This window comes from Felis catus, chromosome A1 (assembly GCF_018350175.1).
Source record: "Felis catus isolate Fca126 chromosome A1, F.catus_Fca126_mat1.0, whole genome shotgun sequence".
NCBI classification, from domain to species: Eukaryota; Metazoa; Chordata; class Mammalia; order Carnivora; family Felidae; genus Felis; species Felis catus.
In genome coordinates, this window is record NC_058368.1 from 89,229,035 (window position 1) to 89,301,123 (window position 72,089).

General features: G+C 40.4%; 1 protein-coding gene across 1 annotated transcript; it reads right to left on the reverse strand.

Moving 5' to 3' along the window:
• Window positions 1-41,052: 41,052 nt before the first annotated feature.
• Window positions 41,053-41,998, reverse strand: LOC101082715 (olfactory receptor 56-like). Its single transcript, XM_011281402.3, is given in 4 exon segments — window positions 41,053-41,393; window positions 41,396-41,583; window positions 41,585-41,742; window positions 41,744-41,998. Coding segments are annotated over 4 exon segments (942 nt in total).
• Window positions 41,999-72,089: the final 30,091 nt, after the last annotated feature.

Sequence of the window (72,089 nt, forward strand, 5' to 3'; positions counted from 1 at the left end):
TTTGTCTCCAATTTGTGCCTGGTGTCATGTAAACTGCTGTTTTTATGTTGTCTCTCTGTGCAAGCTGCTGTCTCTTTAAGGGAAGTGACCCAGGTATCACTTGCCCTCCTAGCTCACCCAGTGCTGAGTGCTGACCTCTGATGATCCAAATTCCAAGTCCCACTGGTTATACAAAGTCATGGATTTCAGCCTATCTGGTTTTCAAAACCAAACATTATGGGGATTACTCTTCCCTGGGTGAGCTCCCTGGTGTGAGGAACCATTTTTCTACCCTCTCCATGGGCGGAGCTCTCTCCCTCCTGTGGACAGACTTCCTCCACCTTTCAGACCTTCCTAAAGCTCTCACTTGCAGCTTCCTCTCTATATTGAGTTGTGGAGTTTGTTCCTCCAGTCTTCAGATCACTCTCTCAGTTATTGACTTGGATGTGGATGATATCTGGTTGAAAACCTGGGGTGGGGTGAACTCAGGGTCTCGGCCATCTTCCCAAGCTCCTCCCCTCTTCCAGATATGAACTTCATATCAAACTTACAGACATTACTTACATCTTCAAACCTGTCTTTTATAGTTCTTGGTGGTGTTTCTAAGGCTAGGAATATGAGATAGAGGAAGACATAACATGGAAATGGGTATGTGCCACAAGACCTCTAAGTGTGCCTGGAGTCTATTTCCAGGGTGCTTACAGAAGACTGTGAATTCAGAACAGCCAATAATACATGGAGCATAGTTTCAGGCTTAGCTTGCACTGGAAAATCAAGATTTTTTTTTACTTGAGCGAGAGTCAAATAAGCTGGCTTATGTTCTTATGTTACTCATTTCCTTTTATTCACCCAGTGTTGAATTTGAGATAACACCCTAGTTAATCAGAAAGCATCTTTATTTTTTATTTTATTTTATTTTATTTAAATTTCTTTTTTAATGTTTATTTTTGAGAGAGAGACAGACAGAGTAAAAGTGGGGGAGGGGCAGAGAGAGAGTGAGACACAGAATCTGAAGCAGGCTCCAGGCTCTGAGCTGTCAGCACAAAGCCCAATGCGGGGCTTGAACCATGAGAATATGACCTGAGCTGAAGTTGGATGCTTAACTGACTGGGCCACCCAGGTGTCCCTCTTTTTTTATTATTATTTTTTAAAATGTTTACTTATTTTTGAAAGAGAGAAAGCACAAGCAGGGGAGGGGCAGAGACATACACAGAGAGAGAGAGACAGACAGACAGAGGGACAGAGAGACAGAGGATCCCAAGCAGGCTCTGCACTGACAGAAGAGAGCTCAAAGTGAGGTTCAAACTCATGAACTACTGAATTGAAGTCCAATGCCCAACTGAGCCATCCAGGCATCTCTAATCAGAAATCATCTTAAACAGAAATGTTATCACTCTTGATAAATCCTGAGTGGTTCTTTTGCAAGATGGTGACAAGGTTTTATTTCTCATGGAAAATTATATTTAAATGTGAATTTGTTTTGGTATTCATCAGCTTTTACACCAAAAGGGTCCCTCCTATTGTGATTTCTGTACCATGGAATGAGAGTTGGGCAAAGCTTAGTGTCTTCCCCTTGCCTCTCTCACTGTCTTGAATCTCTTCCGGCCACAGCCAACCTCTGTCATGGACTGAGGATTAGCAGCATGGGCTGGGCAGAAAGATAGTAGAGGTACTTTGTACCAATTTTTGACCCTGGTAGAAGGGGAAGGGTAGAAATTCTCATGGAGATGGGTGGAGTGGAGTTGAATGATGAATTTCGAAAAGATGAAGCCATCTGACTTCTAAATCAAAATGGCACAGTTTTATGAAGCCAATATTACACTATATGTTAACCAACTAGAGTTTGAAAAAATTTGAAAAAAAAAATTAAAAATGCCATAGTTGGGATAAAGTCCAGACTGGAGCTAGTTGAAGAGTAAATTGATTTAAACCAAAGACCCAACTGAAAAGGAGAACTAGAGGCCAACATCCCTGATGAATCTGTATGCAGAAATTCTCAAAAAGATAATAGGAAATCATTCAACAGTAAACAAAAGAATTATGGGATTTATTCCTGGGCTGCAGGGGTGGTTCAGTATTCACAACTCAGTCAACATGATACATCACATTAATAAAAGATAAGAACCATATGATCTTGTCAATAGATGTAGAAATAACATTTGACAAAATACAGCATCATTCTTGTTAAAAATCCTCAACAAAGTAGGGATAGATAGAACATATCTCAACATCATAAAGGACATAATGAAAGACCGACAGCTAATATCATCCTCATGGGAAAAAGCTGAGAGCCTTTCCCCTACAGTCAGGAACAATACAAGGATTTTCACTGTCACCATTACCATTTAACATAGTACTGGAAGTCTTAGCCTCAGTAATCCGACAACAAAAAGAAATAATAAGCGTACAAATTGGCAAGGAAGAATTCAAATTTTCACTATTTGCAGATGACATGATACTTTATGTAAAAAAAAACAAAAGACTACCAGAAAACTGCTAGAACTGATATAGGAATTCAGCAAAATCATAGGATATAAAACCAATGTGCAGAAATGTGTTGCATTTCTGTAAACCAATAATGAAACAATAGAAAAAGAAATTAAAGAATCAATCCCATTTACAATTGTACTAAAAACAATAAGATGCTTAAGAATAAACCTAACTAAAGAGGTAAAAGATTTGTACTCTGAAAACTATAGAAGACTTATGAAAGATAAGAAAGAGGACACAAAGAAATGGAAAACATTCCATTCTCATAGAGTAGAAGAAAAAACTTTGTCAAAATGTCTATATTACCTAAAGCAATCTACACATTTAATGCAATCCATATCAAATACCACGAGCATTATTCACAGAGCTAGACCAAAAAATCCTAAAATTTGTGTGGAACCAAAGACCCTGAATATACAAAGCAATCCTGAAAAAGAAAAACAAAACTGGAGGTGTCATGATTCCGTATTTCCAGTTATATTACAAAGCTGTAGTCATCAAGACAGTATGGTACTGGCACAAAAACAGACCCATTGATCAATGGAACAGAATAGAAAACTCAGAAATGGACCCACAACTATATGGCCAACCCATCTTTGATAAAGCAGGAAAGAATATCCAATGGAAAAAAAAGACAATGTCTTCAGCAAATGGTGTTAGGAAACTGTATAGTGACATGCAGAAGAATGAAACTGGACCACTTTCTTACACCATTTACAAAAATAAATTTGAAATGGATTAAAGAACTAAATGTGAGACAGAAAACCATCAAAATCCTAGAGGAGAATACAGGCAGTAACCTCTTTGACATCAACCACAGCAACTTCTTTCTAGACATGTCTCCTGAGGCAAGGGAAACAAAAGCAAAAATAAACTATTGGGACCTTCTGCACATTGAAGTAAATAGTCAATAAACTAAAAAGCAGTCTTCAGGGGCACCTGGGTGGCTCAGTTGGTTAAGCCTCCAACTTCAGCTCAAGTCATGATCTCATGATTCATGAGTTCAAGCCCCGTTTTCTCTCTGTGTGCCCCTTCCCTGCTTTTGCTCTATCTCTGTCTCTCTCTCAAAAATAAATTAAAAACATTTAAAAAATAAAAAAAGCAGACTTCCGAATGTGAGAAGATGTTTGAAATGACATATTTGATAAAGGGTTAGTTCTATAAAGTTCTATAAAGAACTTATCAAACTCAACACCCCAAAACCAAACAACCTCATTAAGAAATGGGCAAAAGACATGAATAGACACTTTTCCAAAGAAGACATCCAAATGGTTAACAGACACGTGAAAAAAAATGCCATCATTCATTATCAGGGAAATAACAAAGCAAAACCATGATGAGATACCACCTCACACCTGTCAGAATGGCTAAAATTAACAACACAAGAAACAACAGATGTTGGCGAGGATGCAGACAAAAGGAAACACTTTTGTATTGGTGGCAATGCAAACTGGTGCAGCGACTTTGGAGAACAGTATGGAGGTTCCTCAAAAAACTAAAAACAGAACTACCCTATGATCCAGGAATTGCACTATTAGGTATTTACCCAAAGGATACAAAAATACAGACTTGAAGGGACACATGCACACCAATGTATGTAGCAGCATTATCAACACTAGCCAAACTATAGAGATGGCCCAAGTGTCCATAGACTGATGAATGGATAAAGCAGATGTGGTACATGTGTATATAATGTGTGTGTAAATATAAATAATGTGTATGTATGTGTATATATATATGAATATAGAATATTCATATATACTCATCATCAAAAAATGAAATCCTGCAGTTTGCAATGTCATGGAGACAGAAAATCCAAAACAGGCTCCAGGCTCCCAGCTGTCATCACAGAGATGTATGGGGGGCTTGGGGCGCCTGGGTGCCTCAGTTTGTTAGGCAGCCGACTTTGGCTCAGATCGTGATCTCATGGTTCACGGGTTTGAGCCCTGTGTCAGGCTATGTGCTGACAGCTCAGAGCCTGAAACCTGCTTCAGATTCTGTGTGTGTGTCTCCCTCTGCCCCTCCCCCACTCATTCTCTGTCTCTCTCTCTCTCAAAAATAAATAAACGCTAAAAAAATTTAAAAACAAAAACAAAACAGAGATGTATGGGGGGGCCTCGAACTCACAAACCATGAGATCATGACCTGAGCTGAAGTCAGACACTTAACAGACTAAGCCACCCAGGCGCCTCCTATTTTTTTGTGCTTAAAGGACATTTAAAACAAAATACCCCCAAAGTAACAACTTTTAGCATAATCAGGAAAGACACAAGTACTGATTTAGGAGAAGGGGAGATGCAGCAAAGTGGACACTAGGCTTGCCTCGTTCCATGAACACAATTAGATAACTATCAAATCATCCTTAACACCCTAGAAATCAACCTGAAAGCTGACAGAACAAACTTCCCAACTAAAGGGAGAGAAGAGGCCATTTTGAAGAAGGTAAGAAGTATGGAGATGTGGTTTGGGGGAGAAATGGATCACAGGTGTTTGGAAAATCACCTGTGTTTGGATCACAGTGTTTGCAGCTGTGGTTACAGAGAAAGAGAGAGAGAGAAGCAATCAAGGGAATGCACAAGGATAACATTTCCCCAAAGCCACAGGCTTGGAAAATGAGAGGGGTTGAATATGTGAATTCTTGCAACCATCATGGCTTAAAGCATGGAGTTTTAAAGGTCAATGGGCTTGGCTGGGATAAAGTCTTGAGGGCATTACACTGCTCCTGGAGAGAAGACAGGCAAACAACATCAGGGAAGAAAACACAGAAAAGTGATCTGAAGAATTCCTAGGCACGTAGGGGAGAGATTATTTGCTTTCTTCAGAGAATGTCCCTGAAATGAAGTATTTATGGAGATGCTTCTCCAGGAACAAAGGAGCTGGCCAGCACCATTTTCCTCCCCCACCACTCAACACAGAACCACCTGTGGGAAGCAGTGCACTGATAGCACTGGCTGCATAATGTGCTTACACCAAGCCCCAACACCCTGTGCTCCAGTGGGAGCCCTTTCTCAGTCATGCTTTCCTCAGTCCCAGTGTAATAGGCCACTCACCCAGAAGACCACCACAAACCTATGCCCACACCACATCTACTGATCAGAGAGTTTGTTAGGGCCTCAGTTCTGGTGGCAGTACTGACAAGTCTCATTTCATAAGCAGACAAGAACATACCTAGCTAAAACTCACTACATTCAGGCCAGGGACAAAACACTGCCCACAGTAGGCAAAGAGAGCCCCTACAGATGACTGGCCAGAAGGATAGAGCTACCAAAACACAAGAGCAGAGTCCATGCAGCACACACTGGAAGCACTCCCTGAAGCACCCAGGCCCTGGACACATATATGAACTCTTCTTCATAAGGCCATTACTTTCAGGAGCAGGAGACATAACTGGCTTTTGTAACACACAGAAGAAGGCAGAGACTTAGAAAAAATGCCAAGTCACAGGAATTTAGCACAAATGAAAGGACAGGATAAGGCCACAGACAGAAATCTAAGCAAACAGATATAAATAACATGCTTGATGGAGAATTCAAAGCAACAATCATAAGGCTACTCACTGAGCTTGAGAAAAGGATAGAAGACATCAGTGAGACCCTTACCACAGAGATAAAAGAGGTAAAAAGTATCAATAAGAGATGAAAAATGCAATAAAAGTGATTAGAAACAGGATTGATGCAATGAAAAGCAGGCTGGAAGAATCAGAGGAATGAATTAGTGACTTGAAAGACAAAATAATGGAAAGTAACAAAGCTGAACAAAAAAAAAAAAAGAAAAAAATTATGCAACACAAATACAGACTTAGGGAACTCAGTGACTCCATTAAACACAATAACATTCATGTTATAAGAGTGCCAGAAGAAGACAGGGAAAAAGGGGTAGAATATTTCAATAAATAATAGTTGAAAAATTCCATAACTTGGAGATGGAAACGGAAATGCAAATCCAGGAGGCACAGAGAACTCCCATCAAATTCAACTAAAGCAGCCCAAAACAAAGCATATTGTATCTAAATTTGCAAAATATAGTGACACAGAAAAAATCTTAAAAGCAGCAGAACAAAAGAAATCCTGAAATTACAAGGGAAATCCCACAAGTCTAGCTGAAGATTTCTCAAAAGAAACTTGGTAAGCCAGAAGTGAGTGGCATTATATATTCAAAGTCCTGAACAGGAAAATCTGCAGTCAAGAATACTCTATCCAACAAGGCTATCATTCAGAATAGAGGAGAGATAAAGAGTTTCCCAGACAAACAAAAGCTAGGAGTTTGTGACCACTGAAACAGGCTGAAAGAATTATTATGAAGGACTCTGAGTGCAAAGGTGAGAACAAAAGTGACAATGACAAGAAAAGATCAGAGAAAATCTCCAGAAACAATGACAAAACAAGCAGAAATTGGCAATAAATACATATCTATCAATAATTTCTGAGTGTAAGTGGACTTTAGTCCACGTGATTTATGTTCCAATCAAAAAGTATGGGGTATCATAATGGATTAAAAAAAAAATACCAGAGATGACTGAGAAGATGGCAGCATAGGAGGATGCTGGGCTCACCGCGTGTCCTGCTGATCACTTAGATTCCACCTACACCTGCCTAAATAACCCAGAAAACCGCCAGAGGATTAGCAGAATGGAGTCTCTGGAGCCAAGCGCAGATGAGAGGCCCAAGGAAGAGGGTAGGAAGAGCGGCGAGGCGGTGCGCGCTGCACGGACTGGCGGGAGGGAGCCGGGGCGGAGGGGCAGCCTGCTGGCCAAGCAGAGCCCCCCGAGTCTGGCTGGCAAAAGCAGAGGGACCAGCCGGACTGTGTTCTGACAGCAAGCGCGACTTAGCGTCTGGGAGGTCATAAGTTAACAGCTCTGCTCAGAAAGCGGGAAGGTGGAAGACAAAGGGAGGGAGAGCTGGTGACCCCCCGGATGACAGAGCTCAGTTTGGTGGGGAACAAAGGCACTCGCCAGCGCCATCTCCCTCGCCCATCCCCGAGCCAAAATCCCAAAGGGAACCAGTTCCTGCCAGGGGACTTGCTCGCTCCGCGCAAACACCCAACTCTGTGCTTCTGCGGAGCCAAACCTCCGGCAGCAGATCTGACTCCCTCCAGCTGCCACAGGGCCCCTCCTGAAGTGGATCACCTAAGGAGAAGCGAGCTAAGCCTGCCCCTCCTGCCCCCGTGCACCTTGCCTACCCACCCCAGCTAATATGCCAGATCCCCAGCATCACAAGCCTGGCAGTGTGCAAGTAGCCCAGACGGGCCAGGCCACCCCACAGTGAATCCCGCCCCTAGGAGACGGGAAGAGAAGGCACACACCAGTCTGACTGTGGCCCCAGCGGTGGGCTGGGGGCAGACATCAGGTCAGACTGTGGCCCCGCCCACCAACGCCAGTTATACACCACAGCACAGGGGAAGTGCCCTGCAGGTCTGCACCACTCCAGGGACTATCCAAAATGATCAAGTGGAAGAATTCCCCTCAGAAGAATCTCCAGGAAATAACAACAGCTAATGAACTGATCAAAAAGGATTTAAATAATATAACAGAAAGTGAATTTAGAATAATAGTCATAAAATTAATCGCTGGGCTTGAAAACAGTATACAGGACAGCAGAGAATCTCTTGCTACAGAGATCAAGGGACTAAGGAACAGTCAGGAGGAGCTGAAAAACACTTTAAATGAAACGCAAAACAAAATGGAAACCACGACGGCTCAGATTGAAGAGGCAGAGGAGAGAATAGGTGAACTAGAAGATAAAGTTATGGAAAAAGAGGAAGCTGAGAAAAAGAGAGATAAAAAAAATCCAGGAGTATGAGGGGAAAATTAGAGAACTAAGTGATACACTAAAAAGAAATAATATACGCATAATTGGTATCCCAGAGGAAGAAGAGAGAGGGAAAGGTGCTGAAGGGGTACTTGAAGAAATAATAGCTGAGAAGTTCCCTGATCTGGGGAAGGAAAAAGGCATTGAAATCCAAGAGGCACAGAGAACTCCCTTCAGACGTAACTTGAATCGATCTTCTGCACGACATATCATAGTGAAATTGGCAAAATACAAGGATAAAGAGAAAATTCTGAAAGCAGCAAGGGATAAACGTGCCCTCACATATAAAGGGAGACCTATAAGAATCGTGACTGATCTCTCTTTTGAAACTTGGCAGGCCAGAAAGGATTGGCACGAGATCTTCAGTGTGCTAAACAGAAAAAATAAATAGCCGAGAATCCTTTATCCAGCAAGTCTGTCATTTAGAATAGAAGGAGAGATAAAAGTCTTCCCAAACAAACAAAAACTGAAAGAATTTGTCACCACTAAACCAGCCCTACAAGAGATCCGAAGTGGGATCCTGTGAGACAAAGTACCAGAGACATCACTACAAGCATAAAACATACAGACATCACAGTGACTCTAAACCTGTATCTTTCTATAATAACACTGAATGCAAATGGATTAAATGCGCCAACTAAAAGACATAGGGTATAAGAATGGATAAAAAAACAATACCCATCTATATGCTGTCTACAAGAGACTCATTTTAGAGCTGAGGACACCTTTAGATTGAGAGTGAGGGGATGGAGAAATATTTATCATGCTACTGGAACCCAAAAGAAAGCTGGAGTAGCCATACTTATATCAGACAAACTAGACTTTAAATTAAAGGCTGTAACAAGAGATGAAGAAGGGCATTATATAATAATTACAGGGTCTATCCATCAGGAAGAGCTAACAATTATAAATGTCTATGTGCCGAATACCGGAGCCCCCAAATATATAAAACAATTACTCATAAACATAAGCAACCTTATTGATAAGAATGTGGTAATTGCAGGGGACTTTAACACTCCACTTACAGAAATGGATAGATCATCTAGACACACAGTCAATAAAGAAACAAGGGCCCTGAATGATACATTGGATCAGATGGACTTGACAGATATATTTAGAACTCTGCATCCCAAAGCAACAGAATATACTTTCTTCTCAAGTGCACATGGAACATTCTCCAAGATAGATCATATACTGGGTCACAAAACAGCCCTTCATAAATTCACAAGAATTGAAATTATACCATGCATACTTTCAGACCACAATGCTAGGAAGCTTGAAATCAACCACAGGAAAAAGTCTGTCAAACCTCCAAAAGCATGGATGTTAAAGAACACCCTACTTAAGAATGAGTGGGTCAACCAGGCAATTAGAGAAGAAATTAAAAAATATATGGAAACAAACAAAAAAGAAAATACAACAATCCAGACACATTGGGATGCAGTGAAGGCAGTCCTGAGAGGAAAATACATTGCAATCCAGGCCTATCTCAAGAAACAAGAAAAATCCCAAATACAAAATCTAACAGCACACCTAAAGGAAATAGAAGCAGAACAGCAAAGACAGCCTAAACCCAGCAGAAGAAGAGAAATAATAAAGATCAGAGCAGAAATAAACAATATCGAATCTAAAAAAACTGTAGAGCAGATCAATGAAACCAAGAGCTGGTTTTTTGAAAAAATAAACAAAATTGACAAACCTCTAGCCAGGCTTCTCAAAAAGAAAAGGGAGATGACCCAAAGAGATAAAATCATGAATGAAAATGGAATTATTACAAACAATCCCTCAGAGATACAAACAATTATCAGAGAATACTATGGAAAATTATATGCCAACCTGGAAGAAATATTGGACAACCTGGAAGAAATGGACAAATTCCTAAACACCCACACTCTTCCAAAACTCAATCAGGAGGAAAGAGAAAGCTTGAACAGACCCATAACCAGCGAAGAAATTGAATCGGCTATCAAAAATCTCCCAACAAATAAGAGTCCAGGACCAGATGGCTTCCCAGGGGAGTTCTACCAGACGTTTAAAGCAGAGATAATACCTATCCTTCTCAAGCTATTCCAAGAAATATAAAGGGAAGGAAAACTTCCAGACTCATTCTATGAAGCCAGTATTACTTTGATTCCTAAACCAGACAGATACCCAGTAAAAAAAGAGAACTACAGGCCAATATCCCTGATGAATATGGATCCAAAAAATCTCCGTAAGATACTAGCAAATAGAATTCAACAGCATATAAACAGAATTATTCACCATGACCAAGTGGGATTCATTCCTGGGATGCAGGGCTGGTTCGACATTTGCAAATCAATCAACGTGATACATCACATTAATAAAAAAAAAAGATAAGAACCATATGATCCTGTCCATTGATACAGAAAAGGCCTTTGACAAAATCCAGCACCCTTTCTTAATAAAATCCCTTGAGAAAGTCGGGATAGAAGGAACATACTTAAAGATCATAAAAGCCATTTATGAAAAGCCCACAGCTAACATCATCCTCAACGGGGAAAAACTGAGAGCTTTTTCCCTGAGATCAGGAACACGACAGGGATGCCCACTCTCACCGCTGCTGTTTAATATAGTGCTGGAAGTTCTAGCATCAGCAATCAGACAACAAAAGGAAATGAAAGGCATCAAAATTGGCAAATGAAGTCAAGCTTTCGCTTTTTGCAGATGACATGATATTATACATGGAAAATCTGATAGACTCCACCAAAAGTCTGCTAGAGCTGATACATGAATTCAGCAAAGTTGCAGGATACAAAATCAATGTACAGAAATCAGTTGCATTCTTATACACTAACAATGAAGCAACAGAAAGACAAATAAAGAAACTGATCCTATTCACAATTGCACCAAGAAGCATAAAATACCTAGGAATAAATCTAACCAAAGATGTAAAAGATCTGTATGCTGAGAATTATAGAAAGCTTATGAAAGTAGTTCAAGAAGATATAAAGAAATGGAAAGACATTCCCTGCTCATGGATTGGAAGAATAAATATTGTCAAAATGTCAATACTACCCAAAGCTATCTACACATTCAATGCAATCCCAATCAAAATTGCACCAGCATTCTTCTCAAAACTAGAACAAGCCATCCTAAAATTCATATGGAACCACAAAAGGCCCCAAATAGTCAAAGTAATTTTGAAGAAGAAGACCAAAGCAGGAGGCATCACAATCCCAGACTTTAGCCTCTACTACAAAGCTGTCATCATCAAGACAGCATGGTATTGGCACAAAAACAGACACATAGACCAATGGAATAGAATAGAAACCCCAGAACTAGACCCACAAACGTATGGCCAACTCATCTTTGACAAAGCAGCAAAGAACATCCAATGGAAAAAAGACAGTCTCTTTAACAAATGGTGCTGGGAGAACTGGACAGCAACATGCAGAAGGTTGAAACTAGACCACTTTCTCACACCATTCACAAAAATAAACTCAAAATGGATAAAGGACCTGAATGTGAGACAGGAAACCATCAAAACCCTAGAGGACAAAGCAGGAAAAGACCTCTCTGACCTCAGCCGTAGCAATCTCTTACTCGACACATCCCCAAAGGCAAGGGAATTAAAAGCAAAAATGAATTACTGGGACCTTATGAAGATAAAAAGCTTCTGCACAGCAAAAGAAACAACCAACAAAACTAAAAGGCAACCAACGGAATAGGAAAAGATATTTGCAAATGACATATCAGACAAAGGGCTAGTATCCAAAATCTATAAAGAGCTCACCAAACTCCACACCTGAAAAACAAATAACCCAGTGAAGAAATGGGCAGAAAACATGAATAGACACTTCTCTAAAGAAGACATCCGGATGGCCAACAGGCACATGAAAAGATGTTCAGCATCGCTCCTTATCAGGGAAATACAAATCAAAACCACACTCAGGTATCACCTCACGCCCGTCAGAGTGGCCAAAATGAACAAATCAGGAGACTATAGATGCTGGAGAGGATGTGGAGAAACGGGAACCCTCTTGCACTGTTGGTGGGAATGCAAATTGGTGCAGCCGCTCTGGAAAGCAGTGTGGAGGTTCCTCAGAAAATTAAAAATAGACCTACCCTATGACCCAGCAATAGCACTGCTAGGAATTTATCCAAGGGATACAGGAGTACTGATGCATAGGGCCACTTGTACCCCAATGTTCATAGCAGCACTCTCAACAATAGCCAAATTATGGAAAGAGCCTAAATGTCCATCAACTGATGAATGGATAAAGAAATTGTGGTTTATATACACAATGGAATACTACGTGGCAATGAGAAAAAGTGAAATAGGGCCTTTTGTAGCAACGTGGATGGAACTGGAGAGTGTGATGCTAAGTGAAATAAGCCATACAGAGAAAGACAGATACCATATGGTTTCACTCTTATGTGGATCCTGAGAAACTTAACAGGAACCCATGGGGGAAGGGAAGGAAAAAAAAAAGAGGTTAGAGTGGGAGAGAGCCAAAGCATAAGAGACTGTTAAAAACTGAGAACAAACTGGGGGTTGATGGGGGGTGGGAGGGAGGGGAGGGTGGGTGATGGGTATTGAGGAGGGCACCTTTTGGGATGAGCACTGGGTGTTGTATGGAAACTAATTTGTCAATAAATTTCATAAAAAAAAAAAAACAAAAACTGAGAACAAACTCAGGGTTGATGGGGGGTGGGAGGGAGGAGAGGGTGGGTGATGGGTATTGAAGAGGGCACCTTTTGGGATGAGCACTGGGTGTTGTATGGAAACCAATTTGACAATAAATTTCATATATTGAAAAAAAAAGACCAATGAATACAGTGCCTACAAGGGACTCATTTATACCTGAAGCCACATTCAGATAAAAAGTGAGGAGATGGAGAAATATTTACCATGCAAATGGATGTTAAAAGAAGCTGGAGTAGCAATACTTATATCAAGAAAACTAGGCTTTATTTTTTATTTTTTGTTTTTTAAATTTTTTTTGAGAGAGAGAGACAGAGACAGAGCGTGATTGGGGGGAGGGGCAGAGAGAAGAGGGAGACACAGAAACTAAATCAGGCTTCAGGCTCTGAGCTGTTGGCACAGAGCCCAACACAGGGCTCAAAATCATGGATGGTGAGATCATGACCTGAGCCAAAGTCGGATGACCAACCGACTGAGCCACCCACATGCCCTAGACTTTAAAACGAAGATTGTAACAAAAGATAAAGAAGGGCATTATAGGGGCTCCTGGGTGTCTCAGTCAGTTTAGTGTCCGACTTTGGTTCATGTCATGATATCATGGTTCATCGGTTTGAGCCTCGCATCAGCCTTTGTGCTGACAGCTCAGAGCCTGGAGCCTACTTTTGATTGTGTCTCCCTCTCTCTCTGCCCCTCCTGCACTTGTGTGTTCTCTCTCTCTCTCTCAAAGATAAATAAACATAAAAAAATGTTTTTAGGAGAAGGGCACTATACCATCATAAAGGGGAAAATGCAACAAAAAGATATAACAATTCTAAGTATTGATGCACCTAATGTGGAAGCACCAAAATATATAAAACAATTAATAAAAGACATAAAGGAACAAATCAATAGTAATACAATAATAGTAGGGGACTTTAACACCAACTTACATCAATAGACAGATCATCTAAGCAGAAAATCAACAAGGAAACAATGCCTTTGAATGACACACTGGACTAGGTGGACTTAACAGATATGTTCAGAATATTTCATCCTAAAACAGCAGAATACACATTCTTTTCCAATGCATATGGAACATTCTCCAGAATAAATCATATATTAGCCCACAAAACAAGCTGCAACAAATTCAAGAAGATTAAAATCTTTGAAACCATATTTCTTTTTTTAAATGTAATTTATTGTCAAGTTAGTTAATATACAGTGTATGCAGTGTGCTCTTGGCCTTGGGAATAGATTCCCAAGATTCATCGCTTACATACAACACCCAGTGCTCATCCCAACAAGTGCCCTCCTCAATGCCCCTCCCACCCATTTCCCCAACCCTTCTTTTATGGCCACAATCCTGTGAAACTAGAAGTCAATCACAAGAAAATATCTGGAAAGACCACAAATACATGGAGGGTAAAGAACATCCTACTAAACAATGTATGTGTCAACCAGGAAATCAAAGAAGCAATAAAATAAAGTACATGGAAACAAATGAAAATGAAAATGCAATATTCCAAAACTTTTAGGATGCAGCAAAAGTGGTCCTAAAAGGGAAATACATAGCAATACTGGTCTACCTTAAGAAGCAAGAAAAATCTCAAATAAATAACCTAATGTTACACCTACAAGAGCTAGAAAAAGAACAACAAACAAAGCCTAAAGGCAACAGAAGAAAGGAAATAATAAAGATTAGGGATGATATAAATGATATAGAAACTAAAAAATAATAAAGCAGACCAATAAAACCAATTTTGAAAATTTTGAATTTTGAGAAGACTTTGAATTTTGAAAAAATTAACAAACTGACAAACCTATAGCCAGACTTATCAAAAAGAAAAGAGGAGAGAAAGAGGAAAGCCAACATGGTAGAGAAGTAGAGTGATCTGTACTTCCCATGTCTCTCAAACAAAGAAGTGTTGAAGCCAAAGGACTTTGAACCCCAAGAGTCTAGGAGAAAAAGAGACTGAGTCTAAAAGGGAGACACCGGGACATCTTTGAAGGGCTATAGGTGGGTGATTGTGAATTGAGGAAGATAAAATGGGTCACATAGGCATGAGAGGAGGGATCCCCTTTTGTGTAGAGACAAAGGAAGAGAAAAGGTGGGTTGGGAAGCGTACGACTGTATCTGAACAAGAGATAAACCTCAACTGGGACTGAGAGGGATCCCATCTCTGACTGAAGGGCTTTCTTCCGACTGGGGCCAGCTGCCCCATTCGTGCACCTGAGGAGGAGGAGAGCCAGCCCCCAGTTTGGTGGTAGGTCAGGGGTGCAGTCCACAGTAGGAGAAAGCAGTCCCTTCCCTGGAGTGCTGCCACACTGACAAAGCCAGCCAGGACCACATATCAAGCAGCACAGAGAGGCACATCCCCAGTGCCACAGTGCATGGAGCAGGACTTTGAATCCTAGCCAAGCGCCAGGTCAGGGGAGTCAGTGGAGCGAGAAGGACCACCCTGTCTGCACTCTCAGAAGAGTGAGAACAACTCAAATGGAGTCCACTGGGTTCGTGGAGAAGAGACTGGGGAATCACCATTTTTCTCCACCACCACCACCAAGGTGGGGCCTCAGGGATTGATCCCTGGGCCCATTATGAAGGTGGGACCAGCCTACACCAAACCACACCCTTCTTCACTGGGTAACTGCGTATCTGCATGAGCCAGATAGATGCTGTGCAACCAGACAGCTCCGTCATCCAGACCAGTGATGCTGTATAGCCTGGATTAATTCCAGGACAATTCTTGTTATTTACACATATTCTCCCTTCCTATCTTCCCCCCCCCCCCCCCTAGGCTGGTTACTCTGGTTGTTGGCTTATTTAGGCAGAAATATTTAATCCATTCCCTTGATACATGTTCTACATCTCCTTCTGTACTTTTCTTTCTCTCTCTGGAATAATCAAGCCATATAGTTTCTCTGCCTGGGTAACTATCTTTGTTTTTCTGTTGCCACATCCTTCTTTATTTTCCTTTCTCTCTCTCTCTGGATTAAGCCATTTAGTCTCTCTGCCTGGTCAATGTTTATTCTCTCTTTGTCCCTGCCCTTGTCATTACTCTGTATGTGGTCTTCCATCAGCACCGCCCCCACCCTGTTCTTTATTGTAGCTGGTGTTCCTCCTTTTGGACTGGTTTTTCCTTTTGGACTTTGTGTGTGTGTGTGTGTGTGTGTGTGTGTGTGTGTGTGTTGTCTGTTTTGTCTGTGTGTTTGTGTGTCTTTGTTTCCTGTTTTTTTGTCTGTTTTCCTTTCCAGGGCTGCTTCAAGGAACAAATCAAAGCACACCTGGTGGAAGGCCCAAAAATCACTATGAGTAGAGAAATAAAGTCACAACAGAGAGCAAATAACACTCTCCAAAAAACCACCTCCTGAAGGGCCAGGCCCTGGACATAATATGACCTCCCTTTAATATAGCAGTGCTGAAAGGTGCAGAGCACATAACAAGCATTTAAAACTCATAAGCAACAGAAAACTACACAAAATGACAAAATGGAAGAATTACCCAGAAAATAAATTCCAAGAAGTGACAGCTAAAGAATTGATCAAAACAAATGTAAGCAATACAAATGAACAAGAATTTATAATAATAGTCATAAGATTAATTGCTGGGCTTGAAAAAGGCATAGAAGACAGCAGAAAATCTATTACTTCCCAGATCAAGGAACTAAAAAATAGTTATGATGAATTAAAAAATGCTACAAATGAGGTACAAAATAAAATGGAGGTGGCCACAGCATGGATTGAAGAAGAAGAAGAAGAAGAAGAAGAAGAAGAAGAAGAAGGGAGAATAGGTGAATTAGAATATAAACTATGGATAAAGAGGAAGCTGAGAAAAAGAGAGATAAAAAATCCAGGATCAAGAGGGGAGAATTAGTGAACTAAGTGATGCAATCAAACGGAACACTATCTGTAGCACAGACATTCCAGAAGAAGAGAAAGAGAAAAGGGGCTGAAGGTGTACTTAAACAAATCATAGCTGAGAACTTCCCCAATCTGGGCAAGGAAACAGACATTCAAGTCCAAAAGCACAGAGAACTCCCTTCAAACGTAACTTGAATTCATATTCTACATGACATATCATAGTGAAACTGGCAAAATACAAGGATAAAGAGAGAATTCTGAAAACATCTAGGGATAAACGGGCCTTAAATACAAAAATATACACATACGGGTAGTAGCAGACCTATCTACTCAAAGTTAGCAGGCCATAAAAATGGCAGGAAATCTTCAATGTGATGAAAAGGAAAAATATGCAGCCAACAATCCTTTATCCAGCAAGCCTGTCACTCAGAATAGAAGGAGAATAAAGGTTTTCCCAAACAAAAATTGAAGGAATTCATCACCACTAAACCAGCCCTACAAGAGATCCTAAGGGGGACTATGTGAGTGAAATGTTGCAAGGACCACAAGGTACCAGTGACAACACTACAAGCATGAAAGCCACAGTTAACACAATGATTCTAAACCCATATCTTTCATAATAACACTGAATATGAATGGACTAAATACTCCAACCAAAAGACATAGGGTATAAGAATAGATATAAAAAAAATAAGACCCACCTATTTGCTGTCTACAAGAGATTCATTGTAGACCTGAGGACACCTTCAGACTTAAAGTGAGGGGATGGAGAACTATCTATCAAGCCACTGGAAGTCACAAGAAACTGGGGTAGCCATACTTATATCAGATAAACTAGACTTTAAATTAAAGGCTGTAACAAGAGATGAAGAATGGCATAATAATTATAGAGTCTATCCATCAGGATGAGCTAAAAAATTATCAATGTCTATGTGCCAAATACGGGAGCCCCCAAATATATAAAACAATTAATCACAAACATCAGCAACCCTACTGATATGAATGGGGTAATTGCAGGGGACTTTAATACTCCACTTACAACAATGGATAGATCATCTAGACACAGGATCAATAAAGAAACAAGGGCCCTGAATGATACATTGGACCAGATGGACTTGACAGATATATTTAGAACTCTGCATCCCAAAGCAGCAGAATATACTTCTTCTTGAGTGGACATGGACATTCTCCAAGATAGGTCACATAATGGGTCACAAACCAGCCCTCCATAAATATAAAAGAATTGAGATCATACCATGCACACTTTCAGATCACAATGCTGTGAAACTTGAAATCAACCACAGGAAAAAGTCTGGAAAGCCTCCAAGAGCATGGAGGTTAAAAACATCATACAATGAAACAAATGGGTCAGCCAGGCAATTAGGGAAGTATTAAAAAATATATGGAAACAAATGAAAATGAAAATACAACAATCCAAACGCTTTGGGATGCAGCAAAGGCAGTCCTGAGAGGAAAATACATTGCAATCCAGGCTTATTTCAAGAAACAAGAAAAATCCCAAATACAAAATCTAACAGCACACCTAAAGGAACTGGAAGCAGAACAGCAAAGACACCCCAAACCCAGCAGAAGAAAGCATATAATGAAGATCAGAGCAAAAATAAACACTATACAATTTAAAAACAAAAACAAAAAACAGTAGAGCAGACCAATGAAACCAAGAGTTGGTTTTTTGAAAAACTAAACAAAATTGGAACACCTGGGTGGCTCAGTCGGTTAAGCCTCTGACTTCAGCTCAGGTCATGATGTCACAGTTCATGAGTTCGAGCCCTGCATCAGGCTCTGTGCTGACAGCTCAGAGCCTGGAGCCTGCTTCAGTTCCTGTCTCTCTCTCTCTCTCTCTCTCTCTCTCTCTCTCTCTCTCTCTCTCTCTCAAAAATAAATAGACATTAAAAAATTTTTTAAGTAAAAAAATAAAAAATATTTATATACACCTCTGGTCAGTCTTCTCCAAAAGAAAAGAGAGAGGACCCAAATAGATAAAATCATGGATAAAAATGGATTTATCACAACCAATCCCTGAGAAATACAAGCAATTATCAGGGAATACTGTGAGAAATTATATGCCAACAAACTGGACAACCTGGAAGAAATGGACAGATTCCTAAACACCCACACACTACCAAAACTCAAACAGGAAGAAATAGAAAATTTTAACAGACCCATAACTAGTGAAGAAATTGAATCAGTTATCAAAAATCTCCCAACAAATAAGAGTCCTGGGCCAGATGTCGTCCCTGGGGAATTCTACCAGACATATAAGCAGAGTTAATACCTATCCTTCTCAAGCTGTTCTAAAAAATAGAAAGGGAAGGAAAACTTCCAGACTCATTTTATGAAGCCAGCATTACTTTGATTCCCAAACCAGACAAAGGCCCAGCAAAAAAGAGAACTACAGGCCAATATCCCTGATGAATATGGAAGCAAAAATTCTCAATAAGATACTAGCGAATCGAATTCAACAGCATATAAAAAGAATTATTCACCATGATCAAGTGGGATTCACTCCTTGGCTGCAGGGCTAGTTCAACATTCACAAATCAATCACTGTGATACATCATATTAATAAAAGACAGGATAAGAACCATATAATACTGTCACTAGATGCAGAAAAAGCATTTGACAAAATACAGTGTCCTTTCTTAATAAAATCCCTTGAGAAAGCTGGAACATACAGAAACTTCATAGAAGCCATTTATGAAAAGCCCACAGCTAATATCATCCTCAATGGGGAAAAAGTGAGAGCTTTCCCCCTGAGACATGGAGCATGACAGGGATGTCCACTCTTGCCACTGTTGTTTAACATAGTGTTGGAAGTTCTAGCATCAGCAATCAGACAACAAAAGGAAATCAAAGGCATCAAAATTGGCAAAGATTAAGGCAAAGTTTCACTTTTTTGCAGATGACATGATACTCTACATGGAAAACCCGACAGACTCCACCAAAAGTCTGCTAGAACTGCTACATGAATTTAGCAAAGTTGCAGGATACAAAATCAATGTACAGAAATCAGCTTCATTCTTATACACTAATAATGAAACAACAGAAAGACAAATAAAGAAACTGATCCCATTCACAATCGCACCAAGAAGCATAAAATACCTAGGAATAAATCTAACCAAAGATGTAAATTCTGTATGCTGAAAACTATAGAAAGCTTATGAAGAAAATTGAAGAAGATATAAAGAAATGGAAAAACATTCCCTGCTCATGGATTGGAAGAATAAATATTGTCAAAATGTCAATACTACCCAAAGCTATCTACACATTCAATGCAATCCCAATCAAAATTGCACCAGCATTCTTCTCGAAACTAGAACAAGCCATCCTAAAATTCATATGGAACCACAAAAGTCCCTGAATAGCCAAAGTAATTTTGAAGAAGAAGACCAAAGCAGGAGGCATCACAATCCCAGACTTTAGCCTCTACTACAAAGCTGTAATCATCAAGACAGCATGGTATTGGCACAAAAACAGACACATAGACCAATGGAATAGAATAGAAACCCCAGAACTAGACCCACAAACGTATGGCCAACTCATCTTTGACAAAGCAGGAAAGAACATCCAATGGAAAAAAGACAACCTCTTTAACAAATGGTGCTGGGAGAACTTGGCAGCAACATGCAGAAGGTTGAAACTAGACCACTTTCTCACACCATTCACAAAAATATACTCAAAATGGATGAAGGACCTGAATGTGAGACAGGAAACCATCAAAACCCTAGAGGACAAAGCAGGAAAAGACCTCTCTGACCTCAGCCGTAGCAATCTCTTACTCGACACATCCCCAAAGGCAAGGGAATTAAAAGCAAAAATGAATTACTGGGACCTTATGAAGATAAAAAGCTTCTGCACAGCAAAGGAAACAACCGACAAAACTAAAAGGCAACCAACGGAATGGGAAAAGATATTTGCAAATGACATATCGGACAAAGGGCTAGTATCCAAAATCTATAAAGAGCTCACCAAACTCCACACCCGAAAAACAAATAACCCAGTGAAGAAATGGGAAGAAAACATGAATAGACACTTTTCCAAAGAAGACATCCGGATGGCCAACAGACACATGAAAAGATGCTCAACGTTGCTCCTTATCAGGGAAATACAAATCAAAACCACACTCAGATATCACCTCACGCCAGTCAGAGTGGCCAAAATGAACAAATCAGGAGACCATAGATGCTGGCGAGGATGTGGAGAAACGGAAACCCTCTTGCACTGTTGGTGGGAATGCAAATTGGTGCAGCCACTCTGGGACACAGTGTGGAGGTTCCTCAGAAAATTAAAAATAGACCTACCCTATGACCCAGTAATAGCACTGCTAGGAATTTATCCAAGGGATACAGGAGTACTGATGCATAGGGGCACTTGTACCCCAATGTTTATAGCAGCACTTATGGAAAGAGCCTAAATGTCCATCAACTGATGAATGGATAAAGAAATTGTGGTTTATATACACAATGGAGTACTACAGGGCAATGAGAAAGAACGAAATATGGCCCTTTGTAGCAACGTGGATGGAACTGGAGAGTGTGATGTTAAGTGAAATAAGCCACACAGAGAAAGACAGATACCATATGTTTCCACTCTTATGTGGATCCTGAGAAACTTAACAGAAACCCATGGGGGAGGGGAAGGAAAAAAAAAAGAGGTTAGAATGGGAGAGAGCCAAAGCATAAGAGACTCTTAAAAACTGAGAACAAAAAATAAGAAAACAAAAACAATGTAGTAGAGGGCAGGGAACATATGGTGAGAAAGAGAACACAGATGCTAAAAGGGAAGGATCAGGGGAAAGGCAACAACACGAATGGGATGAGGAACAGAAACAGAAGGAGCACCTGAGTGAAGTGGGAAGCCAGCCATAGGGACAGAGTTCTCCTATTATCAATGCCACAGTGAGATCTCTGACTTCTGGGACTCTGGGGGCTGTGAGAGCCCAGCATCACAGACTCTTTTATTCTGATGGGAAAGATAGTGGAATAGACCACGTTGCCTGCAAACCCCTCTAGCACTCTTTGGAAGTCCTGCCATGTCAAGGTCTTCCCATAGCAGCCCCTGGCCCTTTAGTAACCAGAAACATCTTACCCCAACTTTAACAGGGACAACAGTCATGGCCTGACCCTTTCCAGCTTCCTCTCTCACCATTGGACATGTTCAAGAACCTTGCCTGTCCCAAGTGACAAGGGTTCCATGTAATAACCTGCAAGGCTAAAATCAGAATATCCAAACATCTCAGGCTTGTCCCAACTTTCCTCTCCAAATTAATATGCCAAATCTCACTCATGTCTCTACCAGCTAGACCCTATGCTTGCATTCACATCAACCCATCTGCCTGGAATGACTTCATTTATTCAACAGATATTTTTTGAGCACTTACTATGTGCCAGCCACTATGCTACATGCTAGGAATCAAGTGAACAAGGAGACACAGTCTCCTCCTGGGAGCTGACACTCTTGCTGACCCTTTCCCCCTACCTCTGAAATCTGCACTCTTCCATCAATTCCCTCTCCATCTGTGATCACTCCTCTTTCTTATAGTGCTTGGTGTTTAGAATCCGTAAGTTGCTGATTGATCAAGTTTTGTCTTGTTGATCAACAGAACATCAAAGGTTACTAGTGTGGGGATCTATAAACTCTGAAATGTATGAAAACCTGGTGCTTATGTGCGTAGTTCTGGTCCAAAATTTTTATTACATTTCCCTAAAAAGTGAAAAGACCCTACTTTTTATTGTTGAATTGAAGTTATTTATCTTGTCGTGGTATTTACATTTTCAAGATGAATTTCACAATGTTATGGTATGTTTACTAAGCACAAAGACCTTGAGTGTGATTCCTGTGTGCTCCACATATTACCTATGCACACCTGATTGGAGATTGTCATTTGTTTGATGGAATTGAAGGAGGCTCCTGGATCCTGAAGGATAACTGGAATATCCAAGGCTGAGTAGAAACTGATTATATATTCAGGGATAAGGACAAGGCAAACCCTGAGGCAGAGAGAAGAAAGCAGTGTTGATGGGGGAGGCAAGCTGAGCACATTGGCTGAGCAGCAGACTCACAGAGGGAAGCAGTGGAGGAAGACTGGTCCTGAACAACAGGTTGAGGAGTTGGGACTTTATACATCACTAAGTCATAGTTAAGAGCTAAGATTCAGCCAATTAATAGCTTTGGGCAAGTGCTCACTGAAGCTTTCATCTCATCTGCAAAATGAGGATAAGAATAATTACCTTCTATAGTTGTTATAAAGATTAAAAGGACTCGTGTGCTAAAAAAACACCAGACATTTGCACAGTTCACCCAGAAAAAGCTAAACAAATGGTGGCCATTGTTGCTGTTGATTGAAGAAGCTGGTCCAAGGCTGTTCACAGGATGGCGGAGAGATGGAGGGACCTAAGAAGGGTCTCTAAAAGACATAAAAATAAACTTTGATGGTACAAACAGAAGAGGGACACCAGCTGTGTAATATTGGACAGGTTTCTTAATCATTCTGAACCCCAGTTTCATCATGTATAGTGGCTGTGAGGATAAAATAAGATAATGAATGTAAAAGCCCCTATTCTAGTGTCTGGCACATAGTAAGTATCCAATACAAAGTGACAGCTATTGAGAAGTATACAATCTCCAACACTTAGTATGCTCTGTACAAATGTGGTAGAAAGATAAAGGAGGAGGGAAGTTTTTTTAAAAGCACATTGCATTGGAAATCAGAATTTTCAAGTTGAAAGGGAAATTGGATGCTTATTACTCTCTTATCAGATGCATTTATTGATTTTCAATGTGTTTTCATAAATTGACCAGATAAACTGATCTTTACAAATGAAAAAGGCACCAATCAATGTAATCTAAGACCTTGCTGCCATTTGAGATGCACATTTCTCCTGACAAACTACCAAGGGAGTACAACACAAATAGTTTTAGTTGGGCAACAGTGAGAGATATTAGGGCAGGAAAGTCCTTCTATGTCCCCCATATCAGACTTGCCAGAGCCCTAGACTATGCATGAGAGACTCTTGCAGAGCTGTGCAGAAGAATTTCATCAAGGAGCCCATCAGTAGAAAGGGGAAAAGTCAAACTCAGGGCAACTTTCTCAAAGAGAAATGAAACTGTGGAATTGGAAGAGAAGGGAAAAAATACCAAAAACCAAAGCATGCTTTTCAAAATAATGGCAGATCCCTAACTGTCCTTCAAGAAGAAGGGGTATAGGAGAAAATATCCAAATGGAAAAATATATACAAGGTGTGGAGAAGAAGCAAGGAGAAACATTTTCCCAAGAGTTAGAAACATGGGTCAGCAAGAGGCAACTTCACCACTCTCATTCAAAATCTAACAGCCAGATGTCATCAGGAAAGTTAGCTTTCCCAATACCCTAGGGGGCCCATTTCAGAAGGTCTATCCATTGTCACATCCTCTCTAAACTTTAAAAGACAAAACAGTCCCCATCTTTCTTAAAACCTCTGGTGAGACGCTGAGGAATTCACTTCCTCTTCTGGGTCTCAGTCTCTCAAGCAGTAACACGATAGGTTGGATGAAACAACTCTCAGGTCATCCCTTGAACTAATCACAGAACAAATAATTAGGAGGTAGAAACCCATGCCAGAAACAAAATCTAACCACACAAGAGGTCTCTACCTCAGTAGAAATAGTAAGGAGGTGAATGGCAAAAGTAGTTGTAGGGTGAATAAACATTTTAAGCATTTGATAACAGAAGGAGAAATACAAGACACATAAAGGAAGAATCTTACCTGAAGCCATGCAATCAATAACATCAGGAAGGGCCTGGAAGTGAGGAGGGAAGGTCAGGAGTCTCGACCCCTTTGTCCTTGGAAAACAGACTTCACCAAGGGAGGGCTGCTCTAATCAGTTGGGTCTGCAACAGGATCTCTTTCAGTGCAGGGAAGCCAGTGAGCCTCCATCTCCTTAGAAGGAAATGGAGCTTAAATGGAAAAAGGGAAGACCTTCTGTTAGAGAAACAAAGTTTCAAAAAAAAAAAAAAAAGACTTGTGTAGTCAGAACTCGTCTAGAATCTCTCCTGTTTTGTGAAATTGGGAGTTGACTGAGGTGTTTGGGGCACTCCCCATTCACAGGTAGGCATGCTTGATGCCTTCCATGAGGACTGTGGAAAGGTTTTAAAGAAATGCATTAGGATTGGTTAAAATGGGAAGAAAATGGGTTCTGAAAAAAGGGACACACATGCGCATGCGCATGCACACAGACACACACACACACACACAAACACACACACACAGCACATACAAAACCTAGAAGAGTAAGCTTCATCCTAAAACCTTGTTGGAATAATTAGTGGTTAAGAAAAAGTCTTCCAGAAACAACAATTGTAGCACAGAGAGATCATATATCTTATTCAAAAGGAAGGCAAGGTGGCCTTCCTTGCCACCTTTGTAGGACTCAGGAAAAAGCCTCTCGCTCATGGATGAAACCCCTCACTGGACCAGGGACAACATTTGAGTGAGAAGTTTATTCCCTCACTTCTCACTGCTACCCATTGTTCTTCCCCTCTGCTGTGACTAGGGAAAGTTGCTTCTATTTTCACAAATCCTTGGAGACCCCTCCTCTGTCACATCTCTGTCCCTAGTCTCTGGCAATTAAACCTCCTAGGGAAGGCAGCCTCCTGCGAAGTTCTCTGCTCACCTCAGCTACAACAACAAGCAAACTCTCTCCCAGGAGAAGGAGGAGGGGAAAACTGGGGAGGGTTTCTATAGTTCAACCTGGGAAGAATTGGCTCTCCCTCCATTCCATAAAAAGAATAGGGAACATTGGCTTTTGTTCTGTGTTCTGTGTTGTGTGTTTTGTTCTGTGTTATGTCCCACTTGGAAATATCCACTAAATACTGTATGTAAGCAAAGGGAATTTTCCAGAGACTTCCAGAGTGTCACTCCTCTACATCTTTCTGCCTCCTCCCAATACCTCAGCCTAATGAGGAAGCAACCATCCAAGGTCCCATTGACGCTTCTTATCTCAGAGCTCAATTCCACTGGAATTCAAAGAAGTCTTCAAGAGGTCAAGGGTTCAACAAACACCCTGCCATGACCAAGAGTTCATCTTTCTCTGACATTGACCACCTCCTACTACTCTCCTGTCAGCTCCTACCCACTTGACTTTCTCTCCTATTAAGAAATTCACACAAATAAAGGTAGCATAGCACAGACACTTGACCTTGAAGTCAGACAGAGCTGGGTGGGAATCTTTTACAGATTTGACATTGGGCAAGGGATTAATCTGAACTGTTTTCTCATGTGTGAAATGATAATGATGATGTTAACTACAAATATTCCTTGTGAGCATTAATTGAATAAAATATCTGAAGTGTTCTCCCTGTTTACAGGTTCTAAGAATTGTAGTTACTAGTGTCACTGCCCTCCCATCTCTCTTAAGCCCAAAAGCAGATACAAAATACAGACTTTAAAAAAATCGTTAATAAATATCACTAAACAAATAACTGAATCCAATAGCAAGCAACAAAACAAATGCTGAGGACAGGGAAGAATCTGATTTACAGAGTTACCACACTATAACATTCTAAATGTCCAGTTTTCTGTGTAAAATTACAAAGCATAAAAATAAAGGGCATAATCCATTCACAGAAAAAATGAGCTAAAACTGTCCTTGAGATAGCATAGATATTAGATTTACTAGACAAAAATTTAAATAAACTGACAAATATTCTCAAAGAGCTAATGGAGAGGAGTCTGGATATGTGAGTAGGAAGATCGTGACAAAGTAGGTGAACCCTACTCTCACCTCATTTCACAAATACCACTAGATAACTATCAAATCATCCTAAATACCACAGAAATTAATTAACCTGAAGACTGACAGAACAAACTCCAAAACTAAAGGGAAAGAAAAATCCACTTTGAAGAAGATAGGGAGTATGGAGACATGGTTTAGGAAAGAAATGAATCATGGGTGCTACAGAGGGGAGGGAGCCATTATCACAAAGAAGGGCAAAAGAGAGAGGAGCACACAAGGGAATGCATGAAGAGAACATATCCCCAAAGATGATGGCTTAGAAAACAAGGGTCAGGGCGCATGGGTGGCTCAGTTAGTTGAGTCTCATACTATTGATTTTGGTTCAGGTCCTGATCCCAGGGTTGTGGGGTTGAGCCCCTCATCAGGCTCCCCACTGACTATGGAACCTGCCTAAGATTCTGTCTCCTTCTTCCTTCTCCCCAGCTCATGTACTCTCTATCTCAAAAAAAAAGGAAAGAAAAAAAGAAAATAAAAGAAAGAAAATGAGAAGGGCTGAATTTCACGAATTATTGTAACCAGCAGAGCTTGAAGACTGTTGATTTAAAGGTCAGCAGGCTTGGCTGGGATAGAGCTCTGAGGGCACTGCCATACTCCTAGAGAAAAAAAGGCAAATAACCTGGAGGAAGATGGCATGGAAACATCTTTTTTTTTTTTAGTTTATTTACTTATTTTAAGAGAGTGAGGGAGAGCACATATGCACAAGTATGCATGCGCAAGCTAGGGAAGGTAGCAAGAGATAGAGAGAATCCCAAGCAGGCTCTGCACTGTCAGCACAGAGCCTGTGCTGGATTTGAACTCATGAACTGTAAGATCATGACCTGAGGTGAAGTCAGACGCTTAACCAACTGAACCACCTAGGTGTCCTGGAAACACCAATCTTAAGAAAGCCTAGGGTACACAGGGAGAGATTTTTGCTCTTCTTGGAGCCTTCCATAAGTGGCAATGTTCATGGAGAACCCATTCTAGGAACCAAGGAGCTAGCTGACACCATTTACTTCCCTGCCCATCACCAAAAAAAGAGAGCCACCTGTGGAAAACAGCACAGTACCAACAATGGCTGCATAACTTGCTTACATGAAGCCCCACACCCCTGCACTCTGGTGGGACTTCCCTTCCCAGTCATGTTTGCCTCAGTCCCAGCACAGCAGTACCTTCCTCCAGAAAGACCAGCACATGTTCTGCCCACACCACATCTCCCAACCAAAGGGTTCTTCTGGGCTTCTGTTCTAGTGGAAGTAGTATCAGGTCTCATGTAACAAGCATATCCGAGCACACCTAACTGAAACATGCCACATTCAGACCAGGAACCAAACACTGCTTGTCAAGGAGAGCCTGTGCAGATGACTGGCATGAAGGATAGGGCAGCCAGAACACAACAGCAGACCACATGCAACACACACTGGAGGCACTCCCTGAAGCCCCAGGCCTTGGGCACTACATGACCTCTTCTTCATAAAGCCATTACATTCAGGAGCAGCAGACATAACCGGCTTTTCTAAAACAGAGAAGAAGGGAGAGACCTAAACAACTTGCTAAGACAGAGCAATTTATCCAAATGAGAGAACAAGATAAGACCATGGCCAGATATCTAAGCAAAATAGATATAAGTAGCATATCTGATGGGGAATTGAAGCAACAATCATAAATATACTCCCTGGGCTTAAGAAAAGAATAGAAGACATCAATGAGACTCTTACCACAGAGATAAAAGAAGTTAAAAAATCAATCAGACATGAAGAGTGCAATAAACAAGGTTGGAAACAAGCATGATGCAATGAACAGCAGGCTGGAGGAAGCAGAGGAACAAATTACTGACTAAAAAGACAAATTGATGGGAATGATGAAGCTGAATAAAAGAAAGAATTATAAAATGTGAGAATAGATTTAAGTAACTCAGTGACTCCATAAAACATAGTAACTTGCATATTACGGAAGTCCCAGAAGAGGAAGGGAGACAAAAGGGGACAATTTATTTGAAGAAATAATAGCTGAAAACTTCCCTAATCTGGGGACGGAAACAGAAATGCAGATCCAGGAGGCACAAAGAATTCCCAAAATCAACAAAAGCAGGACAACACAAAGACGTATAGTAATTACATTTGCAAAATGTGGTCATAAAGAAAAAAATACTGGGAGACTCTCAGAAGATGGCAGCATAGGAGGACACTGGGCTCACCTTGTCCTTCTGATTGCTTAGATTCCATCCATATCTGCCTAAATAACCCAGAAAACCACCAAAGACTAGCAGAATGGACTCTTCAGACCCAAGCATAGACGAGAGGCCCACGGAAGATGGTAGGAAAGGCAGAGAGGCGGTGCGTGCTACACGGACTGGTGGGAGGGAGCCGCGGTGGTGGAAGAGCAGCCCACCCAGCAAGGCAGAGCCCCCAAAGTCTGGCTTGCAAAAGCAGAGGGGCCAGACTCTGTGAGTTCTGACAGCCAGTGGGACAAACATCTGGAATGTTAAAAGTAAACAGCTCTGCTCTTGGAGAGTGGGGAGAGCGAGAGGACACTGGGAGGGAAGTTGTTGAGCCCCGGAAGACAGAGCTCAGCTTGGAGGGGGAGCAAAGGTGCTGGCCAGCGCCATCTCCCTCTCCCATCCCCCAGCCAAAATTCCAAACAGAACCAGTTCCTGTCACTGAACTTGCTTACACCACGCAAACACCCAATGCTGTGTTTCTGTGGATCCATCCCTCTGATGGGACTACCTCCCTCCTGGTGCTGCAGGGCCCCTCCCAAAGGGGACCGCCCACAGCAAAGCGAGCTAAGCCTGCCCCTCCTGCCCCTGTGCACCTTGCAGATCCAGCCCGGCTAATACACCAGATCCCATTGAAGCAACACCACAAGCCTAGCAATGTGCAAGTAGCCAAGACAGGGGTCAAACCACTCCACAGTGAGTCCTGTCCCTGGGAGAGGGGAAGATAAGGTACACACGAGTCTGACTGTGGCCCCAGCGGTGGCCTGGGAGCAGACATCAGGGCTGACTGTAGCGCCACCCACCAACACAACTTACTCCAGACAGCACAGGGGAAGTGCCCTGCAGTTTAGAGCCACCACAGGGAATACCCAAAAATGATTAAACAGAAGAACTCTCCTCAAAAGAAACTCCAGGAAGTAGCGACAGCTAACATATTGATCAAAAACGATTTAAGCATTATAATGGAACAAGAATTTAAGAATAATAGTCATAAAATTAATCATTGGGCTTGAAAAAGCACAGAAGACAGCAGAGAATCTATTGCTACAGATATCAAGGAACTAAGATAGTCATAAGGAGCTAAAAAATTCTATAAATGAGGTGCAAAATAAAATGGAGGCAGCCATAGCATGGATTGAAGAGGCAGAGGAGAGAATAGGTGAATTAGAAGATAAAATTATAGAAAAAGAGGAAGCTGAGAAAAAGAGAGATTAAAAAAATCTAAGAGTATGAGGGGAGAAGTAGAGAACTAAGTGATGCAATCAAAGGAACAACATCCATATCATAGGAATTCCAGAAGAAGAAGAAGAAGATAGAGAAAAGGGCTGAAGGTGTACTTGAACAAATCATAGCTGAGAACTTCCCTGATCTGGGGAAGAAAAAAGACATTGAAATCCAAGAGGCACAGAGAACTCCCTTCAGACAGAACTTCAATTGATCTTCTGTATGACATATCATAGTGAAACTGGCAAAATACAAGGATAAAGAGAGAATTCTGAAAGCAGCTAGGGATAAATACACTCTAATTTGCAAAGGTAGACCCATAAGGGTAGTCACAGACCTATCTACTGAAAGTTGGCAGACCAGAAAGGAATGGCAGGAAATCTTCAATGTGATGAACAGAAAAAATATGCAGCGAACAATCCTTTATCCAGCAGGCTTGTCATTCAGAATAGGAGAGATAAAGGTCTTCCCAAACAAACCAAAACTGAAGGAATTCATCACCAAGAAACAAGCCCTACAAGAGATCCTAAGGGGTACTCTGTGAGTGAAATGTTGCAGGGACAACAAAGTACCAAAGACATTGCTACGAGCATGAAACCTACAGCCATCACAATGACTCTAAACCCATATCTTTCTATAATAACACTGAATGTAAATGAACTAAATGCTCCAACCTAAAGACATAGGGTATCAGAATGGATTAAAAAAAAACAAGAGGGGCGCCTGGGTGGCACAGTCGGTTAAGCGTCCGACTTCAGCCAGGTCACGATCTCGCGGTCCGTGAGTTCGAGCCCCGTGTCGGGCTCTGGGCTGATGGCTCAGAGCCTGGAGCCTGTTTCCGATTCTGTGTCTCCCTCTCTTTCTGCCCCTCCCCCGTTCATGCTCTGTCTCTCTCTGTCCCAAAAATAAATAAACGTTGAAAAAAAAAATTAAAAAAAAAAAAAACAAGACCCATCTATTTTCTGTCTACAAGAGACTCATTTTAGACCTGAGGACACCTTCAGATTGAAAGTGAGGATATGAAGAAATATCTATCATGCTACTGGAAGTCACAAAAAAGCTGGAGTAGCCATACTTATATCAGACAAACTAGACTTTAAATTAAAGGCTGTAACAAGAGATGAAGAAAGGATCATATAATAATTACAGGGTCTATCCATCAAGAAGAGCTAATAATTATCAATGTCTATGCACCAACTACAGGAGCCCCAAATATATAAAACAATTAATCACAAAAATAGGCAACCTTATTGAGAAGATTGTGGTAACTGCAGGGGACTTTAATACTCCACGTACAACAATGGATAGATCATCTAGACACAGGTTCAATAAAGAAACAAGGGCCCTGGATGATACATTGGATCAGATGGACTTGACAGATATATTTAGAACTCTGAATCCCAAAGCAACAGAATATACTGTCTTCTCAAGTGCACATGGAACATTCTCCAAGATAGATCACATACTGGGTCACAAAACAGCCCTTCATAAGTATACAAGAATTGAGATCATACCATGCATACTTCCAGACCACAATGCTATGAAGCTTGAAATCAACCACAGGAAAAAGTCTGACAAACCTCCAAAAGCATGGATGTTAAAGAACACCCTACTAAAGAATGAATGGGTCAACCAGGAAATTATAGAAGAAATTTAAAAATACATGGAAACAAATGAAAATGAAAATACAACAATCCAAACGCTTTGGGATGTAGCGAAGGCAGTCCTGAGAGGAAAATACATTGCAATCCAGGCCTATCTCAAGAAACAAGAAAAATCCCAAATACAAAATCTAACAGCACACCTAAAGGAAATAGAAGCAGAGCAGCAAAGACACCCCAAACCCAGCAGAAGAAGAGAAATAATAAAATCAGAGCAGAAATAAACAATATAGAATCTAAAAAAAAAAAAAAGTACAACAGATCAAACAAACCAAGAGTTGTTTTTTTGAAAAAAATAAACAAAATGATAAACCTCTAGCCAGGCTTCTCAAAAAGAAAAGGGAGATGACCCAAAGAGATAAAATCATAAATGAGAATGGAACTATTACAACCAATCCCTCAGAAATATAAGCAATTATCAGGGAATAGTATAAAAAGTTATATGCCAACAAACTGGACAACATGGAAGAAATGGACAAGTTCCTACGCACCCATGCACTTCCAACACTCAAAAAGGAAGAAATAGAAAACTTGAACACACCTATAACCTGTGAAGAAATTGAATCAGTTATCAAAAACCTCCCAACAAATAAGAGTCCAGGACCAGATGGCTTCCCAGGGGAATTCTACCAGACATTTAAAGCAGAGATAATACCTAAACTTCTCAACCTGTTCCAAAAAATGGAAAGGGAAGGAAAATTCCAGACTTATTCTTTGAAGCCAGCATTACTTTGATTCCTAAACCAGACAGAGACCCAGCAAAAAAAGACAATGACAGGCCAATATCCGTGATGAGTATGGATGCAAAAATTCGCAATAAGATACTAGCAAATCGAATTCAACAGCATATAAAAAGAATTATACACCATGAAAAAGTGGGATTCATTCCTGGGCTACAGGGATGGTTCAACATTTGCAAATTAAACAATGTGATACATCACATTAATTAAAGGAAAGAAAAGAACATATGATCTGGTCTATCGATGCAGAAAAAGCATTTGACAAAATTCAGCATCCTTTCTTATAAATATCCTCAAGAAAGTCGGGATAGAAAGAACATACTTAAACATCATAAAATCCATTTATGAAAAGCCCACAGCTACTATCATCCTCAATAGGAAAAAACTGAGAGTTTTCCCCCTGACATCAGGAACACAGCAGGGAGGTCCACTCTCACCAGTGTTGTTTAACATAGTGTTGGAAGTTCTAGCATCAGCAATCAGACAACAAAAGGAAATCAGAGGCATCAAAATTGGAAAAGATGAAGTCAAGCTTTCACTTTTTGCAGATGACATGATATTATACATGGAAAATCCGATAGACTCCACCAAAAGCCTGCTAGAACTGACACGTGAATTCAGTAAAGTCGCAGGATACAAAATCAATGTACAGAAATCATTTGCATTCTTATACACTAATAATGCAGCAACTGAACGACAAATAAAGAAACTGATCCCATTCACAATCGCACCAAGAAGCATAAAATACCTAGGAATAAACCTAACAAAAGATGTAAAAGACCTGTATGCTGAAAACTATAGAAAGCTTATGAAGGAAATTGAAGAAGATATAAAGAAATGGAAAAACATTCCGTGCTCATGAGTTGGAAGAATAAATACTGTCAGAATGTCAATACTACCCAAAATTATCTACACATTCAATGCAATCCCAATCAAAATTGCACCAGCATTCTTCTCGAAACTACAACAAACAATCCTAAAATTCATATGGAACCACAAAAGGCCCCGGATAGCCAAAGTAATTTTGAAGAAGAAGACCAAAGCAGGAGGCATCACAATCCCAGACTTTAGCCTCTACTACAAAGCTGTAATCATCAAGACAGCATGGTATTGCCACAAAAACAGACACAGAGACCAGTGGAATAGAATAGAAAACCCAGAATTAGACCCACAAAAGTAAGGCCAACTCATCTTTGACAAAGCAGGAAAGAACATCCAATGGAAAAAAGACAGTCTCTTTAACAAATGGTACTGGGAGAATTGGACAGCAACGTGCAGAAAGATGAAACTAGATCACTTTCTTACACCATTCACAAAAATAAACCCAAAATGGATAAAGGACCTGAATGTGAGACAAGAAACCATCAAAACCCTAGAAGGGAAAGCAGGAAAAGACCTCTCTGACCTCAGCTGCAGCAATTTCTTATTTGACACATGCCCAAAGACAAGGCAATTAAAAGCAAAAATGAACTATTGGGACCTCACAAAGATAAAAACCTTCTGCACTGCAAAGGAAACAATAAAAAAATAAATAAAGACAACCAACAGAATGGGAAAAGATATTTGTAAATGACATATTGTACAAAGGGCTAGTATCCAAAATCTATAAAGAGCTCACCAAGCTCCACACCTGAAAAATAAATAACCCAGTGAAGAAATGGGCAGAAAACATGAATAGACACTTCTCTAAAGAAGACATCTGGATGGCCAACAGACACATGAAAAGATGCTCAACATCACTCCTCATCAGGGAAATATAAATCAAAACCACACTCAGATACCACCTCATGCTGGTCGAGTGGCTAAAATGAACAAATCAGGAGACTATAGATGCTGGAGAGGATGTGGAGAAACTGGAACCCTCTTGTACTGTTGGTGGGAATGCAAACTGTTGCAGCCACTCTGGAAAACAATGTGAAGGTTCCTCAAAAAATTAACAATAGATTTACCCTATGACCCAGCAATAGCACTGTTAGGAAATTACCCAAGGGATACAGGAGTGCTGATACATAGGGTCACTTTTATCCCAATGTTTATGGCAGCACTTTCAACAATAGCCAAATTATGGAAAGAGCCTAAATGTCCATCAACTGATGAATGGATAAAGAGATTCTGATTTAGGGGAGCCTGGATGGTTCAGTCAGTTAAGCGTCTGACTTCAGCTCAGGTCATGATCTCCTGGTTCATTGGTTCGAGCCCTGCATCAAGCTGTGTGCTGACAGCTCGGAGCCTGGAGCCTGCTTCGGATTCTGTGTCTCCCTCTCTCCCTGCCCCTCCCCTGCTTGCTCCGTTTCTCTCTCTCAAAAATAAACATTTTAAAAAAATTAAAAAAAAGAAATTCTGGTTTATATACACAATGGAATACTACATGGCAATGAGAAAGAATGAAATATGGCCTTTGGTAGCAATGTGGATGGAACTGGAGAATGTTACGTTAAGTGAAATAAGTCATACAGAGAAAGACAGATACCATATGTTTTCACTCTTGTGTGGATCCTGAGAAACTTAACAGAAGACCATGGAGGAGGGGAAGAAAAAAAAAGAGGTTAGAGAGGGAGGGAGCCAAAACATAAGAGACTCTTAAAAACTGAGAACAAACTGAGGGTTGATGGGGGGGTGCAAGGGAGGGGAGGGTGGATGATGGGTATTGAGGAGGACACCTGTTGGGAGGAGCACTGGGTGTTGTATGGAAACCAATTTGACGATAAATTTGATATTTAAAAAAAAGAAAGTGAGAGGGTGAAGAAACGTTTATCATGCAAATGGGTATCAAAGAAAGCCAAAGTAGCAATACTTGTCTTGGACAAAAAAAGACTTTAAAACAAAGACTGGGGGCACCTGGGTGGCTCAGTTGGTTGAGCATTTGACTTCAGCACCGGTCATGATCTCATGGTTTGTCAGTTTGAGCCCCGCATGGGGCTCTGCGCTGAACACTTGCTCAGAGCCTGGAGCCTGCTTCAGATTCTGTGTCTCATCCTCTCTCTCTCCCCCGCTCACGCTCTGTCTCACTTTGTCTCTCAAAAATCAATAAATGTAAAATTTAAAAAAATTTGACTGTAACAAGAGACAAAGAAGGGCACTGCATGATCATCATGGAGATAATCCAACAAGAAGATATAACAATTTTAAATATTTATCCCTCAAACATGGAAGCATCCAAATAAATAAAACAATTAATAAATTATGACAAGCGGGGCGCCTGGGTGGCTCAGTCGGTTAAGCGGCTGACTTCGGCTCAGGTCATGATCTCACGGTCCGTGAGTTTGAACCCTGCGTCGGGCTCTGTGCTGACAGCTCAGAGCCTGGATCCTGTTTCAGATTCTGTGTCTCCCTCTCTCTGACCCTCCCCGTTCATGCTCTGTCTCTCTCTGTCTTAAAAATAAATAAACGTGGGGCGCCTGGGTGGCGCAGTCGGTTAAGCATCCGACTTCAGCCAGGTCACGATCTCGTGGTCCATGAGTTCGAACCCCGCATCGGGCTCTGGGCTGATGGCTCGGAGCCTGGAGCCTGTTTCCGATTCTGTGTCTCCCTCTCTCTCTGCCCCTCCCCCGTTCATGCTCTGTCTCTCTCTGTCCCAAAATAAATAAAAAACGTTGAAAAAAAATTAAAAAAAAATAAATAAACGTTAAAAAAATATGACAAGCACTGGGTATTGCATATATACGTGATGAATCACTGAATTCTACTCCTGAAACCAATATTGCAGTGTATGTTATCTAACCAGAATTTAAATAAAAATTAAAAAAAATTAATAATAAACATGAAGGAACTAATTGGCAGTAATACAATAATAGTAGGGGAGTTTAATACCCCACTTACATCAATGGACATATCATCAAAACAGAAAATAAACAAGTAAACAGTGGCCTTTTTAAAAAATATAATTGTCAAGTTAGCTAACATACAGTGTATGCAGTGTGCTCTTGGCTTCAGGAGTGGATTCCCATGGTTCATCGCTTACAACACTCGGTAGTGTCCCAGCAAGTGTCCTCCTCAATGCCTATCACATATTTTCCCCTCCCCTGCCAACCCCCACCCATCAACCCTCAGTTTGTTCTCTGTATTTAAGAGTCTCTTAGGGTTTGCCTCCCTCTTTGTTTGAAACTTTTCCCCCCTTCCCTTCCCCCATGGTCTTCTGTTAAGTTTCTCAAATTCCACATATGAGTGAAAATATATGATATCTGTCTTTCTCTGACTGACTTATTTCACTTAGCATAATACCCTCCAGTTCCATCCACGTTGTTGCAAATGGCAAGATTTCATTCTCTCATTGCTAAGTGGTATTCCATTGTATATATAAGCCACATCTTCTTTATCCATTCATCACTTGATGGACATTTGGGCTCTTTCCCTAATTTGGCTATTGTCAATAATGATCTATAAACATTGGGGTACATGTGTCCCTATGAATCAGCACTCCGGTATCCTTTGGATAAATTCCTAGTAGTGTTATTGGTGGGTCATATTTTTAATTTTTTGAGAAACCTTTACTCTGTTTTCCAGAGTGGTTGCACCAGTTTGCATTCCCACGAACAGTGCAGGAGCGTTCCCATTTCTTCACATCCCTGACAAAATCTGTTCCCTGTGTTGTTAATTTTAGCCACTCTGACCAGTGTGAGCTGGTATCTCAATACAGTTTTTATTTGTACTTCCCTGATGATGAGCGATTTTGAGCATCTTTTCATGTGTCTGTTGGCCACGTGGATGTCTTCTTTGAAAAAGCATTCATGTCTTCTGCCCATTTTTTCACTGGATTATTTGTTTTTCAGGTGTTGGGTCTGTTAAGGTCTTTATAGATTTTTGGATACTGTTTACCCGACATGTCATTTGCAAGTATCTTCTATTCCGTTGATTGCCTTTTAGTTTTGTTAATTAGGAAAAATGGCTTTGAATGACACTCTGGACCAGGTGGACATAACAGATACTGCGAACATTACATCCTAAAACAGCAGACTACACATTCTTTTCAAGTGCACATATAACATTCTCCAGAATAGATCACATGTTAGGCCACAGAACAAACCTTAACAAATAGAAGAAGATTGGAGTCATATGATGCACCTTTTCTGACCACAAAGCTATGAAACTAGAAGACAACCACAAGAAAAAATTTGGAAAGACCACAAATACATGGAGATTAAAGAACATACTAATAAAGAATGAATGGGTCAACCAGGAAAGCAAAGAAGAAATTTTTAAAATGTGTGGAAACAAATGAAAGTGAAAACACAATGGTCCACAACCGTTGGGTTACAGCAAAAGTGGCCCTTAAAGGGGAGTATAAAGCAATATAGGCCTATCACAAGAAGCAAGAAAAAACTTAAATAAACAATATAACTTTATACCTACAGGAGCTAGAAAAGGGATGGCAAATAAAGCCTAAAGACAATATAAAAAAGGAAATAATAAAGATTGAGCTGATATAAGTTATATATGACTAAAAAATAATAGAACAGATCAATGAAACCAGGAGTGGATTCTTTGAAAGAATTAATAAAATCAATAAACCTCTAGCAAGACTTACCAAAAAAGAAAGAGAAAGGATCCAAGTAAATACAATCATGACTGTGAGAGGAGAGATGACAACCAACGTTACAGAAATACAAACAATTATAAGATAATATTATGAAAAATTATATACCAACAATTGGGCAATCTGGAAGAACTGCATAAATTCTTAGAAACATATCAACTACCCAAACTGAAACAGGAAGAAATAGTAAACTTGTACAGACTGATAACCAGCAAAGAAATTGAATTAGTAATAAAAAAATTGTCACAACAAAAAAGTCCAGGGCCAGATGGCTTCATGGGTGAATTCTACCAAACATTTAAAGAAGAGTTGATATCTATTATTCTCAAATTATTCCCAAAAATATAAATGAAAGGGAAACTTTCAAACTCATTCTATGAGCCCAGTATTTCCTTGATTGCAAAACCAGACAAAGACCCCACTATAAAAGAGAATATCCCTAATGAACATGGATGCAAAAATTCTGAACAAAATATTAGCAAATTGAATCCAACAGTACATTAAAACAATGTAGATTTTGGCTCCTGGGCTGCAAGTGTGGCTCCGTATTCACAAACCAATCACATCAATATACATCACATCAATAAGAGAAAATATAAGAACCACATGATCCTGTCAATAGATGAAGAACAAGCATTTGATACAGTACAACATCCATTCATGATAAAAACCCTCAACAATGGAGAGTTAGAGGATATGTACTTCAAACTAATAAAGGCCATCTATGAAAAACCCACAACTAATATCATCCTCAATGGAGAAAAACTGAGAGCTTTTCCTGTATGGTCAAGAATAAGACAGGGATGACCACTCTCACCAGTATTATTTAACATAGTCCTGGATGTTCTAACCACAGCAATCAGACAACAAAAATAAATATAAGGAATCCAAACTATTAAGGAATTAATAAAACTTTACTGTTTGCAGATCACATGATACTCTACATAGAAAACTCAAAAGACTCACCCCCCCCAAAAAAAAAAACTGCTAAAAGCGACACACAAATCCAGTAAATTTGCAGGATACAAAGTCAATGTACAGAAATCTCTTGCATCTCTATACAACAATAATGAAGCAAGAGAAAGAGAAATTAAGTAATAAATCCGACTTATAATTGAACCAAAAAAACATAAGATACCTAGGAATAAATCTAACCAAAGGGGTAAAACACCTTTACTCTGAATAGCATAAAACACTGATGAAAGGAACTGAAGATGACACAAAGAAATTTAAATACATTTCATGCTCATAGATTGGGAGAACAAATATTGTTAAAATGTCTATATTACCCAAAGAAATCTACACATTTAATGCAATCCCTTATCAAAATACTAACAATGCTTTTCAAGGAACTATAACAACAAGGAGGATAGGTTAAATAGGTGATGAGGATTAAGGAATGCACTTGTGATCAGGACTGACTGTGGTATGTAGGTGTTGAATTACTATATTGTATACCTGAAACTAATATTACACAGCATGTTAACTAAAAGGAATTCATATTAAAAGCTATTAAAAGAGAAACTAGTTACATATTGTTATGTTGATGTTGCTTATTAACAGAAATTCAAAAACTGGTAAAATGGTCTGGAAGTTGAATAGACAAAAGAGTAGACAGTACCAATTGTTAAGCTACTGCCTCAGTTCCAAACACACACTCTACATTCCAAACTGTGATGCTGCTGCTGCCTTGTCACCAAAGTGTGAATTTGGATATGGCAGTAAGGATTCTAGAAGTCTGCAAGCCAGGACGAGGGAAAAAAACTTCTTCATGATTTTCAGTTTTCCTTTCAAGATTTTCCCAGTAGTGTGTCTTCATCATTCATTCTTCATCTTGGTGTTGGCTCCACTTTGCAAATTTTATTTTCACAATCACAGAACCAGTCTCACCGTGTCCCTTAGAGAAACCTGCTCTAGCTGACCAGCACCTAAGCCTTAGTAATCTGGGGACAGAGACTCCTGTGAACTAGGATACCAGAACTAACTTTATGTCATCTACTTGTCAGAAGTCTGGGACCCAGCTCTGCAAGCTCCTCTTCTTCCTTTGGACTCTGGAGGAACTCCATAAGTTGGATCAGGGCAGCCTTCTCTGAGGTACAGGAGACATCTGCATAGGGTCCCTTCTGAGGTATGAATACCTGCTAGTGAGTGCCCACTCCTCTGAGGTTTGGGCTCCAAGTTACCAAGTTTTAAAATCCTTACCTTACCTTTCCCTTTACATCCCCAGGTCAAGTAATTGTGGAAAATTTTCCTTCTATAATCCTTAACATTATCGTTTTGCCACTTCAGTTCTCAAATATCTAGTTAACAACTTTTTGTATTATGTTTTCTCTGGTAAAATAACCAATGTGGTTTTATTCCTGACTAGACACTGACTGATATACAAATTTTAAAATAATGGCTTAAATTCTGTATTTATTTCTGTTCTGATGTTCATCTTTTTAAAGAAATATAGTTTTACTGCTGCTGCACTTGAAGTATAGAAATAATCACAGCTACCACAGCACACTTAACACGAGAATAGTGCTTTAAAAATGCTTTCATGCATATTATCTCATTTGATATCTTCTTCTTGCATTCATTCAATAAGATTTTATTGAACCACTGCTATTTATAATAAACAGATTCATATACTGGAAAACTGTAGGTATATATTTGCATTTCCTAAAGGAAGCTTCATAAGGCCTCTAATGCAGCATGGCAGAAGGCTAGGAACCATACATGAAGAATCATAGAGACTCAATTTCTGCCATCTAGGAAGTTTCCACTTAAAATATCCATATTTGTCAAGTTGAATCATCAATTAAATAGTATAGAAGGTATGCAAAGGGAAGAGAACAGTGCCTAGCAATTAAAACACTCAATGAAACACAGTTATAAACAAGAAGAATGAAGAAATAGGTACATTTAATTCAAAACTTTATAAATGATTAATAATGACAATAATATCAATGCATTGCTTCTTCATGAGGCTTTAAATTTACAGATACGGATCCCTGTGAGGTAGCACAGGTCTCATGATTCTCTTCTACTGATGAGGAAACAGACACTCACAAGGGGTGAATGACTTACCAATGTTATGCAACCAAGAGGAGGCAACACCAGGCACCAGATCCCCTCTATTCAGTGCTGGCTGCCAATCCTGCAATGGTTCAGACCTTTCCTCAGGGCCTCCATCACGTGCCGATTCCTCAAGCTATAAATGAGGGGGTTGAGCATAGGAGTAAGGACCATGTAGATGATAGAGACAACCTTGTCATGACTAGGGGCCTGGTAGCGCCGAGGCCTCAGGTAGATGAACATGGCTGCCCTGTAGAAGAGGGAGACAGCTGCTAGGTGGGAGGAACAGGTGGCCAGGGCCTTTTTACAGGCCTGAGCAGAGTGCATGTGGAGCACAGCCCTCAGGCTGTGAGCATAGGAGGCCACTATGATGGAAAAGGGAAGGAGCAGCATGAAGACACAGAAGCAAAGAGCAGAGTGTCAAAAAGGGTTGTGTCCATACAGGCCAGTTTTAATAAAGCTGGTACCTCACAGAAGAAGTAATCCACATTCCTTGAGCCACAGTAAGGTAAGCTCATGGCTGCCACCATCTGGATAATTCCATCTAGTATCCCAAAGGCCCAGGAACTCCCAGAAATCTGGAGACAGACTCTGACTCATGAGGACAGTATAGTGAAGGGAGTGGCTGATTGCCACATAACAATCATAGGCCATGAGTCCCAGAAAAATTCCCTCAGATCCCACAAGAGAGACAAAAAAACCAATTTGTATGCCACAACCCACAAAGGAGATGGACTTCCTGCCAGAGAGAAAAGTTGACCGCCATCTTTGGCATGATATTACAGATCAAAATAAGATCCATAAGGGAGAGCTGACTGAGAAAGAAGTACATGGGTGTGTGAAGCCAAGGATCTGTGTAGATGAGGAAGATGAAGAGGACATTCCCACAGAGGGCCACAGTGAAGACTACCATAACCACAGAGAAGAGGACAACACCAGTCTGGCTATGGGAAAAGATGCCCAAGAGGATGAAGCCATCTATAGATGATCGATTCAACCATATCCCCATGGCTCAGTTGTTCACAGTCACCTGAGAACATGAACAGAGAAATTCTGGGTTTGAGTGACATGTCTTTATGTATCTCTGATTTCTTCTTCAGTTAGTTGTATCTTTTTGAATTTATCAAAGCTCAAAAACATGTCCTTTGAGACATAAAAGAGGGTGCTCTTTCATATTCCCATAACAGAGATTATATGACCTTTGCCAGCCATAGAATTGGATCACATATCTACATTTGTATGTATCCATACCAAAAATAATAGGAAAGTTAAATTACTTTATGTGTCATAAGACAATTGGACAATCCTTCTCTTTCAGGAAAAGATTGGTTTCCTCCATAAGACAGGGTTCTTTTTAGCTGGGATTACACAGCCTCAGTAAACTCTCTGTAACAGGACTTGGACCATTTCATGTCCAAGAGATAATTTATATGTGTTAACAATAAGAGCAGTTAATGGAGACTTGAGATGTTCTTTGTTTTGCTCAGGAGTAATATCTTGGACTCATTTTTCATTTAGTTGGAAATCCATTTCTTTAGTTCCTAGATCTAAATCATCACAAAAGCCTCTTGGCTCTACATTCAGAATACTCAGATCCGGTTATTTCCTATCACCTCAATTGCAAGTGCCCTGGTCCAAGCCACTATCCTCTCTCAGATGGATAATTATAGGCTCCTCCCCAGTTTCCTGGCTTCTGCCCTTGAGTCCTTTGAGTCTATTCTCTTAACACTTTACAAGAGTTTGTTAAAATATATCACACAAGAGGCTTCTGGGTGGCTCAGTCGATTAAGCGACCGACTTTGGCTCAGGTCATAATCTCACAGTTCATGCGTTCAAATCTCACATTGGGATCTGTGCTGACAGGTCAAGCCTGGAACCTGATTCAGACTCTGTGTCTCCCTGTCCCTGTGCCCCTTCCTTGCTCATACTCTGTCTCTCTCCATCTCTCAAAAATAAATAAATGTTGAAAAAATTAAAAAATAAATGAAAATTTTCACACATTGTAAATCTCTTGCTGATAGTATGTCATGACTACCCAAATTACTCCAAATAAAATCAAAATCCTTGTAGTAGTAAGGCCCTATGTATATCACACACACACACACACACACACACACACACACACCACTACTTCTGACCTTATCTCCTACCACGCCCCCCTTTGCTCGTTGTTTTCCTTGAATTTCCTCAAACTGGACACACTCCCAACTTTGGGATTTTGCATTTTCTTCTCTTTGTAATGTTTTTCCCCAAATTTCTATCTCTCACCTACTGCAGATCTTTTTTTATTTTTTTTTCAACGTTTAGAGACGGGGGAGGGACAGAGAGAGAGGGAGACACAGAATCGGAAACAGGCTCCAGGCTCTGAGCCATCAGCCCAGAGCCTGACGCGGGGCTCGAACTCCCAGACCACGAGATCGTGACCTGGCTGAAGTCGGACGCTTAACCGACTGCGCCACCCAGGCGCCCCGCACCTACTGCAGATCTTTACTCAAATGCTTACCTCTACAGAGATTCTTCTGTGAAAGTCATAGTAAGGCTAAAAACATCTTGGGGCCCCTGGGTGGCTCAGTCGGTGAGTGCCTGATTTTGGATCATATCATGATCTCATGGTTTGTAAATTTGAGCCCTGCATTGGGTTTGCAGTTGTCAGCGCAGATCCTCTATTTCCCTCTTTCTCTCTGCCCCTCCCTTGCTCTCTCATTCTCTAAAAAGTAAACATGAAAAAAAAGGACCAAAAACGTCTTGCATTCTCAAGACCTTCCCACTCTTGTTCTTTTCCCACAGCACTTACACCATTTAACACACATTGCCTACATTTGTTTACTTTTATGGTCTTTCTCATCCTGCTGGAAGATAAGCACCGCTTATTATTCAGCATGACATTGGTAGATCCCATATTGGCTTCCCAGGTCATAGTATAACATCCATATATATGTGTTGACTGAATAAATTAATATACGATGAAGCGATATATGACTGCAACCTTCATTTTATGAAAGCAGAAAGACTCCTCCTTTAATTGCAGGAGTCCTTGTTCTTGACCTGAATGTGCTACCTCACTGCCAGATTCCTTCCTCTGAGGAACAGTGAGTGACTTAATAAGAAATATCCCGGGCATTTTTAAAAAATAAGAATTTTATAAAATGATAGCATCATCTATCAGATGTTTGTGTGGGGTGTATTCATGTCAACCTAAACTCCCTACAAAGAGGAAATGAGGCAACCCCACAGAATGCTCTGTGTGTAAAGACTCAGGGTATTTTTCTAAACTAGAATGTGCCTGCATAGAATCACCATTAGGGAGGTAGGCTGCGTGAGCTGTGTACCTACAGAAGGGATTATGCCCTGACTCATACCCACGAAGATGCACCCAGGAATCCTTACCTCCACCAACACCCAGGTGTGATGTTTGGGGAGAGGTGTTCTACAGGGGCAAATCACTGTTCTTCTAGCCTTCAAATACCATCTAAGACAATCACCCCCTGACTGAACCTCCCAACTGAACAAACCAGGTTCCCCGGGCCACATCAGTAGTTCTTTCTGTGCTGAGGACAACCAGCCTTACCAACTGTGTGCAGAGGCACTCAGCCACACACATGTTCAAAAAAAATGGATTTCACACCTTTCCTTCCTCCCAACTCTTATAATACAATACTACATAGCTGATTAATGACATTTCTCTCCTTTTCTGGACAGCTCCCATGAACTCTGATTCTTACATTTACTTACACTCAACACCTCCACTACGATGTCCAATGGGCTGTTCCTACCTAAACTGACCAGACAGAACCCATGATCTGCATGGCAGAAATATCTGTTTTCCTCCCTTCCCAGCTTAATGAATTGCATGTCTGTCAATTGTCCATGATATAATATGCTGTGTTCTTAATTCCTCTTTTTGTATATGCATCCCAACACAGGAAACTCTGCTGGCTTATCCTGAAAAATGTATTTACTCCTGGCCACATCTCACTCCTGCAGGCCCCAGCTGGCTACACTGTGAATTGCCCTTAACTGGATTTGCCTCCCCCTTCTATCCTTGTTCCCAACTTTAGTCTACTTGTCCATGGCATTAGAGTGAAGCCATCTCCATAAAATAAGACCAAATGCTTCAAGATTAAAGGAAGACTCATCTGGCTAGCTCTCCATCACCACCCAGACCTCCTTTTTCTTTTTCTTTCCCTGAAATTCCCACCATTCTGGTGTCACTGGTCTCCCTGCATTTTCTCTCATCTAGCAGGCAGAGCAGACACCAGTCTTAGGAGGAATTTGTACTTGCTCTAACTTCCTCACAGACAACTCTTGCCAGATATGCTCAACATTGTTCCCTCATCTTCTCCTCACCTACCCAACTAGGACTTACTCAACACTTATTTGGAGTTGAAATCCTCCTTCCCTCCCCATTTCTTCCCTGCCCTTGTGTTTCTCAGAGTACTCAATACCATCAAGCATGCTACATTTAATTCAATGGATTTGTTTTCTGCTTTCCCAATGAGAACCTGTATCCTGATGCCATTTTTGCTCATGGGGGCATCTCCAGCTCCTAGAACAGTGATGCCATATATTATTTTCTCAGTAAATGTTGTTGAATGATTAACGATAATATGCAAACAACTCAAGAAACTGTTCTAGCATCTCACATGTTCATTTTCTGCTCTCTAACTTCATATAGTTCATGGATGTTTACTTAATGGCTCCATTTCCTCTCTCATAATTACACCATAAAAGAAGCCACTTTGTCTCTACAGTATAATTTTGGAGACAAGTTAACTCTCTGTCTTATATGAGTCCTTCTTCCTCCCCTTTACCTGCACCTCTTTCCACTCATCCTTTGCCTTTCTGCTTTAGATCACTCTTTAACCCAGAAACCCATCACTGAGCACCCTAATCCAAACAGAAGGATAGAGAAACAGATCAAAGGAAAAGGACTAGAGGAAATATCAGAGAGATACATAACACTAGAAAGAATATTCTCAAGCCCCCCCCCCCAAAAAAAAACTGAAGAAGGCAGACAATAGGAAGAAGAGGAAATGCTGATAAACAAATAGAAATGGATAAATGCCATAATCAGTAATAGAAACTGCAAGTAAGAGATAATGGGGTGATAGGGAAAAGACGCTCACTCACCTTTGAGTGGGCGCCGAGAAGAAAAAAAAATTCAGATGTCCTGTAGAGGAGTTTCTAACAACAAAATAATTTCATTCGTCCTTCCTTGAGTTTGTACTTACTAGGTCAGAGGGGAGAAGGAGGAGCCTTACTGTTCTGTCCTTCTTCCTCAGCACCTCACCTACCTCTCAATCAGGCTACCAATGCTTTTATCACCCTCAGCCTTCCTTTGGCTCTCTAGCTCAGACAGTAAGTCTCCGACAGACAACAGCCTCTTCTCAGCAAAAGGGGAAAGAAAGAAAGGAGACTTGGTCAAGGAGATGGTAATGGGCAGGTGGAAACAGGATCAGCACCTGTGCATCCCAGCCCACCCACAGATGCTCATCCACCTTCCACAAACTCTCTCTAGACCGGGTTGCAGCTGTTACCAACTGCCCATGCAAGAACTCAACACTGAACCTGAGCAAGGAGGGTGAAGCTGATGAATCCCAGGGGAGCCCAGAACTAGAGCTCTGGAACAGTAGTTCCCAAGCCTACAATTAAAGAAACCCAAACAGGGAGCTTGAGGACAGGACCTGAGGAGGGCCAGTGTGAGGAAACCTGGTCAGGGGAGGGAAGCTGGCTCTTGGTGCTCTATCTTCAACCAAAGACATATCCCACACTTCCCCAGTGACTCTGAGAGACCTCAAAAGGTTTCCATCTGTGTCTGTCCCAGGAGTCTATCCTTGTATGATGGAAGTCACACCTGTTCTTTACAGACCCCATGAAGTCAGCCTTTCTCTATCGAGGGTCCATGATACACAGAACAGGAGGTGAGATATTGTACTTGAATCAAAGGTGGGGACTAAACACAATCTGGCCTTATGGATATTATAACCAAGTGGGAGGGAAAGAAGAGTACCCACATTCAGGAGAGTCAGATGGTGGCAGGGAGCTAGTTGTCATCCCAAAACTGTCTGATGTTTCCCTAAACTCAGTGCCCTTCACAGTTTGCTGTGGATAGCCCTGTGGTCTACAGATATTATGCCTGTCTTCCCAGTGTAATCATGGATAGCACTCTCTTGAACTCTGAAGAGTCTTCCAGTTTGGATGATAATTTTATAGTTCCTCTGTTTTTGGCCTTATTACCATGGAAGCAGGTCAATTTTCAAAATGGCCAATTCATTGTAAACCAATTGGCCACATGACCAATTTATCTTTTATGTTTTAGCTCTTTTTGAAATTTATTTATTTATTTATTTATTTATTGAGAGAGAAAGCTGGGGACAGGCAGGGAGAGGGAGAGAGAAATCCCAAGCAGGCTCCACACTGTCAGTGCAGAGACTGATGCGGGGTGCAAACCCATAAACCATGAGATCATGACCTGGGCCAACACCAAGAGTCAGACACTCAACCATCTAAGCCACCCAGGCACCCTGAGCCTTTTTTTTTTTTAACTAAAGTAGGCTCTATGCCCAGTATGGAGCCCAATGTGGAGCTTGAATTCAAGACCGAGAGATCAAGATCTGAGATCAAGAGTCAGATACTCAACCAACTGAGTCAGGCAGGAATCCTCAGTTTTATTTGACTGTATTTTTTTAATTTTCACAATAACAACAAAAAAAAGTGTTTTACCTGCCTTACAAAACTCTTAGGGACTTCAGTTGAAGACTGATGTACAGATAGGAGACATTGGGTCAGAGGGCTAGGAGAAAGGGGATTGATGGGAGATGTTGTAAAATATAACGAGGTGGAGTTAGAGGCAACTAGAAAAAATAGGCCTTCCGCCAAACGTTCCAGGAACACCAACCTGGCTTTGAAAGAAACTCCCTACAGCCATATCACACTCTTCTGTTTCAGCTTCCTTTTCTACTTATTGTCTACTAACCACTGATCTCTCTGGTTCCCATAGATAACTGAAGAATTCCCATCTCCACATTCTCATTCAAGTTATTGTCCTATTGGAACTTACTTTGCCAGCTTTCTATTTCTTATTGAAACTTTATTCTATGAGGACTCATATAATGTTCATCGTTACTTTTCTCACCTTCCAAAATTTGATCCACATTCACTTCAGCCTCTGTCCCCTTTGGACTATTGCTTGTACAATATGCAATTATATCTGTTATGTCATGTGAAATCTTTTATATTACCATTTATCTAACCTACATAGTGATTATGTGAAATGTGATGGCATACAAACAAAACAGCTTTATTTTAAACTAGGACCACTTCACATCTGGAATCTTCTTGCCCATTTCTTAGTGGATATCAGAACGATTGCAGAGCTTCAGGTATAAGATCAGCTTCAGGTGTAAGTCTCATCTCACTTAGCTAATCAAGACTGGCTTTCAGTAGGCTATGATCCATTCTTATCCAAGTCACAACTTAAATATCCCATCTAATTCAAAACCTACCTGATCAACTATGCCTTGCTCAGTTCTGACAGGGCTTGAGACCCACCAGGGGGAAGAGGGCAAGAGTCATCCTTTTCACTATTTCTCGTGATTCTCTCATTTTGATAATTAGTTTTCCCTCTTCTTTCCATTGTTTTCTGGGGTTGAAAAAAAGGGTCATTAATGTGGGTCAATGTGGGCAATCTGTTGAGTATAATAAGTATTTTCTGTATTGAGATGTCCAAAGTCCAACGTGTGAAACATTTATCTATATATCTATATCTATATATCTATATCTACCTATGTCTCTGTCTATGTCTATATCATCTATATCTTCTATTAATCTATATATTATCATCTATTAACTATGTACCTATAAATCATCTATCATCCCTGCATGTTGATAAATGTTGAATGACATACCCATTCTATGAGAACTCTGCGGTAATAGTTCCTGGACATTGATGGACACTGTCCAATTGACCTCTGTAACCCCCTCATTTCCTACCCTGGAATTTTACTTTCATCCTTTCACACCAACCACTCTCAAGAGAGTTTTCAAGAAGGCTTAAGATAGTGATTTGACAAAGCATCTACTTCACAAATATACAATCTAGTCATCTTGACCCTGCACTTTTGCTGCATTTTGTTCTTCCTTGCCAACATGAGCAGCTCCAGATTATCTCACAGCTTCAGAATTCTCCAAATGCCAGTTTTACATTCACTTACGTCCACAGTTATTCCTGGTTCTCCCTGGAGATCTCTGGCTTGACTCCATGGAATTAGTGACATGAGTGCCTATAGTTAGGGAACCTCCAACCAGGACTTTAAGTGCCAATTGCAATTCCTCAAGGAGGGAAACTTTTAAATACCCTCTCATTTAGGAAACTGGGAGTTGGTTCTTTGAAAGAATTAATAAAATTGATGAAATCATAATCAGACTTATCAAAAAAACAGAGTGGCCCAAATAAATAAAATCCTCATGAATGAAAAAGAAGAGATCACCACCAACACCACAGAAATACAATTTTAAGACTCTTTTATGAAAAACTATATACCAACAAACTGGGCAATCTGGAGGAAATTGACAAATTAGAACCATACAAACATACAAAACTGAAACAGGAAACAATATAAAATTTGAATACACACATAAACAGCAAAGAAATTGAATCAGCTATTAAAAATCTCCCAAAAGCAAAAGTCCAGGAACAGATGGCTTCCCAGGGGAATTCTACTAGACAGTTAAAGAAGAGTTAATACCCATTCTTCTCAAACTGTTCCCAAAAATAGAAAAGGGAAGAAAACTTCCAAACTCATTCTATGAGAGCAGCATTACTTTGATTCCAAAACTAGACAAAGACCCCACTAAAAAAGAGAACCACAGGCCAATATCCATGATGAACATGGATGCAAAAATTCTCAACAAGATACTATCAAATCAAATCATTAAAAGAATTATTCACCACAATCAAATTTGACTTATTCCTAGGCTACAGGGTGGGTTCAATATTCACAAATCAATCAACATGATACAACACATTAATAAAAGAAAGAACCATATGATCCTCTCAACGTGCAGGAAAAGCATTTGACAAAATACAGCATCCTTTCTTGATAAAAACCCTTAACAAAATAGGTATGGATGGAGCACACCTCAATATCATAAAGGCCATGTACAAGAGATGCATGGCTAATACCATCTTCAATGGGGAAAAACTGAGAGTTTTTCCTCTATGGTCAGGAAAATACAGAGATGTCCACTCTCCCTATTTCTATTTAACATAGTACTGGAAGTCTTAGCCTCAGCAATCAGACCAGAAAAAGAAATAAAAGACATACAAATTGGCAAGGAAAAAGTAAAACTTTCACTTTGCACATGACATGATACTCTATATAGAAAACCCAAGAGACTCACCAAAAAAAGTTGCTAAAATACATGAATTCAGCAGTTGCAGTATATAAAATCAACATAGAGAAATCTGTTGCATTTTTAGATGCCAATGATGAAGCAGCAGAAAAAGAAATAAAGGAATCGATCCCATCGACAATAAGGTACCTAAGAATAAACCTAACCAAAGAGATAACATGTCTGTACTCTGAAAACTATAGAACACTTATGAAAGAAATTAAAGAGGACAAAAATGGAAAAATATTCCATGCTCATGGATTGGAAGAACAAACATTGTTAAAATCTGTATTCTGCCCAAAGCAACCTACCCATTTAATGTAATCCCTATCAAAATACCACTAGCATTTTTCACCAAGCTATAAGAAACAATCCTAAAATTTGTATGGAACCAGAAAAGACCCTGAATAGCCAAAGAAATCCTAAAAAAGAAAAAGCTGGAGTCATGATTCTGGACTTCAAGCTATATCACAAAGCAGTAGTCATCAAGACAGTGTGGTACTGGCATAAAACAGACACATAGGTCAATGGAACAGAATAGAAAACACAAAAATGGACCCATAACTATACAGACAACTAATCTTCAACAAAGCAGGAAAGAATATCCAATGGAAACAGTCTCTTCAACAAATGGTGTTGTGAAAACTGGATGGCAACAGGCACAAGAATAAAACTAGACTACTTTCTTACACCATACACACAACTAAATTCAAAATGGGTGAAAGAGACAGGACAGCCAACATGGCAGAGAAGGAGGGGGATCAGTACTTCCTGAGTCTCCCAAAGAAGGGCTGGAACCAAAGGACTTTTACCCCAAGAATCTTGGAGGAAAAGAGACTGAGTCTACCAGGGAGAAACTAGGACAACTTGAGAGACCATAGGCGGGTGATTGTGAACTAGGGGAGATAAAACAGGTCATGTAGGCATGGAGGGGAGGGACCCCCTTCTGCTGAGAGACCAAGGGAAGACAAAGAGCGGCTGGGGAAGTCTAGGACTGTATCTGAAGAAGAGAAAAAACCTCAGGCCAGTATCAGAGGGGTATACCATCTCTAACTGCAAGTTAGAGGATCTCTAACTGCAGATCCCATCTTCTGACTGGGGCCAGCTGTCCTGTTCACACACCTGGGGAGGAAGGAAGCCACCCCTGGGCTCAGTGGTAGATCAGGAGCACAGACTTCAGCAGAAGAAACCAGTCTCTCCCCTGAAGGGCTGTGGCACAGGACAATACCAGCTGGGACCTCATATTGGGAAGTGATTCCCCAGTACTGGGACTCACGGAGTGGGAGTTTAAATCCCAGCCAAGCCCCTGGGGCAAAGGAGTCGACAGAGTGAGATAGCCTCGTCTGCACCAGCAGCACAGTGAGGACAGCTCCAAAGAAGTGATTTGGGGGGCTCCTGGGGGGCTCAGTCGGTTGGGCGTCCGACTTTGGCTCAGGTCATGATCTCACGGTCTGTGGGTTCGAGCCCCACATCGGGCTCCGTGCTGACAGCTCAGAGCCTGGAGCCTGCTTCTGATTCTGTGTCTCCCTCTCTGCCCCTCCCCTGCTCATGCTCTGTCTCTCTCTGTCGCAAAAATAAATTAAAACATTTTAAAATTTTTAAAATTCTGTGTCTCTCTCTCTGCCCCTCCCCTGCTCATGCTCTGTCTCTCTCTGTCGCAAAAATAAATTAAAACATTTTAAAATTTTTTAAAAAAAAGAAGTGATTTGGGTCACAGGGTCGCTGTTTTCTCCCCACCACAACCAAGGCGGGGCCTCAGGGATCAGTCTGTGGGGCCCACAGTGGAGATGGGGCCAGCCTAAACCAAACCACGCCCATTCCCACTGGGTAACTGTATCTACTGGAGCAGGATAGACACTGGAACCATTCAGACCCCTCCTCTAAACCAATGCTACTGCATTGCCTGGATTAATTCTAGGATAATTCTTTACATATACATATATTCTCCCCCCCCCCCAATTTCTCCCTCTTATCTCTTCTCTCCTCTAGGCTGGTTACTCTGGTTATTGGTTTGTTTAAACACACATATTTAATCCATTCTCTTGATACATGTTCTACACCTCCTTCTTTACATTCCTTTCTGTCTTTCAGAAATAATCAAGCTGTATAGTTTCTCTGTCTGGGCAACTTTATCTTCTTTTCCCCCCTGTTTTATTCCTTATTTTCCTTTCTCTCTCTCTGGGTTAAACCATTTAATCTTTCTGCCTAGTCAATGTTTATTTCTTCTTTGTCCCCACCCCTGTCATTTCTCTCTTTGTATGTACTCTTCCATCAGCACCACCTCCACCCTGTTCTTTACTTGTAGCTGGTGTTTCTGTTTTTTGCTCTTGGATTGTTTTTGCTATTTCGTTGTTTGTTTTTGTTTGTTTGCTATATTTGTTTTTGTGTTTGTGGGTTTTTCTTTCCTATTTGTCTGTTTGTCTTGCTTTCCAAGGCTACCTCCAGGATCAAATGAAAGCACACCTGGTGGAGGGTCAAAAACATCAATACAAGTAGGGAAATAAAATAATCAAAATCACAAAAACAGAGAGCAAGTACCTCTATCCAAAAAACACCTCCTGAAGGGCCAGGCCCTGGACAGTGTGTGATCCCACTTTAATAGAGCAGTGCTCACAGGTGCAGAGCACATAACAAGCTTTTAAAACACATAAGGGATAGAAAACTAGCCAAAATGATGAAACAGAAGAATGCTCCTCAGAAGAAATTCCAGGAAGCACTGACCGTTGAAGAATTGATAAAAACAGATTTAAGCAACATAACTGAACAAGAATTTAGAATAATAGTCATAAAATTAATTGGTGGACTTGAAAAAAAGGCATAGAAGACAGCAGAGAATCTATTGCTACAGAGATTGAGACACTAAAAAATAGTCATGATGAATTTAAAAATGCTATAAATGAGGTGCAAAATAGAATGGAGGTGGGCACAGCACAGAATGAAGAAGCAGAGGGGAGAATAGGAGAATTAGAAGATAAAATTATGGGAAAAGAGGAAGCTGAGAAAAATAGGATAAAAAAATTCAGGATCACAGGGGAGACATAGAGAACTAAGTGATTCAGTCATATAGGACAATATCCATATCACAGAAATTCCACAAAAAGAAGAGAGAAAAGGGCTGAAGGTGTACTTGAACAAATCATAGCTGAGAACTTCCCCAATCTGGGGAAGGAAATAGGCATTGAAATCCAACAGGCACAGAGAACTCCCCTCAGACATAACTTGAATCAGTCTTCTGCACAACATATCATAGTGAAACTGGCAAAATACAAAAATAAAGAGGGAATTCTGAAAGCGGCTAGGGATAAACGGACCTTCACATACAAAGATAGACACATAAAGGTAGTAGCAGACCTATCTACTGAAACTTGGCAGGCCAGAAAGGAATGGCAGGAAATCTTCAATGTGATGAACAGGAAAAATATGCAGCCAAGAATCCTTTATCCAGCTAGACTATTATTCAGAAAAGAAGGAGAGAAAAATGTGTTCCCAAACAAAAACTGAAGGAATTCTTCACCACTAAACCAGCCCTACAAGAGATCCTCAAGGGGACTCTGTGAGTGATATGTTGCAAGGACCACAAAGTACCAGAGACATCACTACAAGCATGAAACCTACAGATAACATAATGACTCTAATCCCCTATCTTTCAACAATAACACTGAATAAAATGACTAAATGCTCCAATAAAAAGACAAAGGGTATCAGAATGGATAAAAAAGGGGGGCCTGAGTGGCTCAGTCGGTTAAGAATGGATAAAAAAAACAAGACTCATCTATTTGCTGTCTACAAGAGACTCATTTTAGACCTGAGGACACTTTCAGCTTGGAAGTGAGGGGATGGAGAACTATCTATCATGCTACTGGAAGTCAAAAGAAAGCTGGAGTAGCCATACTTATATCAGACAAACTAGACTTTAAATTAAAGGTTGTAACAAGAGATGAAGAAGGGCATTATACAATAATTACAGGGTCTATCCATCAGGAAGAGCTAACAATTATAAATGTCTATGCATCAAATTTGGGAGCACCCAAATATATATAACAATTAATCACAAACATAAAAAAGCTTATTGATGCAATGGAAAGATCATCTAGACAGAAATTCAATAAGGAAACAATGGCCCTGAATGATACATTGGACCAGATGGACTTGTAAGATATATTTGGAACTCTGCATCCCAAAGAAGCAGAATATACTTTCTTCTTGAGTGCACATGGAACATTCTCCAAGATAGATCACATACTGGGCTAGAAAACATCCCTCAATAAATATAAAAGAATTGAGATCATACGATGCACACTTTCAGATCATGATGCTATGAAACTTGAAATCAACCACAGGAAAAAGTCTGGAAAACCTTGAAAAGCATGAATATTAGAAAACATCCTGCTAAAGAATGAATGGGTCAACCAGGCAATTAGAGAAGAAATTTAAAATATGTGGAAACAGGGAGGAGCCAAGATGGCAGAACAGTGTGGAAGCTTTTTGTGTGTCTCGTGTCCATGAAATACAGCCAGACCAACACTAAACCATCCTACACACCTAGAAAACTGATTGGAGGATTAACACAACAATCTGCACAACCTGAACCACAGAATTCAGCAGGTACGCAGCACAGAGAGGTGAATTTGGGGAGCAAGAAGCCATGAAAGGTAGGGAACCACTTTTGTGGGTGGAGAGAGGACAGAGACTGGGGATGCAGGAAGAATATGGGAATAGCACTCCTCCCCAAAAGCAGCTGGAGAGAAAGTGGAAAATTGGAAACAGCTGCAGGGACTAAACTACAAAGGGAGAAAGGAGAAAGGAGAGGGTTTAAATTCCATTAAGACTGTAAACAAGGGGGGCGCAAAGGCTGCAACTCCGCAGCTCAATACCTGTCAGTGCTCTGGTGGGAAGGGCAAATCCCCAGGAACAGAGTGGGGTCTGGGAGGTTCTCGGGCCACATGGGGAAAAGTGGTTCCACTGCTGGAAGGACATTTGGTAGAAACTGTTGAAGCCACCTGGTCCCAGCAGACCCCAGAAGGCGGCTACATTCGCTTGTGCTGGGGCAAGGTCATTAAGGGAGAAGCCGGGTGCCAGATGTGTGTCACTATTTTCCATAATCCCTGAAACGCTGCTGCTACACTGTCTTGTGAACTTTTTCTGGGGCAGGCTGGCACCTGGCTGCAGTCTCAGGGCACCGGCAACAAGGTTCAGCAGGCATTCCTGGGTGCAGCTGATGTATGGCCATTGCTCATTCAGCCATTGCTCGGTGAGACCCTCCTGCAGAGGGGTGGAACAGGTCAAAGCCACAGTCCTTCAGAAGTAAGGGGCCAAGGAAAACAGCCACATATGAGACAAAACTTGGGAGAGAGGTACTGCCTGAGGCGTGGCCATGGAGAGTGAAAAAGCGGAGGGTGAACAAGAGCTGAAGACAGAGGACGAGTGTGCGATTGCTGATCAGGGAGAACAGACTGGGTAGCTGTGTGGCGCCATTTTCACCGCTTCCTCGCATGCGCATATGCACCTACAAGCGCCACAACAATCCACCCCAGTAGGCTAGCAGCGCCATCTAGTGGAGAGCGGAGCTGTTACACTGAGTCCCGCTGAACTGAGACAACTTCGCTCTTCAAGAACAGAAGTCTCACTGCCGGCTTAATTTATGGACTATAAAGAGCTATATAGACTGACTTCTAGGGGAAAACAAAGCAATTTCAGTCCTACTTCAATCTGTTAGCAGGTTCATCTATTCCATTTTCTTTCTTTTTTTCCTTTTCCTCTTTTCGTTTCTTTTCTTTTTTCTTGAATTCAGAAAGAGAAAAACTTCATTTTTACTTTCAATTTCTATTAAAATGTTTATTTAATTTTTATTACTATAATTTTTGCTTTCATGTAATTTTTTTCAAATTCTATTATACTTCCATCATTTTATTTTAGTCTCCTACACTGTATTCACTTTTCCAAATTTTCAAATGATTTTTTCTTCTTTTTTCTTTTTTTATCTTTTCTCTTTTTCATTTTTCTTTTTTCCTAAATACAGAAAATGAAAAAATTCATATTTATTTTTAATTTTTATTAAAGATATTTTTCTTTAATTTTTTTCTTTCTACTATATTCTTTACTTTGGTGTGTATTTTTTCAAATTCTATTTTACCCCCATCATCTCATTTTAGTCTAATTCAGTGTATTCATTTTTTCAAATTCTCAAATGATTTCCTTTTTTTTTCTTCTTCCCCCCTTTTTTAATCTAATCTGTCAAACCACTTTCAACACCCAGACCAACAAACACCTAGGTTCTAGCATCATCTATTCGATTTGTGTGTGTGTGTGTGTGTTTAACTTTTAATTTTAATATTTTTTTAATTTGATTTTTTAATTTCAATTTTTCTACCTCATTAATTCATTTTCTCCCTTCAAAATAAAAAAAGAAGGAATTCACCCCAAAAGAAAGAGCACGAAGAAATGACAGCCAAGGATTTAACCAACACAGATACAAGCAAGATGTCTGAACCAGAATTTAGAATCACGATAATAAGAATACTAGGTGGAGTGGGAAATAGATTAGAATCCTTTTCTGCAGGGATAAAAGAAGTAAAAAATAGCCAGAATGAAATTAAAAATACTATGAGCTGCAATCACGGATGGATGCAGCAGTAGCAAGGATGGACAAGGCAGAACAGAGAATCAGTGATATAGAAGACAAACTTATAGAGAATAATGAAGCAGAAAAAAGAGGGAGATTAAGACAAAAGAGCACGATTTAAGAATTAGAGAAATCAGTGATTCATTAAAAAGTAACAACATCAGGGGCGCCTGGGTGGCGCAGTCGGTTAAGCGTCCGACTTCAGCCAGGTCACGATCTCGCGGTCCGTGAGTTCGAGCCCCGCGTCAGGCTCTGGGCTGATGGCTCAGAGCCTGGAGCCTGTTTCTGATTCTGTGTCTCCCTCTCTCTCTGCCCCTCCCCTGGTCATGCTCTGTCTCCCTCTGTCCCAAAAATAAATAAACGTTGAAAAAAAAAATTAAAAAAAAAAAAGTAACAACATCAGAATCATAGGGGTCCCAGAAGAGGAAGAGAGAAAAATAGGGGTAGAAGGGTTATGTGAGCAAATCATAGCAGAAAACTTTCCTAGCCTGGGGAAAGACGCAGACATCAAAATCCAGGAAACACAGAGGACTCCCGTAAGATTCAACAAAAACCTGCCATCAAAAAGGCATATCATGGTCAAATTCACAAAGTACTCAGGGAAGGAGAGAATCATGAAAGCAGCAAAGAAAAAAAAGTCCCTAACATTCAAGGGAAGACAGATCAGATTTGCAGCAGACCTATCTACAGAAACTTGGCAGGCCAGAAAGGAGAGGTGGGATATATTCAATGTGCTGAATTGAAAAAATATGCAGCCAAGAATTCTTCAGAAAGACTCTCATTCAAAATAGAAGGAAAGATAAAAAGTTTCCCAGACAAACAAAAATTAAAGGAGTTTGTGACCACTAAACCAGCTCTGCAAGAAATTTTAAGGGGGACTCTCTGAGGGGATAAAAGATGAAAATATAGAGGGTACTTGAAGATGGCGGCTTAGGAGGACGCTGGGCTCACCGCGCGTCCTGCTGATCACTTAGATTCCACCTACACCTGCCTAAATAACCCAGAAAACCGCCAGAGGATTAGCAGAACGGAGTAGCCGGAGCCAAACGCAGACGAGAGGCCCACGGAAGAGGGTAGGAAGGGCGGTGAGGTGGTGCGCGCTGCACGGACTGGCGGGAGGGAGCCAGGGCAGAGGGGCGGCTCGCCGGCCAAGCAGAGCCCCCGAGTCTGGCTGGCAAAAGCGGAGGGGCCTGACGGACTGTGTTCCGACAGCAAGCGCGACTTAGCATCTGGGAGGTCATAAGTTAACAGCTCTGCTCGGAAAGCGGGAAGGCTGGAGGACAAAGGGAGGGAGAGCTGCTGAGCCCCCTGACGACAGAGCTCAGCTTGGTGGGGAACAAAGGCGCTCGCCAGCGCCATCTCCCCCGCCCATCCCCCAGCCAAAATCCCAAAGAGAACCAGTTCCTGCCAGGGAACTTGCTCGCTCCGCGCAAACACCCAACTCTGTGCTTCTGCGGAGCCAAACTTCTGGCAGCGGATCTGACTCCCTCCCGCTGTCACAGGGCCCCGCCTGAAGAGGATCACCTAAGGAGAAGTGATCTAAGCCTGCCCCTCCTGCCCCTGTGCACCTTGCCTACCCACCCCAGCTAATACGCCAGATCCCCAGCATCACAAGCCTGGCAGTGTGCAAGTAGCCCAGACGGGCCACACCACCCCACAGTGAATCCCACCCCTAGGAGAGGGGAAGAGAAGGCACACACCAGTCTGGCTGTGGCCCCAGCGGTGGGCTGGGGGCAGACATCAGGTCTGACTGCGGCCCCGCCCACCGACTCCAGTTATACACCACAGCACAGGGGAAGTGCCCTGCAGGTCCTCACCACTCCAGGCACTATCCAAAATGACCAAGCGGAAGAATTCCCCTCAGAAGAATCTCCAGGAAATAACAACAGCTAATGAGTTGATCAAAAAGGATTTAAATAATATAACAGAAAGTGAATTTAGAATAATAGTCATAAAATTAATCGCTGGGCTTGAAAACAGTATACAGGACAGCAGAGAATCTCTTGCTACAGAGATCAAGGGACTAAGGAACAGTCACGAGGAGCTGAAAAACGCTTTAAACGAAATGCATAACAAAATGGAAACCACCACAGCTCGGCTTGAAGAGGCAGAGGAGAGAATAGGTGAACTAGAAGATAAAGTTATGGAAAAAGAGGAAGCTGAGAAAAAGAGAGATAAAAAAATCCAGGAGTATGAGGGGAAAATTAGAGAACTAAGTGATACACTAAAAAGAAATAATATATGCAAAATTGGTATCCCAGAGGAGGAAGAGACAGGGAAAGGTGCTGAAGGGGTACTTGAAGAAATAATAGCTGAGAACTTCCCTGAACTGGGGAAGGACAAAGGCATTGAAATCCAAGAGGCACAGAGAACTCCCTTCAGACGTAACTTGAATCGATCTTCTGCACGACATATCATAGTGAAACTGGCAAAATACAAGGATAAAGAGAAAATTCTGAAAGCAGCAAGGGGTAAACGTGCCCTCACATATAAAGGGAGACCTATAAGACTCGTGACTGATCTCTCTTTTGAAACTTGGCAGGCCAGAAAGAATTGGCACGAGATTTTCAGGGTGCTAGACAGAAAAAATACGCAGCCGAGAATCCTTTATCCAGCAAGTCTGTGACTTAGAATAGAAGGAGAGATAAAGGCCTTCCCAAACAAACAAAAACTGAAGGAATTTGTCACCACTAAACCAGCCCTACAAGAGATCCTAAGGGGGACCCTGTGAGACAAAGTCCCAGAGACATCACTACAAGCATAAAACATACAGACATCACAGTGACTCTAAACCCGTATCTTTCCATAATAACACTGAATGTAAATGGACTAAATGCGCCAACCAAAAGACATAGGGTATCAGAATGGATAAAAAAACAAGACCCATCTATTTGCTGTCTACAAGAGACTCATTTTAGACCTGAGGACACCTTTAGATTGAGAGTGAGGGGATGGAGAACTATTTCTCATGCGACTGGAAGCCAAAAGAAAGCTGGAGTAGCCATACTTATATCAGACAAACTAGACTTTAAATTAAAGGCTGTAACAAGAGATGAAGAAGGACATTATATAATAGTTACAGGGTCTATCCATCAGGAAGAGCTAACAATTATAAATGTCTATGTGCCGAATACCGGAGCTCCCAAATATATAAAACAATTACTCATAAACATAAGCAACCTTATTGATAAGAATGTGGTAATTGCAAGGGACTTTAACACCCCACTTACAGTAATGGACAGATCATCTAGACACATGGTCAATAAAGAAACAAGGGCCCTGAATGAGACATTGGATCAGATGAACTTGACAGATATATTTAGAACTCTGCATCCCAAAGCAACAGAATATACTTTCTTCTCAAGTGCACATGGAACATTCTCCAAGATAGATCATATACTGGGTCACAAAACAGCCCTTCATAAGTTTACAAGAATTGAAATTATACCATGCATACTTTCAGACCACAATGCTATGAAGCTTGAAATCAACCACAGAAAAAAGTCTGGAAAACCTCCAAAGGCATGGAGGTTAAAGAACACCCTACTAACGAATGAGTGGGTCAACCAGGCAATTAGAGAAGAAATTAAAAAATATATGGAAACAAACGAAAATGAAAATACAACAATCCAAACGCTTTGGGACGCAGCGAAGGCAGTCCTGAGAGGAAAATACATTGCAATCCAGGCCTATCTCAAGAAACAAGAAAAATCCCAAATACAAAAACTAACAGCACACCTAAAGGAACTAGAAGCAGAACAGCAAAGGCAGCCTAAACCCAGCCGAAGAAGAGAAATAATAAAGATCAGAGCAGAAATAAACAATATCGAATCTAAAAAAACTGTAGAGCAGATCAACGAAACCAAGAGTTGGTTTTTTGAAAAAATAAACAAAATTGACAAACCTCTAGCCAGGCTTCTCAAAAAGAAAAGGGAGATGACCCAAATAGATAAAATCATGAATGAAAATGGAATTATTACAACCAATCCCTCAGAGATACAAACAATTATCAGGGAATACTATGAAAAATTATATGCCAACAAATTGGACAACCTGGAAAAAATGGACAAATTCCTGAACACCCACACTCTTCCAAAACTCAATCAAGAGGAAATAGAAAGCTTGAACAGACCCATAACCAGCGAAGAAATTGAATCGGTTATCAAAAATCTCCCAACAAATAAGAGTCCAGGACCAGATGGCTTCCCAGGGGAGTTCTACCAGACGTTTAAAGCAGAGATAATACTTATCCTTCTCAAGCTATTCCAAGAAATAGAAAGGGAAGGAAAACTTCCAGACTCATTCTATGAAGCCAGTATTACTTTGATTCCTAAACCAGACAGAGACCCAGTAAAAAAAGAGAACTACAGGCCAATATCCCTGATGAATATGGATGCAAAAATTCTCAATAAGATACTAGCAAATCGAATTCAACGGCATATAAAAAGAATTATTCACCATGATCAAGTGGGATTCATTCCTGCGCTGCAGGGCTGGTTCAACATTCACAAATCAATCAACGTGATACATCACATTAACAAAAAAAAAAGAGAAGAACCATATGATCCTGTCAATCGATGCAGAAAAGGCCTTTGACAAAATCCAGCACCCTTTCTTAATAAAAACCCTTGAGAAAGTCGGGATAGAAGGAACATACTTAAAGATCATAAAAGCCATTTATGAAAAGCCCACAGCTAACATCATCCTCAACGGGGAAAAACTGAGAGCTTTTTCCCTGAGATCAGGAACACGACAAGGATGCCCACTCTCACCGCTGCTGTTTAACATAGTGCTGGAAGTTCTAGCATCAGCAATCAGACAACAAAAGGAAATTAAAGGCATCAAAATTGGCAAAGATGAAGTCAAGCTTTCGCTTTTTGCAGATGACATGATATTATACATGGAAAATCCGATAGACTCCACCAAAAGTCTGCTAGAACTGATACAGGAATTCAGCAAAGTTGCAGGATACAAAATCAATGTACAGAAATCAGTTGCATTCTTATACACTAACAATGAAACAACAGAAAGACAAATAAAGAAACTGATCCCATTCATAGTTGCACCAAGAAGCATAAAATACCTAGGAATAAATCTAACCAAAGATGTAAAGGATCTGTATGCTGAAAACTATAGAAAGCTTATGAAGGAAATTGAAGAAGATTTAAAGAAATGGAAAGACATTCCCTGCTCTTGGATTGGAAAAATAAATATTGTCAAAATGTCAATACTACCCAAAGCTATCTACACATTCAATGCAATCCCAATCAAAATTGCACCAGCATTCTTCTCGAAACTAGAACAAGCAATCCTAAAATTCATATGGAACCACAAAAGGCCCCGAATAGCCAAAGGAATTCTGAAGAAGAAGACCAAAGCAGGAGGCATCACAATCCCACACTTTAGCCTCTACTACAAAGCTGTCATCATCAAGACAGCATGGTATTGGCACAAAAACAGACACATAGACCAATGGAACAGAATAGAAACCCCAGAACTAGACCCACAAACGTATGGCCAACTCATCTTTGACAAAGCAGGAAAGAATATCCAATGGAAAAAAGACAGCCTCTTTAACAAATGGTGCTGGGAGAACTGGACAGCAACATGCAGAAGGTTGCAACTAGACCACTTTCTCACACCATTCACAAAAATAAACTCAAAATGGATAAAGGACCTAAATGTGAGACAGGAAACCATCAAAACCTTAGAGGAGAAAGCAGGAAAAGACCTCTCTGACCTCAGCCGTAGCAATCTCTTACTCGACACATCCCCAAAGGCAAGGGAATTAAAAGCAAAAGTGAATTACTGGGACCTTATGAAGATAAAAAGCTTCTGCACAGCAAAGGAAACAACCAACAAAACTAAAAGGCAACCAACGGAATGGGAAAAGATATTCGCAAATGATATATCGGACAAAGGGCTAGTATCCAAAATCTATAAAGAGCTCACCAAACTCCACACCCGAAAAACAAATAACCCAGTGAAGAAATGGGCAGAAAACATGAATAGACACTTCTCTAAAGAAGACATCCGGATGGCCAACAGGCACATGAAAAGATGTTCAGCGTCGCTCCTTATCAGGGAAATACAAATCAAAACCACACTCAGGTATCACCTCACACCAGTCAGAGTGGCCAAAATGAACAAATCAGGAGACTATAGATGCTGGAGAAACGGGAACCCTCTTGCACTGTTGGTGGGAATGCAAATTGGTGCAGCCGCTCTGGAAAGCAGTGTGGAGGTTCCTCAGAAAATTAAAAATAGACCTACCCTATGACCCAGCAATAGCACTGCTAGGAATTTATCCAAGGGATACAGGAGTACTGATGCATAGGGCCACTTGTACCCCAATGTTCATAGCAGCACTCTCAACAATAGCCAAATTATGGAAAGAGCCTAAATGTCCATCAACTGATGAATGGATAAAGAAATTGTGGTTTATATACACAATGGAATATTACGTGGTAGTGAGAAAAAATGAAATATGGCCTTTTGTAGCAACGTGGATGGAACTGGAGAGTGTGATGCTAAGTGAAATAAGCCATACAGAGAAAGACAGATACCATATGGTTTCACTTTTATGTGGATCCTGAGAAACTTAACAGGAACCCATGGGGGAGGGGAAGGAAAAAAAAAAACAGGTTAGAGTGGGAGAGAGCCAAAGCATAAGAGACTGTTAAAAACTGAGAACAAACTGAGGGTTGATGGGGGGTGGGAGGAAGGAGAGGGTGGGTGATGGGTATTGGGGAGGACACCTTTTGGGATGAGCACTGGGTGTTGTATGGAAACCAATTTGTCAATAAATTTCATATTAAAAAAAAAAGATGAAAATATAAATAAATAAATAAATAAATACCAAAAGCAATAAACATTAGAAAGGACCAGAGAACACCACCAGAAACTCCAACTCTACAAGCATCATAATGACAATAAATTCATATCTTTCAGTACTCACTCTAAACGTCAATCAACTGAATGCTCCAATCAAAAGACATAGGGTAACAGAATGGATAAGAAAACAAGATCCATCTATATGCTGTTTACAAGAGACCCACTTTAGACCTAAAGCACCTTCATATTGAAAATGAGGGGATGGAAAACCATCTATCATGCTAATGGTCAACAAAAGAAAGCTGGAGTAACCATACTTATATCGGACAATCTAGACTTTATTTTGGGGGGGGGTTGTCTCATATTTTCATTATTTATTTGTTTATTTATTTTTAAATATGAAATTTATTGTCAAATTGGTTTCCATACAACATCCAGTGCTCATCCCAAAAGATGCCCTCCTCAACACCCATCACACACCCTCCCCTCCCTCCCACCCCCATCAACCCTCAGTTTGTTCTCAGCAGAAAATCTAGACTTCAAAATAAAGACTGTATCAAGAGATGCAGAAAGGCATTATATCATAATCAAGGGGTCTATCCACCAAGAAGACCTAACAATTGGAAACATTTATGCACTAAATGTGGAGCACCCAAATATATAGATCAATTAATCACAAACATAAAGAAACTCATCAATAGTAATACCATAATAGTGGGAAACTTCAACACCCCACTCACAGCAATGGACAGATCATCTAATCAAAAAAATCAACAAGGAAACAATGCTTTGAAGGACACACTGGACCAGATGGACTTAACAGATATATTCAAAACATTTCATCCTAAAGGAGCAAGGTATACATTCTTCTCCAGTGCACATGGAACGTTCTCTGGGATAGACTATATACTGGGACACAAATCAGCCCTAAGTAAGTACAAAAAGATCGAGATCATACCGTGCATATTTTCAGACCACAATGCTATGAAACTCGAAATCGACCACACACACACACACACAAAAATTTGGAAAGGTAACAAATACTTGGAGACTGAAGAACATCCTACTAAAGAATGAATGGGCCAACCACCAGTTAAAGAGGAAATTCAAAAGTATATGGAAGTCAATGAAAATGATAACACCACAACCCAAAACTCTGGGACACAGCAAAGGCGGTCATAAGAGGAAAGTATATAGCAATCCAAGCCTTCCTAAAGAAGGAAGAAAGATCTCAGATACACAACCTAACCTTATGCCTTAAGGAGCTGGAAAAAAACAGCAAATAAAACCCAAAACCAGCAGAAGACAGGAAATAATAAATATTAGAGCAGAAACTAATGCTATTGAAACCAAAAACAAACAAACAAACAGTAGAACAGATCAATGAAACCAGAAGCTGGTTCTTAATTTTGTTATCAAAATTGATAATTTAAACTAGCCAGTTTGATCAAAAAGAAAAAAAAAGGACCCAAATAAATAAAATCAAGAATGAAAGAGGAGAGATCACAACCAACACAACAAAAATAAAAACAATAAGAGAATATTATGAGCAATTATATGGCAATAAAATGGGTAATCTGGAAGAAATAGACAAATTTCTAGAAACATATACACTACCAAAACTGAAACAGGAAGAAATAGAAAATTTGAACAGACCCATAACCAGTAAGAAAATCGAATTAGTAATCAAAAATCTGCCAAAAAAAACAAGAGTCCAGGGCCAGATGGCTTTCCAGGGGAATTCTACCAAACATTTAATGAAGAGTTAACACCTATTCTCTTGAAACTCTTCCAAAAAAATAGAAATGGAAGGAAAATTTCCAAACTCTTTCTATGAAGCCAGCATTACCTTGATTCCAAAACCAGAGACCACACGAAAAAGGAGAACTATAGATCTATTTCCCTGATGAACATGGATGCAAAAATCCTCAGCAAGATATCAGCCAACCAGATCCAACAATACATTAAAAAAAATATTCACCACGACCAAGTGGGATTTATAACTGGAATGCAGGACTGGTTATATATCGGCAAAACAATTAATGTGATTCATCACATCAATAAAAGAAAGGACAAGAACCATATGATCCTCTCAATAGATGCAGAGAAAGCATTTGACAAAATATAGCATCCTTTCTTGATAAAAACCCTCAAGAAAGTAGGGATCGAAGGAGCATACCTCGAGATCATAAAAGCCATATATGAACTAGCCAATGATAATATCATCCTCAATGGGGAAAAAAACTGAGAGCTTTCCCCCTAAGGTCAGAAACAAGACAGGGATGTCCACTCTCGCCACTGTTATTCAAGATAGTATTGGAAGTCTTAGCCTCTGCAATCAGACAACACAAAGAAATAAAAGGCATTCCAAATCGTCCAGGAGGAGGTCAAACTTTTACTCTTTGCAGACGACATGATACTCTGTATGGAAAACCCAAAAGATCCCACCAAAAAACTGCTAGGATTGATTCATGAACTCAGCAAAGTTGCAGGATATAAAATCAATGCACAGAAATCAGTTGCATTCCTATACACCAACAATGAAGTGACACAAAGAGAAATCAAGGAATTGATCCTATTTACAGTTGCACAAAAAACCATAAAATACCTAGCAGTAAATCTAACCAAAGAGGTGAAAAATCTATATGCTGAAAACTATAGAAATCTTATGAAAGAAATTGAAGAAGACACAAAAAAAAATGGAAAAAGATTCATTGCTCCTGGATAGGAAGAACAAATATTGTTAAAATGTCGATACTACCCAAAGCAATCTACATATTCAATGCAATTCCTATCAAAGTAACACCAGCATTCATCACAGAGCTAGAACAAATAATCCTAAATTTTGTATGGAACCAGAAAAGACCCCAAATAGCCAGTGTAATATTGAATAAGACCTAAGCAGGAGGCATCACAATCCCAGACTTCAAGCTATACAACAGAGCTGTAATCATCAAGACCGTATGGTACTGGCACAATAGCAGACACTCAGATCAATGGAACAGAAGAGAGAATCCAGAAATGGACCCACAAACGTATGGCCACAATCTTTGACAAAGCAGGAAAGAATATCTAGCGGAATAAAGACAGTCTCTTCAGCAACTGGTGCTGGGAAAACTGGACAGTGACATGCAGAAAAATGAACCTGGACCACTTTCTTACACCATACACAAAAATAAATTCAAAATGGATGAAACACCTCAATGTAAGACAGAAGCCATCAAAATCCTTGAGGAGAAAGCAGGCAAAAACTGCTTTGATTTTGGCCGCAGCAACTTCTTACTCAACATGTTTCCAGAGGCAAGGGAAACAAAAGCGAAAATAAACTACTGGGACCTCATCAAAATAAAAATCTTCTGCACAGCGAAGGAAACAATCAGCAAAACTAAAAGACAACCGACAGAATGGGAGAAGATATTCGCAAATGACATATCAGATAAAGGGTTAGTATCCAATCTATAAAGAACTTATCAAACTCAACACCCAAAAACCAAATAACCCAGTGAAGAAATGGGCAAAAGACATGAATAGACACTTCTCCAAAGAAGACATCCAGATGGTCAACCGACACATGAAAAAATGCTCAACATCACTCATTATCAGGGAAATACAAATCAAAACCACAATGAGATACCACCTTACTCCTATCAGAATGGCTAACATGAACAACTCAGGCAACAACAGATGTTGGTGAGGATGTGGAGAAAAAGGATCTCTTTTGTACTGCTGGTGGAAATGCAAGCTGGTACAGCCACTCTGGAAAACAGTGTGGAGGTTCCTCAAAAAGCTAAAAATAGAAATACCCTACGACGCAGCAATTGCACTACTAGGCATTTACCCATGGGATACAAGTGTGCAGTTTTGAAGGGACACATGCATCCCCATGTTGTAGCAGCACTATCAACAATAGCCAAAGTATGGAAAGAGCCCAAATGTCCACCAATGGATGAATGGATAAAGAAGATGTGGTATATATATATACACAATGTAGTACTACTCGGCAATCAAAAAGAATGAAATCTTGCCATTTGCAACTACGTGGATGGAACTAGAGGGTATTATGCTAAGTGAAATTAGTCAGAGAAAGACAAAAATCATATGACTTCACTCATATGAGGACTTTAAGAAACAAAACAGATGAACATAAGGGAAGGGAAACAAAAATAATATAAAAACAAGGAGGGGGACAAAACAGAAGAGACTCATAGAGCACAAACTGAGGGTTACTAAGGGGTTGTGGGAGGGGGGAGGAGCTAAATGGGTAAGGGGTATTAAGGAATCTACTCCTGAAATCATTGTTTCACTATATGCTAACTAATTTGGATGTAATTTTTAAAAATAAAAAAATTAAATTAAAAAAATGTGGAAACAAATGAAAACGAAAATACAACACCCAAACCCTTTGGGATGTGGCAAAGGCAGTCCTAAAAGGAAAATACATTACAATCCTGGCCTATCTCAAGAAACAAGAAAATTCCCAAACACAAAATCTAACAGCACACCTAAAGGAACTAGAAGCAGAACAGCAAAGACACCCCAAACCCAGCAGAAGAAGAGAAATAATAAAGATCAGAGCAGAAATAAACAATATAGAATCCAAAAAACAGTAGAACAGATCAAACAAACCAAGAGTTGGTTTTTTGAAAAAATAAACAAAATTGATAGACCTCTAGCGAGGCTTCTCCAAAAGAAAAGAGAGAAGACCCAAATACGTAAAATCATGAACGAAAATGGATTACAACCAATCCTTAGAAATACGAGCAAGTATCAGGGAATACTATGAAAAATTATATGCCAACAAAATGGAAAACCTGGAAGAAATGGACAAATTCCTAAACACCCACACAATACCAAAACTCAAATGGGAAGAAATAGGAAATTTGAACAGACCCATAACTAGTGAAGACATTGAATCAGTCATCAAAAATCTACCAAAAAATAAAAGTCCTGGATCAGATGGCTTCCCTGGGGAATTCTACCAAACATTTAAGCAGAGATACTACCTATCCTTCTCAAGGTGTTCCAAAAAATAGAAATGGAGGGAAAACTTCTGGACTCATTTATGAAGTCAGCATTACTTTGATTCCCAAACCAGACAGAGACCCAGCAAAAAAAGAGAACTACAGGCCAAAATCCCCGATGAATATGGATGCAAAAATTCTCAATAAGATACTAACAAATCAAATTCAACAGCATTTACAAAGAATTATTCACCATGATCAAGTGGGATTCACTCCTTGGCTGCAGGGCTAGTTCAATATTTGCAAATCAGTCAATGTGATACATCACATTAGTAAAAGATAGGATAAGAACCATATAATACTGTCACTAGATGCAGAAAAAGCATTTGACAAAATACAGCATCCTTTCTTAATAAAATCCCTTGAGAAAGTTGGGATAGAAGGAACATACATAAACCTCATAGAAGCCATTTATGAAAAGCCCACAGCTACTATCATCCTCAATAGGGAAAAACTGAGAGTTTTCCCCCTGAGATCAGGAACACAGCAGGGATGCCCACCCTCACCACTGTTGTTTAACATAGGGTTGGAAGTTCTAGCATCAGCAATCAGATAACAAAAGGAAATCAAAGGCATCAAAATTGGCAAAGATGAAGTCAAGCATTCACTTTTTGCAGATGACATATTATACATGGAAATTCCAATACACTCCACCAAAAGTCTGCTAGAAATGATATGTGAATTCAGCAAAGTCGCAGGATACAAAATCAATGTACAGATATCAGTTGCATTCTTATACACTAATAAAGAAGCAACTGAAAGACAAATAAAGAAACTGGTCCCATTCACAATTGCACCAAGAATCATAAAATACCTGGGAATAAACCTAACCAAAGATGTAAAAGATCTGTATGCTGAAAATTATAGAAAGCTTATGAAGGAAATTGAAGAAGATATTAAAAAATGGAAAAACATTCTGTGCTCGTGGATTGGAAGAATAAATACTATTAAAATGTCAATACTACCCAAAGCTATCTACACATTCAATGCAATCCCAATCAAAATTGCACCAGCATTCTTCTTGAAGCTAGAACAAGCAATCCGAAAATTGGTTGGAACCACAAAAGACCCTGAATAGCCAAAGTAATTTTGAAGAAGACCAAAGCGGGAGGCATCACAATCCCAGACTTTAGCCTCCACTACAAAGCTGTCATCATCAAGACAGCATGGTATTGGCACAAAAACAGACACGTAGACCAATGGAATAGAATAGAAACCCCAGAACTAGACCCACACAAGTATGGCCAACTAATGTTTGACAAAGCAGGAAAGAATATCCGATGGAAAAAAGTCTCTTTAACAAATGGTGCTGGGAGAACTGGACAGCAACATGCAGAAGGATGAAACTAGACCACTTTCTTACACCATACACAAAAATAAAATCAAAATGGATAAAGAACCGGGATATGAGTCAGAAAACCATCAAACCCTAGAGGAGAAAGCAGGAAAAAACCTCTCTGACCTCACTGCAGCAATTTCTTACTTGACACATCCCCAAAAACAAGGGAATTAAAAGCAAAAATGAACTATTGGGACCTCACGAAGATAAAAAGTTTCTGCACTGCAAAGGAAACAATCAACAAAACTAAAAGGCAACCAACGGAATGGGAAAAAATATTTGCTAGTGACATATTAGACAAAGGGCTAGTATCCAAAATCTATACAGAACTCACCAAACTCCATACCTGAAAAACAAATAATCCAGTGAAGAAATGGGCAGAAGACATGAATAGACACTCCTCTAAAGAAGACATCCAGATGGCCAAAGGCACATGAAAAGATGTTCAACGTTGCTCCTTATCAGGGAAATACAAATCAAAACCACACTGAGATACCACCTCACGCCAGTCAGAGTGGCCAAAATGAACAAATCAGGAGACTATAGATGCTGATGAGGATGTGGAGAAACGGGAACCCTCTTGCACTGTTGGTGGGAATGCAAACTGGTGCAGTCACTCTGGCAAACAGTGTGGAGGTTCCTCAAAAAATTAAAAATAAAACTACTCTATGACCCAGCAATAGCACTGCTAGGAATTTACCCAAGGGATACAGGAGTGCTGATGCATAGGGGCACTTGTACCCCAATGTTTATAGCAGCACTTTCAACAATAGACAAATTATGGAAAGAGCCTAATGAATGGATAGAGAAGATGTGGTTTATATATACAATGGAATACTACTTGGCAATGAGAAAGAATGAAATCTTGCCATTTGCAGCAACGTGGATGGAACTGGAGGGTATTATGCCAAGTGAAATAAGTCAGTCAGACAAAGACAGATACCATATGGTTTCATTCATACGTGGATCTTGTAAAACTTAACAGAAGTCCATGGGGGAGGGGGAGGGGAAACAAATTTACAAACAGAGAGGGAGGGAGGCAAACCACAAGAACCTCTTAAATACAGAGAACAAACTAAGAGTTGATGGGGGATGGGGGAGAGGGGAAAGTGGGTGATGGGCAGTGAGGAGGGCGCTTGTTGGGATGAGCACTGTGTGTTGTATCGAAGCCAATTTGACAATAAATTATATTTAAAAATAAAAATTAAAACTTGGGGGCGCCTGGGTGGCACAGTCGGTTAAGCGTCCGACTTCAGCCAGGTCACGATCTCGCGGTCCGGGAGTTCGAGCCCCGCGTCGGGCTCTGGGCTGATGGCTCAGAGCCTGGAGCCTGTTTCCGATTCTGTGTCTCCCTCTCTCTCTGCCCCTCGCCCGTTCATGCTCTGTCTCTCTCCGTCCCAAAAATAAATAAACGTTGAAAAAAAAAAAACAAACTTGGATGAAAGACCTAAATATGAGACAGGAAACCATCAAAATCCTAGAGGAGAACACAGGCAACAACCTCTTTGTCCTCAGCCAGAGAAACTTCTTACTAAACATGTCACCAGAGGCAAGGGAAACAAAAGCAAAAAGGAAATATTGGAACTTCATCAAGATAAAAAGGTTCTGCACAGTGAAGAAAACAATAAACAAAACTAAAAAGAAACCTATGGAATGGGAGAAGATATTTGCAAATGACATATCTGATAAACCATTAGTATCCAAAATCTATAAGGAACTTATAAAACTCAACACCCGAAAAACAAATAATCCAGTTAAAAAATGGGCAGAAGACACACAGCGACATTTTCCCAAAGGCATCCAGATGTCTAGTAGATGCATGAAAAGATGCTCAACGTCACTTATCATCAGGGAAATACAAATCAAAACCACAATGAGATACGATGTCACA